The sequence below is a fragment of the Lycium barbarum genome, chromosome 11 (genome assembly GCF_019175385.1).
Source record: "Lycium barbarum isolate Lr01 chromosome 11, ASM1917538v2, whole genome shotgun sequence".
Lineage (NCBI taxonomy): Eukaryota > Viridiplantae > Streptophyta > Magnoliopsida > Solanales > Solanaceae > Lycium > Lycium barbarum.
Window position 1 is genome coordinate 105,403,029 of NC_083347.1, and position 72,089 is coordinate 105,475,117.

A 72,089-nucleotide genomic window follows, 5' to 3' on the forward strand; every position below is an offset into this window, starting at 1 on the left:
TGGCTCGGTTACTGAGGAATGGCCATCTCCGAGAATTGCTAAGTGAACGAGCCAAAGGTCACTACAAGGAAAGGGAGTCTCATAAACGGGCTGAACCAGTAGAACCTCAGCATATAATCAATATGATAATCGGGGGTACCGATACCCCACGAGGGTCGGTGATGAAATGGACGAAGGTTTCTATTGTGCGTGAGAAGCGCAGCCGGGATTACTTACCCGAGGGTTCCATCTCTTTCAGCAACGAGGATGCAGAAGGCATCATTCAACCGCACAATGATGCATTGGTAATCTCTATACTTATTTTTAATACACAAGTTAAACGTATTTTGATTGACCCAGGTAGCTCGGCCAACATCATCCGGTGGAGAGTGGTCGAACAGCTAAGGCTACTCGGTCAGATCGTACCGATAGCCTGGGTGCTCAGCGGGTTCAACATGGCGAGCGAAACCACGAAGGGGAAGATCTCTTTGCTGGTTAACATTGATGGCACTATCCAGCAAATGGTGTTCTATGTAATCGAAGGAGATACGAAGTATAATACATTGCTGGGTAGACCTTGGATACATAGCATGAGGGCCGTGCCATCGACATTACATCAACTGCTGAAATTCCCAACCCTGGAGGGGATAAAAACCATCCGAGGTGAACAGCCCGCTGCAAGGGAGATGTTCAAGGTCGAGGAAGCGACACTCAGCCCAAAAAGTCAGATCAAAAGGAAGAAGCCAACCAAGTCAACAGTAGAGGAGTTGGAGCAAATCACATTGTTCGAATATCTACCGGACAGAAAGGTATACCTGGGCACGGGGTTAACCTCGGAGCTCAGGAATAAGTTAATTAAATTTCTTCGAGCTAATGCTGATTGCTTCGCATGGTCCCATATAGATATGACAGGTGTGCCGCCGGAAGTAACAACTCACAAGCTCAGCTTAGCCGGGAGGTTTCCCCCGGTAAAGCAGAAGAGAAGGCCCATGGCAGAAGCGAAACACGCCTTCGTAAAGGATGAGGTAATGAAGCTTTTAAAAATAAGCTCTATCCGGGAGGTAAAGTACCCGAACTGGCTAGCTAACGTAGCAGTGATACCGAAAAAAGGTAATAAATTTTGAATGTGCGTTGATTATAAGGATCGAAACAAAGCATGCCCGAAGGATTCATTTCCGTTGCCTCACATCGATAGAATGATCGATGCGACGGCGGGCATGAGATGTTAAGTTTTCTCGATGCTTACTCCGGGTATAACCAGATGCACCCGGAGGATCAAGAGAAAACATCCTTTATTACCCGGTATGGGACTTACTGTTACAACGTCATGCCTTTTGGATTAAAAAATGCTGGTGCAACTTACCAACGCCTAGTTAATAGAATGTTCGAAGAACAAATAGGAAAAACAATAGAAGTTTATATTGACGACATGGTGGTCAAGTCCCTAGAAACAGAGGACCATTTAAAGCATTTGCAGGAAACCTTCTATGTGCTCTGCAAGTACAACATGAAGCTTAACCTGAAAAAATGTGCCTTCGGTGTACGGTTAGGTAAATTTTTGGGTTTCATGGTGTCAAACCGGGGGATTGAAATCAACCCGGATAAGATCAAAGCCATCGAGGATATTGAGGTGGTGAATAACGTCAAAGGAGTGCAGAGGCTCACCGGAAGGATAGTGGCGCTGAGTCGTTTCATATCGAGGTCCTCGAATAAGAGTCACCGTTTTTTCTCCTTACTAAGAAAGAAGAACGACTTCGTTTGGACACCGGAGTGTCAAAGAGCTTTGTAAGAATTGAAAAGGTACTTGTCCAGCCCGCCGCTACTGCACACACCAAAAGCGGACGAGCAACATTTTCTCTACCTTGCCGTCTCCGAGGTAGCGGTAAGTGGTGTTTTGGTCCGAGAAGAATCAGGTACGCAATTCCCCATATACTATGTGAGTAGAACTTTAGGGGATGCGGAGACCCGTTATCCCCACTTGGAAAAGTTGGCATTGGCATTGGTAAGCGCTTCTAGAAAGCTCAAGCCTTACTTTCAATGCCATCCGATATGTGTAGTGACTACTTACCCCCTAAATAATATCATGCATAAATCGGAATTATCGGGTAGACTAACTAAATGGACCGTAGAGATTAGCGGATATGATATCGAATATAAGCCTTGGACGGCCATCAAGTCCCAGATCTTGGCCAATTTTGTGGCGAACTTCACCCCGGCTATGGTCTCCGAGGTTGAGAAAGAACTTCTGCTAACCTTGGGGAAAGCTTCGGGTATTTGGTCGCTACACACAGACGGAGCCTTGAACCTCAAAGGTTCCGGCCTAGGAATCATCCTTAGAACCCCCGCTGGGGATGCCGTTCGACAATCCATTAGAACTGTTAAATTGACTAACAATGAAGCCGAGTATGAGGCTATGATTGCAGGTTTGGAATTAGCCCGGAATACGGGGGCCGAAATAATTGAGGCAAAGTGCGATTCTCTCTTGGTCGTCAACCAGGTGAATGGCGTCTTCGAGGTCAGGGACCAACGGATGCAAAGGTATCTGGAAAAAATCCAAGTGATACTACACCGGTTTAAAGAATGGACCATTCAGCATGTACCGAGGGAGCAGAACAGCGAAGCCGATGCATTGGCCAATTTGGGATCTTCGGTCGAAGGGGAAGAAGTCAACCCCGGGACTATGGTGCACTTGATGAATTCAGCGATAGAAAATGGGCATGCCGAAATAAACACAATAGGTTTAACTTGGGATTGGCGCAACAAGTACGTCGACTACTTGCGAGACGGAAAGCTCCCGAGTGACCCAAAAGAATCACAGTCACTAAGGACAAAAGCTGTGTGTTTCTGCTTGGTAGACGGCCAATTGTATCGACAGTCTTTCTTAGGACCCCTGGCCAAGTGTTTGGGTCCCGCAGAAACAGAGTATGTGATGAGAGAAGTGCACGAGGGGACCTGCGGCAACCACTCCGGTGCTGAAGCCTTGGTCCGAAAAATTGTCAGAGCCGGTTACTACTGGAACCGGATGGAGGAAGATTCGAAGAATTTTGTTCGGAAATGTGACGGAAGTCAAAGACATGCCCCGATGATTCATCAGCCCGGGGAGTTGCTGCATTCGGTGGTGTCACCGTGGCCTTTCATGAAGTGGGGAATGGACATTGTTGGTCCATTGCTATGGGCACCAGGTAAAGCCCGTTTTATTTTGTTTATGACTGACTATTTCTCCAAATGGGTTGAAGCGCAGGCCTTCGAAAAAATTAGAGAGAAGGAAGTCATTGACTTCATATGGGACCACATTATTTGTCGTTTCGACATCCCGGCCGAGATAACTTGTGCTAATGGTCCTCAGTTCGTGGCGGCAAAGTCAATGATTTCCTCGAAGGGTTGAAGATCAAGAAAATCGTGTCAACCCCATATCACCCGTGTGCGAACGGACAGGCGGAATCCACGAATAAAATAATAATTCAAAATCTAAGGAAAAGACTCGAAGCGTCAAAGCATCACTGGAGGGAAGTACTACCGGAGGTATTGTGGGCTTACAGAACCACGTCGAAATCAAGCAGGGGGGAAACACCTTTCTCGTTGGTCTACGGGGCCGCAACCCTCATTCCCGTAGAAGTTGGTGAACCGAGTCTCCGATTCAGGTACACCACCGAGCAGTCAAACGAGGAGGCCATGGCCGTAAAACTCGATCTCACGGATGAACTTCGCGAAAATGCGTTGGTCCGTATTGCAGCCCAGAAGCAGAGAATGGAAAGGTACTACAATCGGAGGGCCAATTTTCGACATTTCCAAGTTTGGGACTTGGTGCTTCGAAAAGTTACCTTGAACACCAAGAATCCCAACGAGGGAAAACTGAGTCTGAACTGGGAAGGACCGTACAAGATAGCCGAGGTAACGGGCAAAGGATCGTATCAGCTGGAATCCATGGACGACAACGGTTGCGCAATAACTGGAATGTGGCTCATATGAAGAGATACTACTGCTAAGGTATGGACACCTCGTGTTTATCTATTAACCTTTTTCTTTTTTGCAGGAAGTCAAGTTCCGGATAAAGTTAGGATTTAGGTCTGAAAACACATGTTGCACTCTTTTCCTTAGTACGGTTTTGTCCAAAAATGGGTTTTCCGACAAGGTTTTTAATGAGGCAACAAGTACAACGTGTTACTTGACAAAGGCAAAAGACAAACTCTCGGAAACTCAGGGCCACGCCCTACGAGTGGGGACTTGATAGTGCTTACCCGATCTTGCAGCTCGGATAAGCACTAGGGGACTACTATACCCACATCGAGGTTTACCCTGGTTAATCGAAAACGGAGGAGCTCAACAAACCAAAATCGGACCATCTGTATCAGGTTCCGATGTAATGACCAAACGATCATAATGAATCGTGTCCACTGAGTATTTGCTACGGCAAAACCAAAACCGGACCTTCTGTATTAGGTTCTGATGTAAGGACCAAACGATCAGAATGAATCGTGTCCACTTAGTATTTTCTACGGCAAAACCAAAACTGAACCTTCTGTATTAGGTTTCGATGTAAGGACCAAACGATCAGAATGAATCGTGTCCATTTAGTATTTGCTGCGGCAAAAGCAGAAGGAAACGGAAGAAATTATATCATGTACGTACAAATACTCGCAATACAAAGATTATCGAAAGTTCGGATTACTGTATTTCGGATGTCTTCTTGTTAAAACACCCTACCCCGGTGATTATCGCCGTATTTCGGCATTGCTTCATTCATATACCCTATTCCGGGCACTACGGTCGAAATTCGACAAAGGCAACAAGGTCACAATGAACCGAGCCAAAAACTTTAAACACCCTTGAATGGGGACTGCTGCATCAAAATTTGCTAAGGCTGGGATTCAGGTGTCCGAACCTAATCTATGACAAGTGACTAGCCGAAAAATACCGGCCCTAAAAAATGCCTAACGTGATTCGGAGACATCTGAATTCACAAAGCATTACATAAGTCCCACGGGCAAACCACTTGGTCAAATTCCCGAACAAAACGTACCGGACGAAGAGAAAAGCCAATACTTAGGCACAGTCCAAAATAATGACTCCGAGTCTCTACTTGTCCTAAAAACGGACCGACAATTGGGGCAAAATTCATAAGCATTCAAGAAAAAGAAAAAAAGAAAATCAGGAAAAACGCCTGTTCCATTTATATAAGGTTTTTACACCGGAGACCCCTACGAAGTCGAAAAACAAAAATCAAGCCAAAAATGCAAAAAACAAAATAAAGGCTAACTACAGGCCCTGGTCTATCCGGTATGGCTGGATCCGGAGTGTTCGGACACTGTCCGCTCGGAATCTTCGAAGTCAGTATTGAGGGCTCTCTTAGCTTCTTCCTCGACCCTTTTAGCTTCGAGTATCAGGGCCGGAAGATCCGCAAAGCCATGCCCGGCTTGCTTAAGGCTGACCCTCCGAGACTTCCACCGTTTATACTCCACCACAATCGTAGTATGAGCCTCGACAGCCTCCACACTCCTAAGGGCTTTTGCCAAATCGGCCTCAGCCTAGGCTAACTTTGCCACCAGTTCATCCTGCTCTTCATCAAATACCCTTTGGATTTGAGTGGCCGACTCGAGCTCGGCCTTGAGAAGGTCATTAGCTTCGGCCGTCTCATCGATTTCGGTTTTCAGCTCATCACAAATACGGGCCCTGTCTTCTGCTTTTCGCTCAAACACCCTCATCCGCTCCTTGTACTTAGCACTCTCAGATTCAAGCAGCCGATGTCTTTCAGTCAAGCTCCCCCCGGAATTGAGAGATAGTGGCTTCGAGCTCACCAAGCCTTGAGGAAAAACGAGTGTTGTCCTGGCTAAGGCCGACCTTGTCCGCTTCAAGAAGCCGGTTCTTCTCGACCATCTCAGCCAACCCATTCTTTAATCGAAGGTTTTCGGCCTTCGCCGCGTCAAGCTCGGGTTGAAGGTTGGAAAGAGTAACTGCTCGGTTCAATTCATCCTCCTTCACCCGCAAAAGGTGCTGGAACTTCTCCATTTCTCGACCTTGGGCATCCAGCTGGCCCTTAAGATCGTCAACTTCTTGCTGAGCACGGACGAAGGCTTCGTTAACAAGCACCACACTCTGCAAAAGAAACAAGAAGTTAAAACTCGGATAGACGAGAAACTAAAATTCCCAATGAATTATGTAAGGATGGTCGACCAACTTACTCGATTACCCGCGTGCATGCCCTCGTTAATGAGACACTGCCAGGGGACTCCGTTCATCTTCCGTTTGTCCGAGTCCGAGTCCGAGATGAAGGGCCTCAGGTAGCTTGCTACTCCCACCGGACGAGATAAAAAGTTGCAGTCCTCGGGGACCGTAATCACGGCCGACTTTGTCCTCCTAAGTTCCATACTTGGAGCCGGGAAGATGCGCACCAGGATATCCCTAGCACAGGTCTCAGTGGACCGGCTAGCCGCCCTCTGGCTCGAGGGATAGGGAGATGTCCAAAACCAGCAGCTTCCCCGGTAGTAGGAGGAGTATCCGAGAACATGTCATCAAAATTATCCGACCTTGAAGCTGGAGTTGATGAACCCGGAGCAGCCTCAGCAGTCTTGGTAGTGGCAGTGATCTCGGAAGTTGCACCAGTCTCATAGCCGGGCAGTGGGCCCACATCCACTGGAACTTCGGTCTCAGGGACCGGCTCAGCCCTCTGATCAGCTTCGGCTGCTGGCACATGCTCGGACCTTCTGGTCCTTCGCAGGGGGGTTTCCTCGGATGAACCATCACCTGAAATATCAACAAATTCAATCGACCTTAGAGGAGTTGGGTAATGAATTTCTTCCCCACCTGTGTGTAAAGCCGGAGCTGACGGTCCTTCCCCGGCTGAAGGAAGTGATGAAATGGTGGTACCCTCCTCTGGAATAGAAATAATAGAAGGGGTCACACCGATCCTCCGAACGAGGAACTCGGGCTCTGTTTCGTCTCTTGGAGTCCGAATGACGCTCCTCGCCCTCTTCTTCGGTTTCTGCCCTTTGTCCGAGGGATTTTTTCTCTTGTTGGCGGAAGCAATGATACGGGATGTACCCGATGAATCGAACTCGGGTGCCGACGCAGCGGGTTCGGCCGCTGGCTCCGATCTTGGGTTCACCGAGCCCTTGGGTAAACCTGAATGTCGAAGATGTTACGAAAGGGAAAGGTAGAAAATGCAATGAATACCAACGGAAGCAAAGTATTACCGTGGTTTTGAGCGACCCATCGGCCACGCGACAGGAGTCCCCATGTCCGTGCTTCGTGGGTGTGTTAGCTAAGGAGAGTACTAACCCAATCGTTGATGTTCCGGACAGCTGGAGGTATCCACGCCACGACTGGTATAAAGAAGGGAACAAATAGTAAGAATGTGAAAGGACTAGTGTTTGACAAAGCATTCAATAGCAATTATTAAAAGAACTGAGACTTACGATTATCATTCCACCTGTCCGGAAAGGGCATGTAGTTGGCCGGAATAATGTTTGCGGTCCTTACCCGGACGTAACGCTCCAGCCAACCCCGGTCTCTATCTTCGTCCATCTTCGAAAAGATAGGGTTCCGGCTTCGCTTAGCGAGCTTTATTACACCCCCCCGGAACAACCTCGGGGAGTATAATGAAGTGAGCCAGCGTGAACTCCTTTTCCAAGTTATGGGCCAACAGCCGGAGGCAGGCCACGGTCCTCCAGACAATCGGATCAATCTGGGCCAGGGTTACATTGTAAGTCCGGCACATATCTAGAATAACTGGGTCGATCGGTGGGTCGAGCTTAAGTGTGAAAGGGTAGGTGTAAATGTATAAGAAGCCCTCCCGATGGTCAGTGATTGATTTATCAGGTCCGGGGGCAAAAACTTGTACCGGACGGTTATCCCATATGCAATCAGCCCGGACTAGATCAAGTTTGTCCTCGGTAATGGACGAGGGGTACCGTCTTACATCAAACCCTCTATCAGAAACCAGAGAAGGTTTCTCAATCTCGAAATCCTTGTTATAGTTAGGTTTGGATGGAACTATGTCCAAAGCAGTGGGCTCAAAGGCGATTTTTCCCTTGGGTTGAGAAGTTGCCTCGGTTCCTTGAGAAGAAACCGAGGGAACATCATGGGAGGTGGTTTCGGTGTTAGCAGAAATTTGGAAGTTATGGAAAATGAGATTTGGCGAATTCGAAAAAGAAGTTAAAAAATAGAGTAAGGGAGCAATCAAGAAAAAATTCAAAATGGTAAGAGTAAGAAGAAAAGGAAGCAGCACTTTCTAAACAAAAACAGCTAAAGAAGTTGGTGGAGCTGGTTTCCTCTCATGCAATATAAGCAATGAATCAACAAGAAATATGAGATGGAGGATGATTAGAAATGATGAAGTGAAGAAATAAAACAGAGAAGTGAAGTGAAATGAAGATGTAAAATGGAAAAATGAATAGGTGAAAGGCATTATATAGATATGGGGATCGAGGCGGTTTCAGATCCTAGCCAACCGGGGAATGTCACGTGTCCCACAATTAATGAGAAGTGACTTGAAACGACGTGCGTTACGGCAGTTGTCAGAGCTGACCATCCGGGATGAGACACGTGGTTGATGACAGAGGGACGTGATGCAACTGTTCCCGCCAAAATGAAAAGATAATAACGAGCAAATGGAACCACCGGTTTCTTGATTCATCTACTTCCCGTTACTCCGATAAAACTACGGTCTGGAAAGTGTGGGGACTATCTGTATACGGTAAAAATCGGACATATGCTAGACCGGTGAGACCGGAGATCGAGGGAAGAGAGAAACAAGCACGAGCATGAAGACTTTCTTTCAGACCGGAGAAGTGCTTGATTCGAAGAAAGCGAAGGAAATCGTTTGGTCCGGTTTCTCCATAGCCGAGTTGATCGTGGCCGTTGGTCCGGTTGGTCATGGTCATTGGCCCGGTTGTTCGTGGTCGTTGGTCCGGGTGATCCGTTACACAATTTCCACGCGTCAAGACCGTTCTGCCACATTGTACTGTCTGTCGTACGGGTGTCAGACTGTACGACCCAACCTTATCCTTTTAGGGTTTTTCTTTATTCAAAAGGGTTTTATGTTGTATGAGGCCCATAAGGCAAAACTATAAATAGGGGGCATTACCCTACTTTCAAGGGTTGGCTTCTTCAGTTCTAGAACATTGTAATAGCAAAATATATGAAATCTCCCCCTCTCATTCTCTGATTTTGGTCCGAATTTAGTGTGTTCTTCTTTAGCTTTATTCAATTAAACAATATTCATATATTATTAAATATATACATTTAGTGCAAACCATCGATTATTATTCACTTGCTCATAGCATATCCATATCCATTTTCTTCCAATTAAATCGATTAAAGATTTTCCACATGTCCTGTACCTCACTCATAAATTTAATTGATTACCTAAATTCGGGATAAACACTACTCTCGTGCAATAAGACAATGGATTTAAGACGTATATACTAATTTTTACATTAAGGTTACCAGTAATCAACGTTTAGTATAAACAATTAATGATAAAGATTTAGTGTGCCGTGCTAATGATATAATTTTCTTCGGGGTCAGCTGCTTAAAAACCAATGGATGTGACTGTCTTTAAGTGTGGGTCGATCACATAAAAAATAAAGTAAGCAATTTGTTCTAACCGATTAAGTAAAATAATTTAAATGGTTAGGAAACCTGAATTATATCAATGAGATAAAATGCCACAAAATACTCGGTTATCATATTGAAGGAACCTTTTTTTTTAGGAAATAAAAAAGCTACCATGACACAAGTCGAGCTAATTTGTGCTTTGACGCACCTTTTGTTTTGGCCAAAATTTTGCTCGGTTCGATATAAAAGCGTAAAAGATAAAAAATTTGCTCTGTTCGATATAAAAGCGTAAAAGATAGCAAACGGAACTTCACTTTTTTTTTTTTTTTTAAAGCCAAATAATACTCGGCTAAAATAAATTTTGACCCGTAAAAAAGCTAGAATGAAGATTTCAAGCATCTCCTTTATCATACACCAAGTCATTGAACTCGCTCCTCTACACCAAATTTACTACGTAGCCACCACAACAATAACATACCCAGTGTAATTCTACAAGTGGAATCTGGGGATCAAGGTATGATTTATGCAGGCCTGATCCCTGCCTTTGTGGATAGAGAGTCTGTTTCCATTAGACCTGTCTCCTAATCAATCTCCCGCTCTCCTTAAATTATGAATCCAAAATACTTGAAATTACCTTTCTTGGATATGACTTGTGTACCGGTCTTCACTTGTACCCATGCTTCCTGCATCACGTCATTGAACTTGCACTCTAGGTACTTTGTCTCACGTCATTGAATTTGCACTCTACTTGACACTACCAAATTTTCTACACAAAACCTCTAATCTATCCAGTGTCATGATTGAATTGACTTGAGGGATCATGTATACTTTTTGCTCTACAATCATGGTTAGCAAACATCTTAACTCGGCCCAGATGAGAATTTAATATCTACCACAATGGTGTCATCATTTTCAGGTAGGGGCTGCTTCCAGGGTTCCTCGTCAAACCTCATGATTGTATGGTCAGCTACTGCACCTTTGTGAAACTCAAACCGGCCGGATTCATTGTGCCCGGCAAGATGTGTCCCATGTCCTTTTTGCAACATAAGGCATATATAGCTACGAAATCTTAGGAGGTAGTAATACAGAAGGTCACCCAACTATGAGTAATAATCTTGCAAAGTCATGTTTCTTTGTTTTGTAACAATAAAGTCACCTAGTAAATATTTGGCATCTAATTTAATCTACATAGACTCTTTTTTTGCCTCAATCCACATGACAAAACAAATCAACTCTTTGCATTCCTTTTTATTTTTTTGGGTCAAACAGAACAATATTATTCAACGAAGTGGACAAGTTAAGTACAACTAGCTCATTGTGATTTTAGAGCTAGATCTCAAAAACAGTGGAAACATACTAGCTATCAGTACTACTAATTCCAACTAATACATAGCAGTGAATAAGCAGTTAACTAGAAAATCGATCAAGTCTTTGCATTCTTGAGGCTTAATAGCCTGGTTAAATACATTATAGCTTGCAAAATAAATCCATCATGGTGCTCCTATTCTGACTAAATATTAATGCTGTCAATATATGATAGGGGTACGATTTATGAGTAAGAAGGACTGGTCAGCCTTCACGAACTACATTTACTTAATGTCGTTAAAAAGTCCTTAAGGTCTTCGCCTAAGAGAAATAAAAAGAAGACACAATTTTAATAAAATGATGAGCCAATTTTTTTTTTCAGAGAGTGAAACTCTATTTTAATTAAGAAAGAATAGGGTTAATAAGAGTTTGGGTGGGGCCGGGTCTTTTTGCCATGTGGACTGAGGGAAAAACAGTCCATGTGGACTAAATTAATGCCATGTCATATTTTTTTGTTCAAATAATTATTGGGTGACTTTTGATGTGATATAGGGAAAATTGAGTGACCTTGTTATCCAAAACAAAGAAATATGACTTTAGGAGATCATTATCCATAGTTGGGTGACTTTATGTGTTACTATCTCAAAATCTTAGCTATTAATTTAAAAATCGTGGCTGATACCTAGTAACAACCACAAAAATTTGAATTCCATGACTGTCTACAAATTCATAAAATTTCTTAACCACAAAAATTTAATTGACAAAGCTAATTACGAGTAAATATCTCAAAAGGTCACTCAACTATGGGGTTTTATATAACAAAATATCTAGAAAAGGTCACTTAACCATGGGGTTTTATATAACAAAGTCATTCAACTTTGTTTTGTATCAATAAGATCACTCAACTTAGAGTTTTTCTCTTATAAAATCACTCACCCAAATTTGTCATCATAAAAAATATGACATGATAGCATAAATTAATTTTTTATGCCACGTAAACATGGAACCTACAAATAAAATAAAATTAAAGAAGACTCATATCTTTACCCGACTCACGCACTCACAAAAGTCTATAATTTTGATATTCTACAATAAAAGAACTACATAGCTGAAATTTTTTGCTTTTTACAGGCCAAAATTTAATCCACTCAACTATTACGAGTAAATAGTTCATTTTTCCCATTTTACTTAATGCAAATTACTTGCAGTTATTATTTAGGATTTCTTCAAAGGTAATTTTCTTACTAATATTTGTTAGTAGTTAATTACATTTATTATTTATAGCAAGAAAAAGTAAAATATAGTAGTAAATAAATAAAATGGCCGATAAAGGCTAGGCCAATTGTCCAAAATAAAATCTTCAAAACCTAAAGATCTTTTAATAAACTTTTTAAAGAGTAAACAAGTTTTTGGCTTTATATTGTACTTTGTGATTTTCCCTTTTCTTACATGTTAAAATTCTTGTAAAAGAATTGTCAAGACATAATCTTCTTCTTTTTTTCTTTTTCTTGAGACTCTGTTATAGTTAGTTACTTATCAAACTTCATATTTGTATTGAATTTTTTTTCTGGGTTTGCTCATTCTTATTGTGCTGATTGTTAGGTTATTTTTTTGAATTTACAGATGCATTTTAATTAATAACAAGAGTTAGAAGAATGACTTCGCAGACATTCGTTTGGCCTTTTTGTCTATGTTATGGAGATATCTAAAAATGTACTCATATCAGTTATTTTTATTTTATAATTTGTCTATGATATGGAGATATATAAAAATGTACTTATATCAGTTATTTTTATTTTATGATTCACATATAAGTTTATGATAAAGTATTTTTGTTCCATTGTATCATGGATAAAGTATTTTTGTTCCATTGTATCATGCTTTCCGCCTATTGAATGCAGCTAAAACCTACTTCATCCTTTCCTTGAATGCAAGAAGATGATCGAGCGGGTGGCAGCATCACGAATCGCTGGAATTTTTTTTTTTAGATATGAGACACTTATAAATTTTACAATATAGTTGAAATGAATAACATATTGTTCATAAATGTTTGTTACTATCCAGTCTATTCTACAACTTCAGTATATGTGATCAGGAAGAATTGTGTATTGTGAATGTCATGAACTTTAATTATATAGTTGTTTATTATTTGTCAGAAATAAGTCATACCTAAAGCTTATTATGCTGCTAATTTTCATAATATATGCATGGATATGTAATATTTGAAATTATTTAATTAAAAAAGAAATAGCAATAGATTCGCAATGAAAAGTTTTTTTGCTACTAATAAATTAATTTATATAAGAAATTATATTTTAAAATATAATAAAATTTTATCCACGGATCTTATGCCGATTTCTAGCTATGATTCTGAATTTGTAGCTAGAGATAAATATGTGAGCAGAGCTATATATTTTTATTTTTGCGGCAAAATAAATGACATCTTTTGCCACAATGTTTCACTCTTTCGCTAAAGCATAAAGATAACCATAGAGTTGATTTTGGTATGGCAAAAGAATAAAATTACTAGCTAATATAAGTTTAATTTTTGTGGCAAAAATTTCTTACCATCATAGCTACAATACAAAAGTTTTTGTAGCAATAAATATTAGTCCTAGCCACAGACTATGTAGTTTATCTCTGATGTGCAGTAGTGGTGTGGTAAACTAACCCATGAGTGTATTACCATGAAAACCGTCACAACAAGGAAACAAATGATTTCTTTCGTCTTGAAAATGGAAGCAAGGAAATAAAAGATTTGTTTTTTCGCCATGAAAACGGTTAGCAAAGAGGGATTAAAAGATGACTTGTGTTGACACCTAATATTTGGCCCTTCCGTAATTTTATTTAATTAGCCGTAGTTCTTGGATCTCAAACAGAGTGAAATATGTATTTTATAAATCAAAATAATTTTTACAAAATTATTTCGATATATTTTGCCATTCCATTTGGAAACATAATTTAAAATATACATTGTAAGTCATTTAAAAATATTTTGCATCAATATTAAAGTATTTGTCGAAATTAAGTTAAAATAGTCTAAAATAATTATTCAATTAATTGTTTTAAATTATTAAATATCGAATTGACAAGTATTTTACTCCGTTAGTTCAAGAAAATTGATTAATTGAGTTAAATAATCAATTACATCTCAATTTTATAACTACAATTGCGTTTTTATTTCCAAAATTGATTCCAATTAGTTAATTATGGTTACAATTGAAATGGTGAATTAACTTGTTATGTGGTAGTTATGGCTATACTTGAAATAATGAATTGCATGATTTGAGTCAATTAGGTCATAATTGCAAAAGTAGTCACTTTATGCATATGGTCGTGTTTTAATGGGAATTAATTGGTTAATTAGTTTTAATTTGGTCATAATTGGAATGTTCAATTAATGGACACTTTTAAAAGCCGGTTGTTTAAGTAATTGTATGTTTTCCCCATATATACACGGATATATGCGAGTATATACCTATACACATGTATATCATGCATATACATGTATATGGCAGGGCCCGTCCCCTTTTCCTTTTAAAATAGAACTAGGCCCAGTCCATTAAAGGACCAGACCTGGCCCACCTCTTTAAGTCTATCCCAAATAGACCTGAGGGTCTCATTTGTTTGTTGGTAGACGAGGGTTCGAGAAACCCTAGCCGCCTCTCTTCCATTTTCTCTCTCATCGTCACCTTAGATGGCCAAGAATAGCAAATCTGCATATGTTTTTGCTTTAAGCAGGCCTTGTATGGCCGATTTTGGCAACGCATTAATTGGAGCTTTCTCTCTCCACTGTAGAACAACCCAAACACGTATAACCCTTCTTTACATGGTATAACCTTTCTTTCTTCTTACTTTTCTGCATTTTTTGGGTCAATGAAGGACGAAACCTTAATGGTTTTTGTCCGTTTACCGTCGATTTCTATTGGCTTGGGTCGAAACACATGGATTCGCGTTGAATCCCTCTGGAAATCAATTGTCCCACATTGATAGTTTTCCAAGTTTTAGGAGTTCTGGGTTTTATATAAAGAACCCATCCTTCACACATACACACAGATCTCATAAATTCAGAGCAAAAGATACATTTGGTATACCTAAGGATCTAGCAAGTTTGCTAGAACCTGTAATTTACTAAGTTTTTCTTTGTTTTAAAAATTTGCTTTCTTGTTTGTGGCTGAGTTTTGAGGAGGAGCAAGGATCTCAACTCCAAATCTCGACAAATGTTGCGCACAACAAAAGTAAATGCTCTTCCTTTCTTTTTATTTTAGTTATGTATTTTAGTTTTGATATATTGGTGTATGTGTTTATGTGCTTGTTTAGTTTAGTTTAGTGTTAATTAGTTATGAGTATGTTTATTGGTTAAGCAGTTTGTAGTCTAATTCTTGTATGGTTATTTGTTTGATCTCTGATTAGTCCTTAAGCATGTTTAGTTTAAGAATTCGTATATGCTCAGTAATGCTGTCATGGATAGTACTTGATTATGTTTAGTCTAATAGTCCCATGTGTGCTTAAATGGTAGAATGGACTGTTTTATCATTTATCTTGCATAAACATGCTATTTCTTTATTGCTAAAATGACATTATATTTAACATGATTTACCTATTTAGCTAAGTCTATTGTTTATCTACTTGTTTAACTTGTTTATCTTACCTCTTTAGTCTTTAGTATGCTCAAATGCGGTTTAGTTAAGCAATAGGCTTTAACTCTCAAGAATGCTCAATCTCTTATCTGTTGAATTACTTTGCTAGTCCACTTGGGGCTGTTAGCCTAGCTCAATTCTTGTATCAACTAAGCATATGCTAAGTCAATTTCCTTGTGTCAGTTAGCATGCCTACTGGTTTTGTCTAGTTTTTATATTGTCTGGACCTTGCATAGAGGAATATTTGTTAGTTCATTACTGTGATCAAAGGTTTTCAAACTTAATCATGCTTAGTTATGTGGTTATGGATCTGCTTAACCTATTTATGCCTATCATGTACCTGGCTTAACTAATTCCTGTCTGATATAAGCTTAAGTTGTATGCTTTGATATTTGTTTAGCCCAGTTCACACTTCTCATATGCTCACTTCAAATGAGTTAGACCGACTATGACTTTGACATGGTTTCGAAATGCCTTCCAAGCTTTTGTGTCCAATAATGAGATGATTCATATGCTCATTCCCTGAATGTGTATATATGTTGTTATGGGTTAACAATGGTATGAAGTAAGCCTTGTGTCCTCTGTTGCTTGTTTAAGTATAAAAGGTTAATTTGTATGCCATGTTGTTGTCTCTGCCTTGACCATGTATGCTCCTTGCGCATGTTGACTGATGTGTGTCTTGTTTTGAGTGTCTTGTATTATTAAATCTTATGTGAACCTAACGTGCTTTGAATTAATGTTTAAATGAGTGACATGCTTTGAACCTGTTGACTAGTTATTTGTTATGTTTAAGCCTCTGTCTGAATATATGCCTATGAAGGACATACAAGTCCAGTTTTACCTGCTTAAATGTCATTTTGTGAATAACTTGGACTAGTCTTTACATCCCTACCCCGTTACATGTTTTTTAAGCTCAATCCCTACATGTTCTCCTTACTTATTTGAAGGCCCTGGCGATTATTGCTCCATGTAACATCTATGATTTGGTTAAGGGTCTGACTATACTATTTAAATAATGGTTTTTTAGGGTCCTAAAACTGTAAAAGCTCCATTTGCTACTAAGTGTCAATATAAGATCTAGAGAGTTATTACGTGTGTGAGACTGTTGTATGCTCTTACTATGCTGGAGCATTGAGTCAATGTTAAGTACATCATATCATATGCACAGTCATCATACTTAATATAAACTGGGAAGTGTTGCTCCTTTGTTGTACATTACACCTCAGTTTCTATGTTGACACGGTTTAGTAGACAAAAGGATATATAGGATATGTATAGTCTGCACAAGCATGGTGTATATGAGATAGCATATTAGGTATATCGATCGGATATTGACATGATTTTGGGTTTATGTATATTGCTGATGATGCGATTGGGCCTGCCCCTTTGCTTACTTTATTATTGTTACTGGACTAGGCCTTGCCTTTCATGTTGTCTTATTTTGGGCTGTTTCTTTGATTCTCTTTCTTCCTGGGCTTTTTTATTTGAGTTCGTTATTTTGCTAAGTGTGGTGAATATATTAATATGTCTATACGCATGTCTATCTATGATTTTGCTTTTTCTTTTAAGCTCTAGTTGATTTATTAAGTCTAGGTACTTTCTAGCCGCATCTTTCCTTTTCTCCTTCTTTGTTTGCATGGACAACTCAAGCCATTTGGGCCATCTCTACGAACCATTGTTGGGCCAAAGGCCTAACAGTCTCTTTCTATTGAGTCTTAAAATGAAATGCATAGAAAGCCCAACCATGAGTGAAAATGGCAACTAGTAGGCTTCAGTAGGCCCACTAGCCTAAACTCTATTCTCTCTCTCTCTCTCTCTCTCTCTCTCTCTCTCTCTCTATATATATATATATATATATATATATATATATATATATATATATATATATAAAGTTTGTATATGTAAACAAATGCTTGAAATCATTGGAACCCAAATGTGTTAGAACTTAGAAATTTCGCCTAGAAGAGTTAGGAATTACTCAAATGATTTTTAAAATCGACACGTTTAAATTGAAACAATGCATGAACTCGGCAAATGACTTCGTTGAAATCTTTAAAATAAAATTGAAGTGATATGATATACATATACAGGATATATACACTTGTATAAGGACATAAAAGATGAAAATATTGTTTGGGCCTTTGGCCCCTTTGGAAATAAATAAGAAACTGATTTTGAATACTTGGGATTGATTTTAGTTACCTTAGATGAAAACAAAAGAAAACTGATCATTAAAAAAAAATTGAGTTGGTTTCAAAACCAACTTCAATACTTAAGGTTATTTTAAACCTTTTTGGGGCTAGCCCAAACCTTAAGTCACTAAACAAGGGGAAATGCACTTAAACCTTTGTTTGGGATAAAGGTTTAAAAGTAGAGTTATAACGACCCTCCTAGTCGTTACGGAAAATATAGGATCACCTCACCAAATAGAACCTTCCCAAAGGTAGAACAAGCTAATAGAAATCCGATTGTATAAGTCTAAGAACTAAAAAATTGACTTGTTTGTGATTATGGTTTGTTTGTGTTGAGTCCATTGGGGGGTGACGTAGGGAATTAGAACTCCGTTGGAAATTTCGACGCCACGGGTGAGTCTGTATGGTGTTTTTATATCTATGTGCATGTTTTGTTTGTGTTTGTGAGGCCTCGGATGAAATGTTGGGTGGTATAGTTGAAAAACTGTGAAATTAGCGAGCATACTAGTTTAGTATCACCGTTGCAGTGGAAGAAATGCCGCTGCGGTGGGATCGCTGTAGCGATGGGTGGACCGCCTCCACGGTCAGTCAAGTGTGGGTGTGTCCGCTATGGCGGGCACTGGACCGCTATAGCGGGATAAGCCTGCCACAACGGAGGGAAGGATTTAGTGAGGTCCGCTACAGCGGGCACTTGCCCGTTATAGCGGGACAGCTGCAGCGACGGATGGGTCACCACAGCAGTCGATGGGGACAGAATGTTGTCTTTTAAACACTTAGTTCCGAATTCTTTATTCATAAAACTCCAAAACAGTTTCCCACAAGCACCTAGGGCGAATTTCCAAGCTAGGACAAGAATATCCTTGAGAGGTAAGTCTTAACTATTCCTTCCATCGTTATGCTTTCATCTTCATGATTATCATCGCTTTTATGGGTCTACAATGGTGAATTGGAAATAGTAACCCTAGAACTTAATAGACATTCAATAATTGATGGGTTATCATTGTTATTGTGAGTTTATCATCTAATGGCTTGGGTTATTACCTTTTAATCAAGAATTGAACCATTAGAGACATGAACTAAGTAGATTAAGACTTAGGGTTTCATAAAAATGTTAGCTTGACCATGGAAACTGCTTATAATTGATGTTTTGATTAAATGTCCTTGTAAATTGATAGTTAATGGTTGCTAAGGCCAATGTTAGGCTATATTTACACCTAGAAATCTTTCACCCATTGGAATGGGGCTAAAGGGAAGGTTGTTCTTTGAATTGATTTTGTGACTAGAGTAATTGTGACTTATTTAGCATTCTAATTGCTAGACTTTGAGCGTTCCGAGGCTTTATGGAAGGGAAAGGCTATAGCTGAGTAATCTGCATTGTTCCAGCTCTACATTCAAAGTAGGTTACGGTCTACTTGAATTAGACTTTGATTAGTTGATTGTATGTGTTGTGAAATTGATAGGAGAATGCATGTCTAGTCTTCAAACATGATTGTGTGTTGTTGAACTTCCTATGTGCTATTGATTAAGTGATTATGTGGGCTTCGTGCCACTATTCATTGTGTTGGAACTTACAAGTTGATGATGTTGTGGTCAGAAGTTAATATGATCTTCTTGGTGAAAGTGAGATACAAAATGATAATTCGATTATTGAAAACAAGGTGACAATAGATATGAATATATATATATATATATATATTTATATTTGACCGGGGGTGAGGATGAGGCCTGGATATAAACAGGCACATTTGACCAAGGGTGGGGATGTGGCCTAGTTGTCAGCTTGGGTCCAAGGAGTGAGTCCAGAACGAGTGGTACATGGACACCATAGGTTCCCTGCAGGTCATGATTACTGAGCAATTACATCAGTTAGCATGTGTGTACAACGTGTATTTGGTTGCTATTGGTAGACTATTTTTGTTGTTTACTTCCATTGATCTGACTCTTGATATCATTGGGTGACTTGATTGTTAATATCCTTGGTTGACTTGCTGTTGAGTTATTTGATTATGTGTTGTTGACTGGCTTGTCTATTTTATTGATTTTGTGATGTATGCATGATACTAATCTTAGTCTGCCTATGATATCTACCAATACATAGTGTTTGTACTATACTACCTTACTGCTTTCTTTTGAGTGCAGATTGTGATCCAGAGACTGCTACTCGACCTCATATCTAGCGTTGAGGCCGTTTGCTAATAGATTTAGGGTGAGCCAGGCCGTACGAAGATCTTTTTTTATTAATGTCTATTTCCGTTCCAGACATTGATGGTTATTTATTTTAGACAGCTTACATTCTTTAGACATGTTTTGGATTAAAGTCCTTGTACGACAACTTTTGGATTTTGGGGTTGTAATAGTTAGGATTTTCGCATTTACTTCCTTATTTTATGGCATGACTAAATTTTGATTTATCTTGTGCTTGAATGGTTAATAGCTGATTGAATTGGTTAATTAAAAAATGAACTTGAATGAGTGGATGACTTACGTTTTGGCTCGCCCACTAGGAGTTAGTGTACGTATCAATCATGGCGGGTTGGGTCGTGACAAGAATATGATTGGCTTGAAAAATGGACAAAGTTTGATAAACTATAAAATTCTTTTTATATACTTGTACAACCCATAGCATACTTACAAAAGGACTACACTCAAATTGTTTTTTTTTTTTTTAAATAAATTTATAAGGACTAAAAACATAATATTGGACCAACTAATGGAACTCTACTTAAGAGAAATTTAAAGTGTGTTTTGGTCCGAAAAATGAAGTGACTTTAATCCTTATATACATTTTCAAATGAAATTCAACTCTTTTTATCACTGAATAAAAGAATTTTGCCAAAAATGTTTATGATATGCCATGATAGTTTTATAAGAAAGAAAACTATTTTAGTAAATAATTACAATTAATCACACATTGAAGCTCGTAAATCAACCGTATTCTACAGATCCTTAATATTAGGATGTTTATCACCAGAACCCGTACCTCGAACTCTGATTTAAAAAGATTTTTTCTCTTGTTTGATAAACCCTTTTAACTTGGTTTCCTAATTTCCCTTATAAATCAGGTGGAGACTCTAAAAAATATAAAAATTCAAATAGAATCCACAACCTCTTATTAGCTTTTATGCACCCGCGTAAAAGTGAACCGTAACAACTTGTATATCCAAGAACTTAACATTTCAATACCGCTCAATCTCTTTTGTCATACTTCCACTTTTCCTTTCTTCATCTTCAACTAAATTTTTTCTTCTTAGAAAGCATCTACCTTGTTAAATCAATTCAATTTTTTCCTGCTACTAAATTTATTTTTCTTTGCTGCTTCCTAAAATCTATTTTTTGGCTTGTGAATTCCCTAAATCAGATCCAGATCTGATTTTTTTTTTTCAATCTTTATATAGTCTTATACGAAAATGTTTTTGCATCTCACTTGCTTTGCAAAGATATCTCTACGGAGATGTCTTTGCTTAGCTAAAAATTTTGGCTTTGCAAAGATGACCTGGTATATGATATCAAGATATGAATACTCAAAATTTATTTGATTTTTGTATTTGTTCATTCAACAAAAGTTTTATTTTGTAAAAATATGTTTGTAAAGAATAATTCTAGAAAATTCTGGAGCAAGTAGAAGAAAACGAAAGGTATGATTTTCTAATATGTGCATTTGACAAGATTCAAACGTGGAGGAGGATAAGGCTAAATAGTGGAAGCTGAGAAGCAGATTGTGGAGCTATGTGATGAGGCTAGAAATGTGGAGACTTCGACCCTAAGGGTAAGGCTAAAATGGCCGAAGTTGAGAAACATTTTGTGGAGTCTAAAGTATAATTTTTTTTATTTTTTTCAGTCAAAGGTTTTCAGCATTTTCCTGCACATTATTTGAATGTGCTAACTCATGTAACTTTTTTTCAAATAACAAAAAGCCGCTCAATAAAGTTAGTGGCCTAAAGCCAATTTTTAGTAAGAGTCCTTAATTATTATTTTTTTAACAAAATTTACATAGAGAAGTGTATACTAAACATTTAGTATCATCTTTTTTTTTTTTGTAATTATTGTTTTATATGTAGTGGTTTTACGAGACATAAGTCTTTAAGTTTACGACAAAATGTCTAAGAATCATGTTATTATTTATACTAGAGAAGGTCAATTCAAATTAGTAAAATGTTAGCCATGTGTTTGTAAATATTACCTTGAATTTTGTTGTAAAAAATATTATTTACTAATATGAAGATTAGAGTAGTTCAATTCAAGGTAATAAAATATGGGGAAATTTCATAAATGTACAATTCACGGACTTACATTGCAAAAATGTAGCCCAAAAACACTTTTATACAATGCATACACTTATATACAAAAGACAAGTACATTATGTATATAGGCGTATAAAAGTGTATAATGTGTAGGCATATACACTAAAAAAATATAATTATACAATATTATATATAAAAATACGCACTTATACACATTTATACACAATTATACAATATTGTATAAGTGGGTATAAACATAGATCTGGACTGATTTTGAATAAGATTTGCACTTTTATACAAGACAGATACATTATGTATATTAGTACTTAATATAAGAGAGAATCTCTCCTTTTTATCGTCCTCAAAAACTTTGGCTGGAGCCTCCTAGGTGAAATTTCAAATTTATTCCAAAGCTCACCTTTAATTTTATTAATTTTCTTCCATGCCGATTGATCTTATCTTAAAAGGACAACCTCATATTGCGAAGATTTGTACAAGAAGCTATGTAAATAGTACCTTTACTTGCCCTTATCTTATGTCATCACCATTAGCTTTAATTATAAATAAACATGTGTATTAGAATTATTTTCTTTATTCTATAAATGCATGTTAGTATATCATAATTTTTTCCTCTCTGGTGAACGTATGATGTGAGATCAGGAAAGTTGAGGATATAACAGAGTTTATTATATTTTGTTTTGGTATATGTTGAGGGCGCTTTGCATTGCTCCCACAGCTAGTGGCGGATTCAGGATTTCACTTAGGGAGTTCGGGAAAAAAAAACAACAAAAGTTAAATATAAAAAACAATGTTGCTCCTTGGAATTGAACCTAGGACACTAGAGACAATATTGAATACTAAGGGTGTACAAAGTAAACCGACAAACCGCACCAAACCGAGTCAAACCGAGAAAAAAACCCGACTAGTGGTTTGGTTTGACTTGGTTTGGTGTTGAAAAAAAAAAACCCGATCATAATTGGTTTGGTTTGGTTTTAACTATAAAAAGTCAAACCGAACCAAACTAACCCGGCATTACATGTATTCAATTTTTAAAATATTTTATACATAAAAATATTTATTTGTAATGTAATTTATAAATATTTCTTAAATTTTTTCATAGTTTTTTTTTTTTATCTATTATCATATTATTCAAGCTTGAGCTTAGAATTTTGAATGTCAATAAGTTTTGTATCCTATGGATGTTAGTAACTCAAATAAAGTCCAAACCAAAACCAACTCAACACTAATGCTAACAAAAGAAATTCAATTTAGCACTAGGAATAACAATAATGTTGGATATCTATTCTTTAGTTTTGCATAATTGATTTAGAGAGTGAAAATACCTAACTCAATTTTTTTTTCTTTGTCATGTAATTAATACTTATTGGCCGTACTTATTTTAGCATGACTTAGTATTTTTAGATTATGGTCATTTTATTTATGGCTTGAATAATTAGCAATATTTATTTTAACCGATTTTATTAGCTTTTGTTGAATATTTTAATACAGTGTCATCACTCTTCTCACATTTTGTGTTATTTTCTTAAGAAACACCTTAATTGTATAGTTGTATCTTACTAAGACTAAAGAAATATTTGAAGTAAAAGTTATATGTTTTGTATCAAGTCTATTCCGAAAAAAAACCCGAAAAACCCGAGAAAACCGAGTAACCCGAGAAAACCCGAGGTTGAAAAACCCGAATTTTATTGGTTTGGTTTGGTGTATAAATTTAAAAACCCAACGCAATTGGTTTGGTTTGGTGTTTAAAAAATCCAAACCAATCCGATCTATGTACACCCCTATTGAATACCCTGAACCACTTGAGCTAACATTTAACATTTGTTCAGGATATGTCTTCTGCAAAGGTTGATAATCCTTAAAATTAAAGATATCCTTAATGGGACAAACTCCTAAATCCTTCTAGCATAGTTGCTGGAACACATTGAATAGGCTGAAAGCAACCTCAAAACTAAGCCTTCAAATGTTTAACTTGGGTTTAAGTTCCCAAGCATATCAAGTTTTTTGCTTGCTTGCTCCATTTGGTTACTTATTGTTTTAATATGTGCTCATCAGTTACAATGCAACCTGTTTGACCCTAGCTTGCAGATTTTCCTAATTTCTTTTCCTAATTTCTTTAGAGAAGTCATTTTTCTTATTTTTAAGGAATTTATTTTCCTACAGAAAATATTTTTTCAAAATTTTTGACCAGTCAAACATGAAAAAATTGAAAACATTTTCTGAAAATGTAAACTTCCAAAGTTTTGCTTCTTTAGTGAATGTTGAATATTGTATCCATTTAGATTTGCTAATTCTCCTACCAAACTTCCTTCATCATAAACAATTTGCTATTTAAGAATTATTCAATTATGTGACTAAGAAACTTTAATAGTTATAAAGACTTACTAACAAATAACGTGCCACTAGATTAAATAAATTAGACAATAGAAAAATGCTCATTCGCTATATTTTTTTAATTAAAGTTACTACTTTGTATCATGAATTTGGCCTGGGCCTCATTAAACTAGTAGGTGTATAAATATTTACAAGAGGTGTGTATTTGGGAATATACGCACCTCTAATATACTATTGTACAATATTATACACTATTATACAGAAATTAACTCCAACACCACCAACGACGGAGCAGCAGCACGAGTTCCTGGTGATTCAATTAACCATTAAAATAATGCCCTTCCAGCTTGTTGATTTACAGTAACATAACCTGAGTACTGATTGAATTGTACATTTTCAGGGTGCCCAGGCAAATAAGTAATTTTATCACTCTCTTGTTCTACATTAATGGAACAATAACAACTACCCAGAAGCAACAATGACAAACAAATTACATACACAAAAGAGGGCAAAAAATTCTCCATGAATTGAATCTTGAATATGAAAACAAATCAAATATAAAGAATATGAATAGTAACTACGTGCACATGTACCACATGGGTTGGAATTTATACGATGAAAAAACACAGAGAAACAACAAAAATTTTAATTTTCACCACCATCAGATCTGAGTGGATTTTTCGGTGATCGAGAGAGAGGAGGCGCAGCAGAGAGAGCGAGAGAGAGGGTTCGAGAGAGAGGAGGCAGAGAGAGAGAGAGCCGGAGAGAGGAGAAGGAAGAGGGAGTGGGTCATTCTTTGTAAGATTAAAAAATGTGAGTCAATTTTGATAGCATTGTTACCTTAATTAACATACAGTGTAATTATTTCATAAATTATTTCTCTCGTTATACAAGAAGAAAATCTTTCTTTCCTTCTTTCATTATATAGATTTTGTACTTTCTTTTACTAACTTCAATATTTTCTAAGCAAAATAAAGTCATAAATCAACTATCAAAAAAATTTCGGGCCCCAAAAATTTTGGAGGTTTAAAGCGAAGGCTTTATTAGCCTTACTCTTAAGCCGCGTCGAGAATCCTTTAATCCGCTGATCACTTGAATCATAGGTTTATGTGGGGGTGGAGCCACTAAGAGCATAGGTGATTGAATCTCCCGTATAAGGTAAAAACATTTTTTATTACATATATGGACTGTTGAATGTAAAGATAAACAGTTGATTAATTCCCTTGACATCGGAGAAAATTTTAGTGTAGTGATAAAGAGAGTTCAAAACTTGACCACATGTTCAACTCTCAACTGAGACATTCTAGAATATTTTAGATTTATTTATATAATTTTTTGGTTCCGCAACTGTATTTATCTAATTCAACAAAGATTAATCAGAGGAAATGCCTTCATGATTGGGACTATTATACCAACTTCAATCATCTCCCCGTTGGCGATGGAAAGTTTAACCATGTAGCACCAATCAATACCTGTCAACTCCACGAAGCACCATCTCAATGCAAGCCCGGAGAATATGATATTACCGGAAAAGAGTATGACAAGTAATTAGCTGTCAATTATTGAATAAAATGAAGGCGAATGCATTAACAATTCCTTAAATTTGTCAATATATTCATATAAACACTCGAACTATGGCCTGTTTCAATTGAGCATCCGAAACACATGATAAAGTGTTTCTATTACACACATCCGGCTAAATTTTTTGAAAAGCTTATGCGCATGCTCTCAAGCATTCTTCATTAAGTTAACCACTAAAAATTTGTGATCTCCTTTAATTATAGACATCAAACTCAATTGGAACAAGCCCGTAGACATCAAACTCAATTGGCACAAGCCTGCAGTTTTAAGGCTTATTAAGGCAAATGTGTAGCCAAAGTGATCAAGGGAAACGCGGCAGTTAAATCCCCGTAATTTTTACCATGTATGTGTTTGCTTCCTATTAGCATGGGTATGAGCAACTAGGCCGGAAAGAACAGACGCTGAGGCAAAAGGGACGGTGATCACCCATAATATTGTGTCTACTGAAATTCAAATCCTGGTTAATCATAGTTTTGGTTCCATTTCAATTATTCATATCGATGTTTGGAGTAAAACATGGAAGGAGAAGAGAAGAACATCCAAACTTGGTCAAACTCAAGAAACGATATCTCTAATTTTTCTTGAAACATGTTATGAGTTCTATGGCTATAAGAGCATGCCATTACGAATAAAATGAAAGTTTAAAATTACATAAGTTCAAATATAAAAATATGTTATTCTTTTATAAACAAGCTAAAATGAAAAGAATATCATATATACTGAAACAAAATGAGTAATGTCCACTTAAGCTGGTCCATACATCACTATTGTTCAGAAAATAAGAAAAAAGACCATAGTAACATTCTGCATGATAACTGTATCCCAGCTGATTAAGCTTTTAGTACTCTGCTTGCCAAACAGTGCATTTGTGTCTAGAGACCTTATTTTCTTGGAGAGACTACATACTTACTGTGCCGATAATGAAAATGTAATTGTGACCTCTTGTTTCTCTCAACATCTAATCAATAGTTTCAGAACTCCCAAAAACCAAAAAAAAAAAAACTACAAGTTCTTCATTCAACAAATTACCCTTTTGCCTATTGCAGTGCCGAGTATATGAAGCCATCTTCACCTTTTAGATAGATTTGTATATAGAGTCAAACCTCTCTATAACATCATTTGTCGCAATAGTTTTTGACTGCTATAGCGAAATGTTGTTATAGACAACATATAACGTAACATGAAAGATCGGTTCCACTGAAAATGTGGTTGTTATAGTGAAACGTTGTTACAGAATGACTGTTATAGAAAGGTCTGACTGTAGTCATCTTACCTCTTCAGAACACTAGCAAATCTTGCTGCGTTAAATCGGCTAAGATCAACAATGCTAGCATGTCCGTCCAGAACAAGTTCAGCCATAGCTGCACCAGTGGCAGGACCATTGAGAATTCCCCAACAGCTGTGTCCAGTTGCCACATAACAGCCTTTCACACCGGGAACTTCCCCGATAATTGGCACATCATCTTCGCTGCAAGGTAGGATACATGCTTGTTCTGTTTTTACAGCTGCTTCCCCTTCCACTAAATGGCTTGACACACTAGCTGCCACTCTCTTAAGCGCGTTTATTGATTCAGGAACTGGAGTGATCTGCGCTGGATCGTCCGGAACCTCTGCCTGAGCCGACATTCCACATATATAAACTTCCCCTGAAGGACATGAAAGCTTAACATTATAGTACTCGACATGCAATTCTATAAAATCTTCGTATTGGTGCAGAATACAGAAAGGAAGAAAGAAAAAGGGGAGCTTTTTTCATGCTGCTTAGTTATGTAACTTCTAAAGTATTTTTAAATGTCTGCAATAAAGTAAAGAAACCCTCGATTCATTTCCACATGAGGTAGTTCATTGAAACCAGAACAAGTAATAGTTGGAATGGGAACATTCTCCGTCTTTGGACTTAGTGAGGAATCATATGTTGATATATCATCCATGTACATCGTGAACCATCACATCAAACAAAAGAGTGCTGCCTGAAAGTAACATGATGTTTGCTTAAGCTTCAGATATACAAATTAGAGAAGAATAAAAAGGTCGCTTACAGCTTTATAGAACATGGATCTTCCTCAAGAGTATGATCATAGAACAAGCCAATAATCCCAGCTCACACTTTGAAACCACCCAAATGTAGAGATGGTTATGATCATGGCTGACATGACCATCTCAAAAATATATGTCTATGGCAGATCAACTATAGCTAAAATGCATATTTACCTATTCTAAAAGAAAAACTATAGATAAAATGTGTTCGAAGACAACCTCCTGCCACCATAGCACTTCTCTTTTCTTAACTTCACACAAGATGCACGATGAGGGTAGTGTGAGGCACATCTTGTTGACCATTTTTTTAATCAGAACATCCTGTTGAGTGTCGACAAAATGATCAGGTGAAATAAGGGATCTGAGACATGTAGACACAAATCACAATTGGCCCCTCTTCCCAGTTCCTACTATTTGACGCGGAGTCCATAAGTAATAGCATAGTACTGTTTTGAGACCTGAGACATGTAGGCACAATCATATACATATCAAGGAACTAGCTAACCATTGTCTCTAAAGACCAGAAAAGTGTTACTATTACTGTTTTGTACTAATGGTTCATGTGATGAATGGCAAGTTAATACTATATTCCTTGAATATGATATGCATCCATCTAGTGTGATGAATGGAGTATATGACAGAGGTGGATCTATTGATCGATCATGTCATATAGGCCCGAATTGGGCATCCAATTGCTTCGACTTGAATTATCCGGAGAACCCAATGCCTGATATATATCAAAAAGACGGACGATCAAACCTATTTCTTGATTAACTCAAAGAGGTGAATAGGGTCCCAATAGAGATACGGAAAAGCACGTCCAATTACACGCGTATTCCTAATATTCCATTTTTCAACACAAATTACCAAAATTCATTTAGTATATTTTAGCTGATACGCTGCTTTGTTGTGGCAAAAGTAATAGCATGAGATATTATTCTTAGTATGTGTTACCTATGAAATTCACTGTTGACACACATCAAGCATCATTCTATACATGTCCAGTATTTGACAATTGTTTCAACTGTAAAAACTGACGCACCTGTAGGACGAGGATAAACTTCCGGGTCCATGGGCTTCCCACCTTGGGCAGGATAATAAGTGAGAAACAGAGCATGTGGCGTGATCCTATCAGGCTCTTTCGGTTCCAGTACTATACTATGGGCCTTAATTCCATAAACCCGAAAAAGCGAGCCCAAAAGAGAAAATCTCTTAGTCCAAGGCCCAAGTGCCAACACAACTGCATCTGCCACAATCTCTCTCCCATCTTCCAATACTACCCCTCTAGTTTTCCCCTCCACCATTTCGATTCTCTCGGCTTTACCTGTTGGTTTTTTAAAAGATGGTGCAGCAAATGAGTTTGAAAGTAGTGATAGAGAATATCTATGTCAATAATTATCAAGCTTAGAGGCCTTTAAATAGCCAACTTGAAAACATAAATCTGTAAAAGATCTGCATAACAAAAATGCAAAAGAACTAAAATATCTCAACAAACTAATCTTATTGAATAGAAATTTAGAAATTCAAAAAATTAGATCCATCCTAAACCTAAGCAACTTACTCCCTCTGTCCCAATTTTTGGCACACTTCACTTTTGATCTGTCCCAAAAAGAATGTCATTTTCTATAATTAAAAACAACTTAACTTTACAATTCCAATTCTACCCTCAACGAAATAATTTATAGCCACACAAATATTAAATGCTTGTTTTAGACCATAAATTTTAAAAAATGTTTCTTTTATCATTTAAACTTTATCCCAAGTCAAACGGTACCACATACTTGTCCATTTTTGAAAGGATTAACAAATGTAGTGTATACTTTACCATAATACCCATATTAATTAGTGTATAGTCTCAATATACTTAGAAAAATTGTCTTTCTCTTCGTATGCTAAAGTCTATAAGTAAAAGTGAAAAAATTACTTTTAGCATAGTGCACAAGTAAAAATGAACGGAGCTGAGTACATTGGAACGAAAAGAGTATTCTGAAAGTGAAAAATAAATTTATTTTTAGTACAACGACAAGTAAAATGAACGGAGCGAGTCAATGGGAACAGAGAGTATTCTGAAAGCAACATTACCAATCACCAGCTCAACCCCATAATCCTCCATTGCTATGGACAATAATGTTTTAGTAAACAATTGTGGATGGACTTGGGCCGTGCTATCACTTGACCCGATAGTTTTTGGGCTTTTAGCTGGGCCATTAACCCAAGACGGAAGCGGCCCAGTTCGGTTCGACGAAGAAGATGATGATGATGATAACGACTCGTCAACAGAGACACTTAAGGTAGTAAGTGGACGATAACCGTAAGATTGTGGTCCATCAAGTTCTTGAGCGAGTAACCGATGAAGATTAAAGCTGGCGCGTGCGAGTGACGCGACGGGACCGCCGTCGCACCAATCTAAGGCTAAGAAACCTCCAGCCTTACCGGAGGCAGCGCAGGCCACGGCAGATTGCTCGATTAGAGTTACGTTTGCGCCGGATTTTGATAGGAAGTAAGCTGTGCAAACTCCGATTACTCCACCGCCGCAAACTGCCACGTGTTTCGGTTGTGGAGTGTCCATTGAGGATCGGATTAGGAAGAGTTTAGGGGATTTTAGGTGCAGTTGTTGGAATTTTCTGGGGACTGAAATGGATGGAAATGGAAGTGCAGGGATGACCGACATTTCTCAATTTTTGAGTTAGGGACTTGGATTTGTGTTAGTTCAGGAAATATGACACGTGGTGCTGTTGTTCTAGGGCTGCGAATCAGGTGGTTCGGTTCGAGTTTGAAAGTTATCGGTTATCGGTTTATAGACATGTTAAACCGTTAAAGTATTGATTACTGGGTTATTGGTTAATCGGTTATTGATCGTTATTGGTTCGGTTATCGGTTTAACCGTCAAGATTTCACACGAAATTTTTTCAAGAAGAAAGAACCCATAAAAAAATGGCTTGACCTACAGCTACATAAAAAAAATAAAAAAACAATAGCGCAAAACTTAATTACAGACAATTAACCAACCAAACTAAACTTCCAATTCAGTCAAATACCTCTACTAATTCTTACTCTTACCATCTTTGATGGCATTATCTAGAGTAAATACTCAAAATACCCCCAAACGTTTGATCAAAATTCCAACTACACATCTAACCTTTGCGCTGGTCCTATTACCCCCCCGGACAATTTTTTCAGTATTAAAATGCCTCTTTTTTGCTGATGTGGCAGTCCAATATGCCAACCCCCAATTATTAAATGGCGCTTGTCCACACGCGCCTGGCCCACGTGCCACATCTTTAATTTCCCCCCATTTTTGACCCGTAACCCGACTCGTAACCCACCCATTACCTAAATTAAATCACCCCCAATTCTCATATTCACAAAACCTAACACCTATCCCAAATTTCACGATAAACACCATTTTCAACCCCAATCTTTGTTAACATATTATCACGTACATATTTTCGTTGCTGCTCATTGTCCATCTAGTAAAGGTTAGTTTCCTTACTTTTTTTTTTTCAAAAAACGAAACTAGGATTTTGTCCTTTGTCGCCTTACCTGAAATCTGGACTATAAAGAACAAATTTTCATAGTTCCCCAACTGTAATCAACATATTTATTATCATATTGTGAATACTGTTTGATTTTTTTTCTTTCAAAAAACGATGTAGTCTAGGGCTTTCAGTTACTGTGCATATGCTTATCATTTTTTTGATTCCGTTTGACATTAAGTTGAATTACTTGTTATTCTTTGTTTTTCTGTTTTGTATTTAGGTAGTAAATGGCTGATTTTGTGTATGTAACCTTAAGATGGTACCATGGAGGTGTGTTATACTTAAATAATGAGGAGCCAATATATGAAGGTGGGGAAGTTACTGATATATTTAATGTCGATGTTGATGTGTTGTTTTTTTTTTTTTTTTAGTTGAGAGACTTTATTAAAGAATTAGGATACACAACTACTTGCACATTTAGTATTAAGCCACCTAATAGTGGCATTTTGATAGATGTTGATAGTGATGAGGTTATTTTAAATATGACTGTGGGTTTGAATGATGGTGATACTATGGAGGTTTTTGTCAAGCACATGGTTGATGAAGCAGTTGTTGACCCACCTTTATTAGAATATGTTAGTCATGTGGATAGGGAGGAATCTTGTTCCCCTTTTATAAAGGGGCTGATGACATAGAGGCTGATGAAAGAGGTAGTAATGAAAGGGTTGTTGAGGAGCCCTTGAATTGTCCTAATACACCTTTGTCCTTTTCTACTTGTGAAAAAACACCACCTCCTACCTCTTATACACCTGCTGCTACTGCTGAAAACACACCACACAATTCCTCTTTTACTTCAAATTTTTCTGTTCCAGAAAAAACACCTCATACCTTTACTTGTGCAATACTACTGCTGAAAATACAGCAGGTCCTTCCTCTTATACACCTGCAGCTTCAGTTGAAAATAATCCACCCCATTGTTCTTTTACTTGTGTTGCTAGTGCTGCTGAAAATACAGCAGGTCCTTCATCTTCTACACCTGCTGTTCATGAAGATCTTGAAGATGTAGGTCCAGTTGGATCTGATTCCTTAGATGAGGGTTTTGATTTCTCAACTGATGATAGTGAACAATCTGTAGATGACATAGAAGGAGAAGGTGAGGATGAATATGCAAGTGATGAGCCTGATGAGGTAAGAGAGTTGAGGGCTGAAATGAGGATTGAAGTTCAGAGGAAAAAAAAGAAGTGAGAGGGAAAAACCTGATAGTGAAGAAGTTCCAGCAGGTGAAACTGATGTGGATCTAGGATTTGATGAAACTACAACAGGTAAGGTTAGTCTTGAGGGTAGGTTAGGAGGTGATGAACCTTACATTGATAGTTCTGCTGATGATAGCTTTGAAATAGATGAGGATGAGGGTTGGGATGATGAAGAGGACATTGAATTTGTTGGGGTAAATCCGCCAAGAAGACAAAGGTTTACAAGAAGGAAGAATGATAAGAACAAAATCATTCATGACCCCACTGCCAAGAAAGTTGTATGGCAGTTAGGTATGGTCTTTAAAGATGTTGATGAGTTTAGGAGAGCAGTAACAAAATATGCTGTCAGGAAAAGGGTTAAAGTAGAAAAGTAGGTGAATGAGCTTACAAGGGTTAGGGTGAGGTGCAAGGATGGTTGTCCATGGATATTGTATGCTAGGCTTGATAAAACCACAGATGATTTACAAATTAAACTTACATTCCAAAGCATACTTGCCTCCAAACTACCAGAAACTACTTGTGTAATGCCAAGTTTATTGTTCAGACCTATAGAAAGAGAATAACTGAGCAGCCAAACATTAAAGTTGTTCAGTTGCAAAAGCTAATTAGGACAAAGTTTAATCTTCATGTTGGTAAGACCACAGTTAGAAGAGCAAGAGCAAAAGCACTGAAAGAAATCATGGGAGATCACATTCAGGAGTTTAGAAAAATCCTTGACTATAGGGATGAATTGTTAAGGACCAATCCTGGTTCCACTTGTGTAGTTAAACTTGCTGAACCAAATGCTGATGGTAGGCCTATTTTTGAGAGATTTTATATCTGTTTTGATGCTTTGAAGAAAGCATTTCAGCACTGTTGAAAATGTATTGGTTTAGATGGTTGTTTTCTGAAAGGGGTTTGTAGAGTACAGTTGTTGGTAGCTGTGCGTAAAGATGGTAATAACCAAATGTTGCCTCTGGCATGGGCTGTGGTGGAGTATGAAAACAAGAGCACTTGGACTTGGTTTATCAGAATTTTGAAGGAAGATTTGGCACTTGGAGGTGGGACAGATTTAACATTGATAACAGATATGCAGAAGGTATGTTTCCTTGATTTTTGTTGCAATGTTTTTTCATAAAAACTCATGTGTATTCATCTATACTAACGATTACTGTTTCAGGGACTGTTTGTTGCTATTCAAGATCTTTTACCTGCTGTTGAACACAGAAAGTGTGCTAGGCACATCTTGGCTAACTTCAGCAAAGACTGGAGAGGGCTACAAAGAAGACAGCAGTTTTGGAGGATTGCCAAAAACACCTTTGAGTCTCAACTAAGGAGAAATATTGAGCTGATGAAGCTGCTTGGTCCAACAAAAATGATGGACAAACTGATGTATTACAACATAGATTATTGGTGTAAGGTCTACTTCAATACTAATGTAAAAGTAGATTTTGTAGATAACATTACCAAGTGTTCTTTTATGTGTTGTTTCCATTACTAAGTGTTCTTTTATGTGTTGTTTCCATTACTAACTTCTTGTTATTATTTGTGTAAATAGCCTGGCATGTCAAGCAGCCGGATTGTCTCAACTAGTAAAGCAAAGGTGACCAGATCAGCAGAGGTAACTGGTGACATTGGCTACAAGCCAAGTGCAAATAGTAAACTGAAATGGAGAGGCAATGAAGCAATCACAACCAGGAAACTACAAGAGATACAACAGAAAATGACAGAAGGTAGAGGTAAAACAGCAAACCCAAGCCAAGAAAGCACCTGTTCACAGTCCAAGCAACCATGGAAAATCTAATTATGATGAAAACTGTCCCTGCAGTTCTTAAATGTACACATTTATGGATTGACATTTTAGTATTTTATCTTGTTCGTTTAATCAAAAAAACATTACAGTAAGCTTGCTATACCATTTCAGCTTGACATAGCTATTTAACGTGTACAAATTCCATTTCAGCTTGACATAGCTGTTAAACGTGTATAGATTCAGGTTGGGCATGAATTTAATATGGTCAACAAAGGTTATTCAAGGCACTAAATCCAACATGGTCAAGGACCATTAAATGTAACTAAATCCAACATGGTCAAGGACCATTAAATGGCCTATTAATTCAGTTGTAACCTATCTATATAACACACCATACACACCCCATATCACACATTCACTACACTAAACTACAACAACAGCATCAACGTGCAACCAGCAGCAAGCACAACAAACACAACAACATACCACCAGCAAGCACAACAAACACAACAACATATAACATCTACATCATACCAAAAGAAGATGCTAGCTTTCTTTTTGAAAAAGTTAACCCGTTCTTACGTGCAAACCGATGATTTTGTAAGTTTTTTTTTATATTTGTTATTATTATTTGATTTACGTGAAAACCGATGATGTAAACTTTCTTTTTTGTTTATTGAAGATACTTCCACATGAACATCATGACATTTTTCCAATGAGAACAACGCATGCCGTGTTAAAGTATCAAGATGACACCGTTCACAAGATGACGTTCAGAATTGGAAAAAAAGCTCGTTTATGCCAAGGGTGGAAGGCATTTATAGATTCAAAAGGTTTGAAAGAGGGAGATACACTAGAGATTTGGGTGTGTAAATATGAGTGTGGAGATGGCATAGGGTTTCATGTATTTAAAAAAGAGATAGAGATCATAAATATTGATTAGTAGATCTCTATTATTCAATTGTCTATGTTTAACATCTCCATGTATGCTACTATTTTGATTAAGACAATGATTAATGTTATGTGGATGTGATTTTGATTTTAATTTCGGATAAACACTTCAAAACACCTTAACATCAAACTTCTTCATTCATACATGATAAAATAGATGTATATGTCACAAAATTTGCCATAACAAAAGGCAAACAAAATATAACATAGCCGAGACACTACCACCACTACCACTATCTATGACAATTTGATTTTTCCTTTGTTTGAATTGCCACTATGGAATACAAAACTTATGAGCACAACAACAACACAAACAACAAAACAAAAAACGAAATTCCTATGGAACCTACCCCCTTTAGTCTTCCTTGTGTCTTCTTTTTTTGGTCCATCAACCTCGACCAAACCCATGTCAACACTAACCGAATTATTATCATTAGTAGTGATCTCATCCAATTCCATCTTCAAACTCCCATATTACACCAATTCCTTCTCTAAATCTCTAATTTTGTTAACCAATTTTGGGAGGATAAATTTTGATCTTGGATCAACTTCATCCCTGTCCCTCCAACGAAAAAACTTGTTAGCCTGAAAAATATCAAAACAGAGCATAATTTAACAAATTTAATTTTTCAATAAATCAAAAATAGGAGCAAGACCATACACCATAATAGGGACAAGACCAGTATCTTCTTCCAGGGTTGTTTTTGGACCAAGAAGTTTGCATTTGCAACAAATTCCCATGTTGACATTGGACCACGGTTCTAAGCATAGGATCACTCTCATCCATACACAATCGACCAAGGTCAATTTTTTCCATAACAAACCCTAAGAAATGAAAAATGACTAAATATGAGCAAGAATTACTCAAAAAATTTAAAATAATAAATTTCACATGAACCAATTTAAAGAGAAACAAATGAGAAATAAACCCTAACTAACGAACCTATTTCCAACGATTGGAGCGATTAAGGTGTTGATTTTTGGAGCTGTAACGATTGGAGTGGTTGAAGTTATGGAGTTATTTGCTTTTTTGACAAAAAAAAAATGGAGATGGGTATTAAATGGGTGAAGAAGAAGATGAAGTAGCCGTTGGGTGTAAAAATGGAGGAGTTTAAATTTATCTATGTGGCAGTCCAGTTGGCATTTTAAAACACGTCAGATGCTGTTTTTTAAAGGCTATAACGCGCCACTGAGCGGTGTAGTCACGCTCTTGTCCACATCAGCAAAAAAGGGGCATTTTAATACTGCATGTTTTTGTCCAGGGGGGTAATATGACCAACGCAAAGGTTAGGTGTGTAGTTGAGATTTTGGTCAAACGTTGGGGGTTATTTTGAGTATTTTCTCGCATTATCTACAACAACTACTTTGAGCTTTTTGTATTCATCAAATTCCTTACTAATACTTTTCATTACTGCAGCACTTTGTACAACAACAACATAACAGGCTAACAACATTACTTGCATTAGCTACTGGCTTGACCATATAAAATGTACCTCATGGAATTGCAGCAACTTTCTCCCTAAAAGCTTCACACATGAATTGATATAATGATCAGGCCACTTGAGAGTTGAGACGAGAGAAAAGCATAAAACTGAAAGCGCTGTTTATGTAATGGAAGTCAAGTAACCCTAGTCCAATTGTCCAAGTGACTTTATATACGAAAGGGTAAAATTGTAATTAAATAATTAGTTATCGGGTTAACCCGATAACAAAAATGGTCAAACCGTGACCCGATCCAATAAGCCAATAACCACAGGGCACCACCCGTTACCCGAATCATTCCATTAACCCGAACCATTAACCTAATAACCCATTAACCGGTTCGGGTTATTGGTTTAACCGTTAATATGCACAACCCTATGTTGTTCAAGGTGGGCTTATAACACATTCATGAATGTTGTGAATGTAACCTTCTGCGTATAGGAAAAACAAAAAATAATTTATGTAGATGCAGAACTTTTGGTATATTCTGAATCGGAAAAAGGCTAAAAAAAAAGGAGATAGCTTACGTGGGTTATCAATTTTGGAACTTTTTTATTATTAAGAACATATAGCGTAACGTAACACAATATATTATTGTAGTCATATTTTTAATTTATCCACATAGTTAAAAAAGTCAGAATAGTGTTTATTTTACATATGATATTGTACTATATAATTTATATTGCACTTACTGTAAATTACATTTGATAATCGAAAAAGGAAAAGTACCACATAAATTGTGATGAAAAATACGATTGATATTGGATATGAGCAAAAGCTAATGAATTCCGAGAAGAATAAGAATAAAATTCGTCGATAGAGACACTTAAGGTAGAGTGGACGATAACCATATGATTGTGGTCCATCAAGTTCTTTCGCGAGTGATCGATGAACATTAAAACTGGCGCGTGCGAGACACGCGACGGGACCGCCGTCACACCAATCTAAGACCAGGAAACTGCCAGCTTTACCGGAGGCGACGCAGGCGACGAAGGATTGTTCTATTAGAGTTACAGCGGCGCGGTGTTTTGATAGGAAGTAAGCTATGCAAACTCCGATTACTCCACTACCGCATACAACTACTTTTTTGGGCTGTGGAGTGTCCATTGAGGAGCGCATTACGAAGAGTGTTAGGGATTTTATGGGGACTGAAATGAATGGAAATGGAAGTGTAGGGGTTGGCAATATTTCTTAAATTTGGAGTTAGGGACTCGGAATTGGAATTGAGCCGTTCCTCGGAAGAATGACCCGTGGCTCTCTTGTTCTAGCTGTGGTTAAACACGTTCTGCAAACTCTATTGCTGATTTTTTTTTTGTAAAACTCTGCTTAAAGAAAAATGATAGAAAGAAAAATAATTTTTTTATTTTAAAATTTGTGTTATTATCTTCTGAAGTGAGAAAAAAGGAAAAAAAAAGAAAGGTAGCTTATGTGGGTTTTACATTTTTGTCTTTTTTCAATTTCTACTTATTGCTAATGGACAGTCCAAAATGTTTCTTAGCAAATAGGGTCCTGATATATTTTTAATATAACTATATAATAAGTGTGGGTCTTTCGTCGTACCATGGTATTTCCGTAAATAAAATCAGAAGTGAGGGCATCTTTCTAACTCTCCTACTCCACTGTGATTCCACGTGTTGCACTTGGACCAATCCACCTAAAACCTTTATTGTAGCTTTCTTCTTTGTAAATTTTGACAGCAAATTCATTTCACTCTCTCTTTCTCTCCATGCTTCTTCTTCCCCTTCTATGTCAGCTCTTTTTTTGGTGAGTTCTTGATTTTCTTTCTTTCTCTTTCCTTTTTATTCACTATTTTCTTCTATTTTTTTTTGTTTTTGTATATCTTATGTTATTGATTTTTGGTATTCTTTTTGGATTTAAGCACTGACTTTTCAGTTTCTTTGCTACAAAGAAGCATGGAAAATCGATATCTCCTTGGGTTTTCTGTGTTTTTTCAACCATGCATGTATTAATTGATTAAGGTGCTTCTTCAACTCTTCAAACACCTTTAGGCATTTCTCATCAAACTCGAACTTAGCCTCTTTTACAAGAAGCTTGCACGTGAGATTTGCAATTTTAGAGAAATCCTTAATAAAACGCCGATAGAAACCAGCATGCCCCAAAAAAATTTGAACTCCTTTTACAGAGATAGGTGGAGGAAGCTTGCCAATGACATAATTTTTTGCTTGATCAACCTCAATCCCATTCTCAGAGATTTTGTGACCGAGGACGATCCCTTCTTTCACCATAAAATGGTATTTCTCCAAATTAAGCACGAGATTAGTCTCTTCACATCTCTTCAGCACTCAAACCAGATGGTCAAGACACTCATCAAAAGAGTCTCCTACCACAAAAAAATCATCCATGAAGACCTCCAAGAAGTGCTCAATCATATCTGAGAAAATAGAGATCATACACCGCTGAAAAGTAGCCGGTGCATTACAAAGACCAAATGGCATCCTGCTGAAAGCAAACGTCCTATAAAGACATGTGAATGTAGTCTTCTCCTGGTCTTCAAGAGCAATGTTAATTTGGTTTTAGCCACAGTACCCATCAAGGAAGCACTAATATGACCTTTCCGCCAGCCGATCAAGCATCTGATCAATAAAGGGCATGGGGAAATAGTCCTTGCAAGTAGAAAAATTCAGCTTCCGATAATCCATACAGACATGCCACCCAGTCACCGTCCTTGTAGGAATCAATTCGTTCTAAGAATTTAGCACCACAGTGATGCCTTCCTTCTTCGGAACACATTGGACCGGGCTCACCCGTTTACTAGCTGCAATAGGATAAACCACTCCAGCATCTAACCACTTTATAATCTCTTTCTTGATCACCTCTTGCATAGGTGGATTCAATCTTCTCTGATGTTCAACACTCGGTGTACTTGCCTCTTCAAGCTGAATCATGTGCTCACAAATACCAGAAGAAATACCCCGAATGTCTGTAATGGGCCACCCAATCGCACGTCTATACTCTCTCAGAATCACCAACAATTTCTTCGTCGGCTCATCATTTAGCTGTGCAGACACAATCACTGGAAAAGTATTCTCAGCGCCTAGAAATTCATAGTCAGACGTGAAGGAAGCTGCTTAAGCTCAAGCTTCGGTGGCTCCTCAATAGATAGTTTTGCTGGAGGTGTCTTTCTGTTTTCAAGATCAAGGTCAAGCTTTTTTGGTTGATAAGAATAGGAACCCAACCCCACAAGAGAATTCACCGTCTCCACATAACCTTCCATATCATCAGCATCAAAGTTCACAAGAAAGATTGCTAGAGCCTCACCCAAACACTCTTCCTCCATTTTAAATTCAACAGCTTCATCCAACACATCAATACAATCAATAATCAAAATTCTTTCGTAAGGACTCGGTAACTTCATCCCCTTACTCGCTTGGAAAGTAACTTCCTCATCGTTGACTCAGAATTTGATTTCATTTTTTTCAGAATCCATAAGAGCCTTTCCCATAGCAAGGAAAGGTCTCTCTAAGATAATAGGAATATCCCTATCAATAGCACAATCGAGAATAACAAAATCAGCAAGCAACAAGAATTCACCAACCTTAACAAGCACATCATCCACAACTCCCACGCTTTTGATAGATCTATTAGCCATCTGCAATCGCATAGTAGTAGGTCTAGGAATTCCCAAACTTGATTTCTTATAGATAGAAAGAGGCATGGGATTTATGCTAGCCCCGTTATCACATAAAGTGCGAGCAAAATCATCCTGACCAACCGAACATGGAATAGTAAAGGCCTTTGGATCCTCCTTCTTCTAAACATTAGTGGTGGATATAATAGAACTAACACGGTGAGTCATACTCACAATGTCATGCTTCACAGACCTCTTATTTGTAAGAAAATATTTCAAATACTTTGCAAATCCAGGCATCTCTTTGACAGCATCCATAAAAGGGATGTTCATGGAAAGATGCTTCAACTGATCATAGGAGTTCTAACATTTAGCTTATTCGATCTTCTTTGCCAACCTTGGAGGAAAGGGAGGTATGGATTTAAATAATTGAGTCAAAGGATGAAGGGCCCCTTCAATCATTGCCTTACTAGTGTCATTGCTTCCTTCCTGCTTTTTAGAACTGTCTGAAACATCATCAACTTGCTTAACAATAAGAACTTCTGTCTGGACCACATCTACAATTGATGGCACATCAGATTGTGCCTTTTCTTCTTCAACCACTGGGTCGAGATTTATCACCTTCTTTTCAGCACTGTGGAGTATTTACCACTCCAAGTACTGATAGCATATACATGGTCTAGACCACCTCCCCCATTCTTTGGATTTGAAATAGTGTCACTAGGAAGTCCTCCCTTCTGTGGAGAGTGTTGTTCTCTGGAAATATCTCACATCTACGACTCGAGCTTTTGAATGAAAGTCGTGTGAGATCCCACTGTTTTTGTCAGCCCCTTCAATGTTTTATATTCTTTGTCTTGGTTGGCTAGCACCTTTTCAAGCATGCTCTCCAACCTAGAACTCCCTTGTTCAGTCAACTGCACTTTTGGTGAAATATAGGAATTGGAACTCTTATTTCCAAAGTTATTATTGTTGTTGTAGTTTCCCTGATTCGAGCCACCATAGTTGTTATTGTAATTTCCTTGTCCCTGTTCAGGTCTCCATTGATTCTGAGTCTGATTCTGATAGCCTCCTTGGTAATTGTGCCTCTAATAACCCTCTTGAGAGTTATTGACATATTTAGCATCCTTATACTGCATAAGAGACCCTTCTTGATATGGACCCTCTTGAACTTAGTGTATTCCCTTGGGCATTCCCGGAATTTCTTCAACAACATTAACCTTCTTCGCTTTCTTTTAATCAAGTCTCTTAGTCAACAAAGAAATATTGGTCGCTATCTGAGCTAAAGTATGCAGAGTCTCTTGATTCACATTCACAAAACTCTGGATCGCCGGAACTCCATAAGCCAGACTAGTACCACTCGAGTGCCATGCCTGATTATGAGTAGTAAGCTTATCAAGCAATTGAGTGATACGAGCATAAGTCTTATCCATAAAACACCCATTAGTTGCACTATTAGCCACAACTTGTGTCATTGGATCTAGCCCTCTTTAGAACCTCTCCATCAATATATTATCCGAAAAACCATGGTTTGGAGACTTCTGCAAATATTCTTTGAACGTCTCCCATGCTTCAAATAGTCGTTCCCCCGGTAGTTGCTTGAAGTCATAAATTTTGTCACGAATTTCCTCTCTCTTGCTCGGAGGGAACCATTTTTTTTGAGAAACACAGAAACCAGCTCTGGCCATGTATGTATAGTGTTATGCGGCAGCTTTTCAAACCAAACTCTAGCTTCACCGGCTAAAGAGTATCTGAAAACTCTTAGCCGAATAACATCATTGGACACAGCATTCTGCATATGTTGGGCACACATGCCCACAAAATTCTTCAAATGTTGGTGAGGGTCATCATCAGTGGAGTTCTGAAATTAGCCCTTAAGCTTGAGCAATTGGTAAATGGTGGAGTCAATCTTGCAGTTTGCCATAGTAACCCGAGGTGGAACAATAGCAGAAGCATATTCCATCTCATGTAACATATCAACAAATGGGTTCTCAACCTCGACTGGTGGTTGATCTTGATTAACCTCCTGCACCCTGTTGTTACCAGCAGCTCCACGTCTGTTATTGTTATTGTTGTTCTGCATGATCACCTGGTTCACAGTATACGACAAACAACATGTGATGGAATAGAATAAGACTTTAAATAAAGAACAAACTATTTAGTATTTTCAAAACCGCATTCCCCGGCAACGGCGCCAAAATTTGATACGCTCAAATTACACCAATTAAATGATGTAAAGCGGATGATGTCAAATATAGTAACCCTACTAGGTTGACGTCGAATCCCACAGGGAATATGGTGTGAAAAGGTAGTTGACACCTAAATTTTGACCCCCCATAATTTATTTTAATTACCCGGAAATCTTGGATCTCAAACGGAGTGAAATACTTTTCTTTTTAGGCCAAAATGATTTTTACAAAATTATTTCGATAATATTTTGCCATTTTGCTTGGCAAAATAAATTCAAATATATATTGTAAGTCATTTAAAATATTTTATATATCTTTAATATTAATATTAAGGTATTTTCCAAATTAACCAAGAAACGACTCAAAACAATTTTTTGGGATTAATTGTTTAAATTACTAAGTGTCAAATTGATAAATATTTTACTCCGTTTAGTTCAAGAAATCTAATTTAATTAAATAAAATAATCATTTTACCTCTTAATCTTAAACTTTTGCATAATAATTTGCATTTTTGATTTTAAATTAATCATAATTGATTAGATGTTTAGTTATGGTTTTATTTAGAGGTTACTTATTATGTGTCTAATTATAGCTACAATTGAAATAATCAACTGATTAGTCAATTAGGGCCATAATTGAAATAACCTAATTTCATGGTTAAAGCAATTAGGGTTTTATTTACAAATTTAGCCTTTGTACGTATGGCCATATTTGTAAAACTGATTAATTGGTTAATTAGTTTCAACTTGGCCATGATTGAAATGTTTGATCGATAAACACTTTCAATTTTGGGCTATTTATTTAAGTGTCACAATTGGCCCCCGCCCGTATCCACATGTGTACGTGAATATACACGAGTGTATATCACGTATATGATGAAAGTTGGGCCCCTCTTCCTTCATTTTTAATTGACTGAGCCCAGTCTATTAGGACTTGACCCGACCGAAAAGCGAGGAATATATAATCCCCTGACAGAGCCAAACAGACCCTTTGGGTCATTTGCTCTTCAGCCACAAGGGTTTTCTTAGCGCCGCCACCCGTAGTTTCTCTCTCATTGACGTCATTTTTGCCAGAAATGGCAATCTCGTGGCCCCGAGTGGATGATACGGTCTTTTGTAGGCTTGAGAATGGCAATAGCATTTATTGCTCTGCCATTTCTCAACCAAAACCACCATGTTTCAACCCCAAACGAGGTATAATCCTCTTCCTTTTTTGTGTCTTGCTTTACAACGGTCTCAAAGACTGAAAAACTTTAATTATTTTTGCCTGCATGTGATTTGAATTCTGGTTTCTCATTGGTTCATATGGAACCAAGTGGATTGGACCCTATTCTGGGTCGATTTTGACCCTTGATATGTTTGTATGCGCAAATTGTAACCATTGATTGTTGTAAAGAGAAGCAATTCTCCGAAAATTGCTCTTGTCCCACATCGATTGTGAGATTAGGGTTTTCAAATTTGGGGTTCTATAAATAGAACCCCTAATTTTCATTTTTGGGGACACCCTTTGAACTGAATATCACACATATTCACTCAAAACTCGTTTTCTCTTGAGTTTTGGCAAGGAATTGCTTTGAAACTTTATTTTTAGAGTTAAGTATATTTTAAGTATTTTTTCTGTGTTGTATGGCTGAGTTAAGGGGATGAAGAGCAAAAGGATCTCCAAGGTTCAAACTCGACCAAGGCTGCACTCCAGAAAGGTAATCCTTTTTCCTTTTAGTTAATTTTATTTTTTAGTACTTTAAGCTGGCTTATGTAATTCATTATGTTTCTGTTTTTGTGAAGTTTATTAGGCTTATTTAATCTTAGTTTAGATTTGTTTTAGTTCTGTAGTTGTTAATCATGTTGTTTAGTTAGGTTATGATGTTAACCTAAGTTAAATAGTTTATTAATCCTGTCTATATGTCTAACTATATTAGGTATTCATAACTTGTATTAGTCCTGCCTATGTGTTAAGTAGGATTAGTAGTGTATAGCCTCTATTTGATCCTGTCTAAATACTTACCTGTTTAGGATTAGTTTTTCTGTAGTCTGCTAATCATGCCTAAATACTTGTTTTGTATGAGATTACCTGGTTTCTGTTAATCATGTCTAAGGTGCTTACTTGCTTGTTCAGGATTAGCTAATTTGTAGTTTGCTAGTTATAAAGTGCTTACCTATGTTTTGAGGTCCATTGATCTATACTGTTGATCATGTCTATTTCCTTAAATTGTTTAAGGTTAGTTAGTTCATGATCTTTGTTAACCATGTTTATGCACTTAATTGACTATGTAGGACTTTTTGGCCTATGTTTGCCTCATGTTAGTCTGATAAATCATGTGTGGTAGTTGACCAAGTTTGGTTTGTGCACTTATTTAAACCAGGTCACTAATTGAGTTTGCAACTTTGCTTTTAAAAGATGCCCTACACTTTTCACTTGATTAAACATGCAACTCATTAACTATGCCTTTTGTGTGCTGTTTGACTATGTCTTCCACTCTGGATATTAGTCAACATCTTGATTACATTATATAAACCTGTAGTGCATTGGTTCCTAGGAAACTGGTTTGTCTAAGAGTAAAAATGATAGCCTGTTTTACTCCTTTTAAAATACTGGTGCTGAAGTTTCTTGTCTGCCTTTATTTTGTGGTTTGTTAGAAGTGTCTATGCTCCTCACACATAAAGGTTTTGAGTCTCTGTTTTGAAAACTTGTTGTTGGAATGACTTACACCTAGTTTGTGCATAGTCAAGTCTGTTTACACCTGAGTAAACAAAGTAGGATTTGAAGGTCATTAACAAGAGGTAGTCACTTAAAATATGAAGGATTATAGGTGTGACTCACCTAGGACTAAGAAGGAAGGGAACAAGACTTAGAGTTTCTAGTCAAACTCAGTCAAGTCCCTTTTCATTTTGGCTGCTGGGGTTCCCCTATATGAAATCATATATTATGGGACCCTCTAGGTTAAATAAAAGGGATTAATATGCTCAAGTAAGTCATTTTTTATTGAAGCCATCCTTTAAAGTTAAGTTTCACTTCAAAAAGTGTAGGAATCTATGACTTTTTCCCTTCTAGTAAAAACTGTATATTTGAAGTTGTTAAGTGTTGCCTTTGCTGGGTTAACTGCCATGAAAATCCCACTCCTTTTCCCTTGTTTTGTTGCTGATATACATGTTATGTATTGAATGTATACGAAATATACATGACCTGTATACATCATGGTGTATACAAAGAAGTATATTTTGTATACCTCATAAAAAAATTCTGAAACCTGTTTTATTGTACTAAGTGTTGGGCCAAATCTGCCCCTTTAAGTATTTATCTTATGGGCCTATTTTGGATTTGTTATGACCGGTCCCATGTCGATGTGACATTTGGGCCTAGCCACTCTTGTTTTAACCTTGGGCTTTGAAGTGTTATGTCTATTTATTCAAAATTTGTTAGGAATATATATAAACTGTATATATGCATCTGTGCATCTATGTTTGTTTTAATGTTTACTTGATTTTAATTTCTTGTTAGTCTTATAAGGGAGTTTAGATACTTTCTAACCATAAATTCCTTTTTTCCCCTTTGTGTTTGCATGTGAAATGTCATGGGCTATTTGGGCCATCCTTATCCGTCAAAACTGTTGGGCCAATAGCCCAACACCTATTCATTGATCGAGTCCGTAAGGGAAGGTAATATACTGAAGGCCCAACCATGGGTGCAAATGGTCACTGCTGGGCTTGGGTAGGCCTACCAGTCAAAATTTATTTCCTTTCTTACTTTATTTATGTGTATCATTTTATGTATATATGTTGTATATGTAAACAAATTGTAGAATATTGAAACTCTATGGATGCTAGGACTTAGGAGAATGCTTAGTATATTTAGGAAGACGCCTCAAAAAATGATTTTCAAACTAACTTGATTTTCAACACAAGCATGAAACCAGTACATACGAATTCATTTCAAAGACGTTTTTAAGTAAATTGTTTGCATAAATTCAAACAATCCTAAACAATGAGATTTCCTCCAAAATATAACTAAGTCTTTTGGGCCTCCCACCCTTTTTTTTTTAGAAATCTGGAAACAGAAAATGGACAATGTATAAGTTTAGTTGTTGGGCTTAAGCCCACATGAGACCCCCTTTCCTTAAAACAAAAACATACCGTTTTTATTTCAAAATTGGACAAATTTTGGGTTATGAATAATATGGACATATCTTGCAACTTAGACCATTTTATGCAACTTAAAGAAAGATCAAATTTGCCTTCAACTTAAATGGACCCCTTTTTTCTATATAAAACTGAAATCGGGCTTCATTTTATTTAAAAGAACATGGAATATATTTTGGGGCCTAAAACCCAAAAACTTGAGGGACAAAGATAACCGGAAATACACTTGGACCATTTTGAGATGAGATGACTTTGGTAGGGATATGGGATGACTTATTGAGCTTCAAATTGATTAAAAAATAGGCTTTAGTAAAACTTCAAATCCCTATATATATATATGTATGGATGTATACTTATCAAAAAGGAGATATACTCCATATTTTCATATATATAAAACCTATAAGTACTAAACTCATATTATTAAGACCAAATAGTAGTGACTCTACTTGGGAGAAATCCCAAATGTGTCTTGGTCCGGCGATAAAGTAAGTTGAACACTTATGGGTATTTTTTGAAACCAAAACCCCCTTTTCTAAAGGGGACTTTTTTGCCGAAATTTTGAATTTATGACTAGCATGACAGTTTAGCAGTAAAATAAACACCTTAGAAAATAATCACAATAAATCACACATTGAAGCTCGTAGGTCAACCATATTCTATATATCCTTAATACTACGGTGCTTAAAACCTTCCCTAGGGGATCACCAGAACCCTTACCTCGAACTCTGGTACTAAAAAGGATTTTTATCTTGTTGAATAAACCCTTTTACCTGGTTTTCCTAATTTCCCTTACTAAATTAGGTGGCTACTCTAAAATACTAAAATTTAATTTTGAGCACCAACAACCTCGTAGTAGCTTTTATTCACCCGCGTAAAAGTGAACTGTAACAGATTGCGACTCTGCTAGGGATTTTTCTAGGTTCTAACCATAAGGGTTTCAATATAATGTGATATTAATTGTGAATATTTGCTTAATTTCCTGCAATTTATAAATTGTCATGCATTCATATCATAAATTCCACCATTCTTGGGAAAAAGCATGGTTTCAAAGGGGACATGTGGGCTCGCGGTCTAGCTGTCACTAAAAAACCCGAAACACCTCTTCTTTGGAACACGTTGAATGTCGAGTTAGTGTGCGGTCACCCAACAGCCGACAACGGTTCACCCTGAGTAGTCCGCTTGGGTCCAAGGTCACTTCAAAAAACCATTCTTGCATATGCCTAGGGTAGAGCTAAAACAAATCCAAAGGAGAACTACAAGGGTTTTGATATTTGAGACGTATCTAAACCCGATAGGGAGACTACCCCATGTCAAGTATGGTCTACGACCCAAAATACACCGTATCTCATTTATGTGCTAAATGGAAACATGTAATATGCTTATGTGCCGAACCATTTCCTATTTGGGGGGGGGGGGGGGGGGGGGCATGTTAACATTGTTCTTATTTTGTAGATGTCGATAGATTTACAATTTGATATTGTCATCAACACACCAGATTTGTTGCATATGTGGTGGAATAGGTTGAGTCAAGAGGTATTGTTGGCACAAGAAATCATCAGAGACATTAATAAGAGAAACAAACTGCATAATGTGGTGGTCAAGCTAGATATGGAAAAAGCATATGATAGGGTTTCATGGATCTATTTGACTAACGTGCTAAGGCAGTTTGGTTTTTCTGATGTAGCCATAGATACGGTATAGAGGCTAGTCTCAAATAATTGGTATTCAATATTGATCAATGGGCAGTCTCATGGATTTTTTAAGTCTTCAAAAGGACTGAAATAAGGAGATCCACTTTCTCCAACCCTCTTCATTATTGTTGCAGAGGTCCTGACCAGAAGTCTGAACAACTTACATGAGGATCCTACTTTCAAAGGGTGTGGCATGCCAAAGTGGAGTCCACAGATAAATCACTTGTCATATGCAGATGATGCTGTACTGTTTTGTTAAGCTGAAGCTGCTTCTTTGTAGAAAATGATGAAGGTACTGAGAAACTATGAGAAATCTCAGGTTAGTTGGTCAATAATGACAAGAGTTCATTTTATTTGCATGAAAAAGCTCCAGCAACTATTATCAGTAGAGTAAAAAGGAAAACTGGAATGAGGAAAGGTTCATTCCCGTTGACTTATCTATGATGTCCAGTTTTCTATGGTATAAGGAAGATTGTGTATTATGAGAGTCTTATAAAAAAGGTTATGAATAGGGTGATGTCTTGGCAAAATAGACTGCTTTCATTTGGTGGAAGATACATTTTGATTGCACATGTATTACAAACTATGCCTGTTTATCTGCTATGAATCCTTTAAAAGGGGTAATAGATCAATTGCACAAGATTTTTGCCAAGTTCTTTTGGAGAAATACTGCTGGGATTAAAGGGAAACATTGGGTTGCATGGGACAAAATGTGTTTTCCAAAAGATGAAGGGGGACTTGGAATTAGATCTCTGCATGACATATCAAAAGCTCTTTTTGCTAAACTCTGGTGGAACTTCAGAACATCTATATCATTATAGGGTGCATTCATGGTAAATAAGTATTGCAAGAAGTTGCATCCTATTACTGCACAAGACAAAGGTGCTTCACATGCATGGAAAAAAATGGTGGCTATCAGGGAGGAAGTTGAATACCAGATATGGTGGCAATTGAAAGCAGTTACTTCTAGCTTCTAGTTTGACAAATGGACCAAGCAAGGTGCATTATACTTTGTTGATAATGAGCCTGATATTGATGAAGAGATAGAAATGAAGGAGTTTATATGTGGTGAAGAATGGAATCAACATAAACTATTGACAGTTCTATCTGCAAAAACTGTCTATTACATCCAGGAAAACATCAGGCCTGACTTGATGGAGGTTGACAATGACAAGGCATGGTGGATGGGAGAAAACAATGGCCAGTTCACTGTCAAAAGTGCATGGGAGGAGACAAGACATAAACAAGAGAGCTGTGCAATATATAGATTCATTTGGTTGAAGGGTTTACCTATTAATATAAGTTTCTTCTTATGGATACTATGGAAAAGAATGATAGCTACAGATGACAACCTAAGAAGAATGAATATTCAGATTGTCTCTAGATGCTGGCGTTGTGAAGATTCCAAGCAGGAAACAATGTCCCGTTTTTTTCTAACATCTCCATTAGCTTTCAAGCTTTGGAAACAGTTCACTTCTTGTGCAGGTTTAAACATTGATGGGTTGCAACTGCAGCAGGTGATCATTTTATGGTGGACAATAGATGCTTTTAATAAGCTGCAATACATTTTCAGGCTATCCTTGCTATTTTATTATGGGATATATGGAAGAGAAGAAATTCAATTAAGCATGAAAGAAATACTACTTATAGTAGGATGGTTTATCAGGCTCAACAATCCATTTTTCAGCTAATAAAAGTGAAGTACCCATGGTTAAGCAGATTGCCACCAGACTGGCCTGCAGTTATAGATTTTCTCAGTAATTACAAGCCAAGACTTCACTTCTGTAAAGTACAATGGAAGATACCTCAACATGGTTTCAAATACAACACTGATGGTGCATCACAAACAAATCCAGGTCATAGTTTATATGCTTTTTGCATCAGAGATGATAGAGGTGATTTTGTGTATGCACAGGCCAAGAGCATAGGAATTGCTACCAACATGGAAGCAGAAACAATTGCAGTACAAGAAGCTATCTATTATCTCCATGCCAAAAATATGCAGTATGTGCAAATTGAGATTGATTCATTAGAACTGAAAAACATACTGCAAGATGTATGGAAGATCCTTTGGCAGCTTGTTGAAAGAGTGGAGCAGTTGAAGAATATAATAAGACAGCTGCACATACAGGCGATGCACACATTCAGGGAGCGCAATCAACTTGCAGATTTCTTGGCTAAAACAACACTGCAATCTGAAGAAAAGCTGGAATATAACATTTTTCAGGACTTACCATCTAGGGGAAGGAAGATGCTGAATCTGGACAAAGCTCAAATTCCATCAATGAGGATTAGAACAAGGAAAATTCAGCAAGAGTGAAGATAGATCAATCATACGATTTAGTTTTTTTTTTTTTGACAAAATGTAAAATCATCTTGTGAGTATACACTTCAAGATGATTATCAATTTGTATTTTCTTTTATTGTTTTAGACTGCTTTGATTATTAATAAAACATCAGGAGGCCTGCCTTCTGATAAATTTAAACAAAAAAAAAAGGTTGAGTCAAGAGGAGAAAAGGGAAATTTCTTGCCATTTGGGGAACCTAACCTCGATAATGACTATGAAGGGTTGTAGAGAGTTAATAGCAGTGATTACCGAATTTTGAGATCGTGAAAGAATGGTTTTCTACTTTGGGGATAATATGGAAATGGCCCCGACTTTGGAAGAGCTAAGAGACATCTTGACTAGTGTAGGATTGGGGCTAAAAAGAAGAAAGAAACCCGATAACCATGTCCAAATCCCAGAAAAACCTACCTATCACCAAATACTCAAAATGCTTTCCTTATCCCACGCACATTAGGCGCATAGGCCAACTATACCCTTTAGATAATTATACACACGATTCGGTAACCCGAAGGGATTTATGGAACACCCAGCCGAATTTGAAACCTATGCCAAATGGGACACTACCCGACCCTTAGCATTTGTCATATGAGTTTTGGGACTCATATCCTTTTCCCAAGATGCTACATTAGTCATGGACACCCGAATCATTTCAATCACCCATGCCATCATTTACGGCATAACACGCCAAGAAGACACCAAATACTTTGACCTAGCCCCCACAATCCTAGCCGATATGTACCGAGACTTAACCCCTTGCCAAAACCATTGTAAATACTTCCAAGGATGCAACCTACTTCTACAATGGTGGATACTCAAGAACATGCTCAGAGTCGGGGGTTCCTAATACCTAAGTAAGCCGGCAGAAAAAAATGGCTTGTTTAATTTTTGTCTAAATTTTGGGGATCAGACCAAAAGAGGTTGGGTGTTTACGTACTTTAGGCTTCGGGAGGTTAATGTAAAATGGATGTTTGATGACTTCATAATCAACACTGTTGTATTGGAATTCGAGGGGTCCGCCCTTATGTGCCTTCTAGAGTTTTAAGACAGCTCGAGAGGACCTAAGTCGGGAACATGGGGGATTATATCATTGACAATGATGGGGATAGGATCTCGAGAGCGGGGGATTGTGTATGTGAATGGAATAGAAGCACAACGTGGGGCCTAGACATGTTAGCTCCGGATAGGTTTCATCCCGGGTGTGAAGAAGAGTGTAGGGATTGGTTGAGAGCCGACTTGCAAGACACTATTTCCCCCAAGCCCATCCTATATAATTGTGTGCAAGATAAGGCCTCCAAGGCCGAGATTATAGCCCGTTTGATTCAAAGAAGGGCCGATGATCAAGATGCTAAGTATTTGGAGAAAATAGAACATAACCGAGCTACCATAGAAAGTTTGAATCACGAGTTGGAGTTCACTCATGACTGTTTGGTAGAGCTCGATGATCGAATGAAGAAGACTTTGGACGACGTCACAGAAAAAGGTTTTCTAATAGACCGCCCTCCGAAAGGCCAAGAAGGCAAGGACAGCTAGGGCTTCATCATCAGCTACCGAAGGAGATTTATTTTTTTGTCGTTCTTTATCTTTTGTACCCCTACGGGAAGAATATTATTAATGAAAGTTTATTTCTGTTTTTGGGGCAATGGTTTGGAATAATTGGCACATTCATGTTTCAATACGACTAGGAGCTTTAGAACCCGAGTAGTATGTGTTAATATTATTATGTGAATATATGTTTTGTTTGTTTCATACTTTTCATTTTAAAAGCTTGATTAATCTCAGGTATCGACCAGTATCCAAAAAATAAAATAAGAAAAACAACAAAATGGTTACAACCCATACTAACCATAAGATCAAAATGGATGTTGTAAGCACCCAAGAGCATACCCCCATCAAAAGGAAAATCCAAGATTTGGAAAGGAAGATTTGTGCGGTCAGGGCCAAGATCAAAGAGGCCGACGAGTTGATGGACTCGGCAGAAAGCTCGCCCAAAGAACCCACCAAGATAAGATGTCACCAAAAAGACTTTCTAGGCAAGGGAAAATGAATATCCCCGGGATACATACCCTTATTCGAAGAACAAGAAAGCGAAGGGCATGGAACAGAGTCCGATCCACAAGGACCAACCTGGCCATCAAGAAAGGTCACCTCTGTTGCCTCCGTGAATCAAGAGCCAGAAACTCAAGTAGAGTTCATCTGCCCAGCCTCACTGACTTCTTGGGCAATTGCACTTAAGGACGTCGCCTGTCCATATCACATCTCGCCAAGGCATGTGACATGCAAGGAAATATTTGACAAACTCAAGAGCATGGGTGCCATCTGCATTAGCCGTGAGAATCTACTGCCATGTGCGCCAGTCTTCGCACATAAAAGGTGCCCATTCCATCGAGTGCAGTCAGATCATACCACCAACGAATGTTTGGCTCTTATGAAAAGAATCATAAGGTTGATTAATGAAAAGACCATCACTAAGCTTTGGGGACTCCATTCATTGTTGGTTCATGACACCATCTCTCCAAATGAAGGAATCATGCTGAACACTTATCTTTGGTGTTATGACTTCACTGTCTTCAAAGATTCATACGCCAGCATTTTTCATAAATTGGCTAGCATAGGAAAGATTTAGACAATCAGAGCTGCTTGGAGAGACTCGTCGATAGGGACAAGTCGAAGAAAGATTTGTCTTTTCCACTCTGGGGCTTCAGACATGACATTGAAGAATGCGTAGCTTTCAAGTTTGAGCTGGAGCATTTGGTCCATACGGCAGGAGTTTGGGTGGTAATATCTCCTCAATATTAAGGTAAAGGCCTCTCGACCGGGAAATAGGGTTGAAAGGACAAGCAACCAGTTTTGATCTCAAGAAGAGGTCACCTTTTAGGTAGATATTTTAGTTGGGTCCCCTTTTATAATTTTACACAGATTTGTCCCCCTCCCATATTTTATGTAAAAGGAATTATGTTCGATCTGATGTCCCGCGGAGGGATACGTATAGGGCCTGGTCTGGGTAGTTTAAATAAGAGAGTCTTTTATGTGAAACGAACTACGAAAGGGCCTGATTTCCTGAGGAGGGATACATAGGCCGTCTACATAAAACTCGGTCCCTATATCTTGTAAATATATATTCCCCCACTTAACAAAAGACAAATACCCGAAAACCCGATACAAAAGATTAATCACGCATTGAAATCAAGCATATGATGATTTTTGTGCTACTTGATTTACATGCTTACTCTGTGCGATATTTCGTTTATTTTATCATTATCTAAAAACTAACTTTGTTACCTTTGAGTGATTTTCTTTCTTATAGAAGAGAAAGTTGATCCGAGCTCACACTGGCATACTTCACGAGGTCTAAAGCCGCAATAACATCCCTACCCAACAAGACAGAGGCAAAGGGAAAATGACTAGTATACCAGAAAATGAGCAGAACCAAACTGACCTCACTCTCAGAGAGTTGCTTGTGGCCGAACCACAAGGACCCTCGCCTTCCGAGGATATAATCAAGATACTATTAAAAAAGGTCGCTTATCTTCAGGAGAAGGTAGCAAGAACTAAAATAGCCAATGCTGCCTGGGAAGCAGCCACTAAAACGAAAAGGCCTCTACCGCCTTTTCCATCTCTAAGCTCTCCATTACCCGACCATTTCCCAACCTATCCTGCTGGGACCCCTGCACCATTCACTGAACACATTGGCACCTTGTACCAAACCCCACCGCCAACCGGCACTACCCGAATCCCTGGAACCACACATTCCGTTCCTTCTTACCAAATGCCAAAAAACACCCATCCCAGCTTGGCTACACAAACAAACACTACTCCACCACCAACTATAAAAGCCACCTACGCGCCCAGAAATCACCTTGCACACCCAACTGTTTCTTTCCATACACCTATCACCATAGATACCTTCTAACCCAATCACCAAGAAATTGACCATGATGAAGAGATAGAAAAGTCATGGAGGGCCGAACAGGACAAGAACGACAAATAAATGGAGCGTAAAATGGTCGAGATGTTTGAACAATCCACGAGATCTGCTCGAAAGGCTATAGGTTAAGCTATGATGACCTGTGCGTGCATCCCGATTTGGATTTGCCCGAAGGCTTCAAGGTGCCAAAATTTGAGATGTTCATTGGAACGGATAACCCAAAAGCCCATCTCCGAGCTTATTGTGACCAGTTGGTCGGCGTACGAAACAACCAAGTGCTTATCATGCGATAATATAGTTGAAGTTTGACTGTGGAGGCTTCTGAATGGTTCACGGTACAAGATATACGCCGTTGGACCACATGGGAAGAAATAGCTGGAGCTTTCATGAAAAGATTCCGCTTCAATATGGAAATAATGCCGGACAGTTACTACCTAGAGAAAGTAAAGCAAAAATCCACCGAGAACTGTCGCGAGTATGCGAGCAGGTGGAGAAATGAAGCTGCTTGAGTGCAACCACCTATGGGGGAGGAAGAACTGGTTTCTGTCTTTATCCATTCCCTGGAAATGAATTTCTACGATCGAATTCTTACAATGGCTGGGAGGCCATTTTTCAAACTCGTCAAAATGGGAGAGACTATAGAAGATGGCCTTAAATCAGGGGGAATTGTGAGTGTAGCCGGCAGGGCTACTAGAGCAAATTTGACAAGATTTGTTCGAAAGAAGAAGGAAGACGTGACAAACATCTCCTATAGTGCCAGTCCCAAACTCAAGAGAAAGGAGGATTTTCAGTCGCCAATATACGTATATGCTTCACCACCTCCAAAAACCTACATAACTACCTCATACAACCCAGTACCTGTTTACTACGCACAACCGACTTTCCAAACACCACCGCCCACTTACTAAGCTCCACAAAATACCTTCCAAACACCACAACCCGCTTACCAATCTCCACCAAATACTTTCCAATCACCACTACCAAAATATCAATCTCCCAAACCTGCTTTTGGACCCTAACAAAACAATTCCCAGAAAAATTACCAAAACCAACTGCCACCAAATACTTATAATGCGCCACGTCAAAATTTTGAGAAAAATCCTGCCCGCATGTTCACACCATTAAAGAAAACTTAAACTGAGTTATTCAAGAGGTTGAGCGCAGCTGGAATGATACGAATACTTCCCCCAAAGGTCGCCGATCCCATGAACCAATTCTATCGGCCAGAACAAATGTGCCCCTACCATTCAAATGGAGTAGGGCACAGTACTGAGGATTGTATCAATCTAAAGTACAAAATACAGGATTTGATTGACAAAAAGGAAATTGTCCTCCAAATGGTCGCGCCTAACGTGAATACCAATCCTTTACGTAATCATGGCAATAATGTAATTCATATGATTGAAAAGGAGAAAGATTAGATCGACGTAAGGCCGGCGATTCGAGACTCTGTACAAGCACTCGACCGCACGTTAGCATCACTTACCATACAGGAGCGCCCACAGTTCAAGGTATTAATACCCGCGCCAGTAGTCGTGAACATTGCTCAGATAACAGAAGCGCCACACAAAAAAGATTTCAGGGTAAAAGTGGTGCGGCACATGGGATGAAGAGATCAGAAAGATGTTATACTCTTGAAGATTTATCCCAAGGGGCGCCACGAAAGGAGGGAAACCAAAAGACTACCATTACCGAGGGATAGGCAGAAGACTTTTGTCACCGAATCTAGCCAAAGGAATACTTTATTGTGGAGCATTTAAAGAAAATACCAGCCCAACTATCAGCGTTGGCACTCCTGTTAAGCTCCCTATATACACCATTTGGTTTTGATAAAAGTGTTGGAAGATGCTCATGTCCCGGCTGGGACAAGCAGCGAAAATCTGGTGGAAATAGTCGCACATGTTATGGAGGATCATCAAATTGCCTTCACCGAGAAAGAGCTACCTAAAGAGGGAACAAATCACAACAAAGCACTACACATCGTCATTATGTGCCGCAACAAGGTAGTCACCCGAGTTTTGGTCGACAATGGTGCTGGGCTCAACATATGCCCCAAATCCATTTTCGTTTAGTTGGTTTATGACCCTGGAAAAGTGCGTTAAAGCCATATCAATACATGAACATTCGATAAAGGCCGATACGATGCAATTGGAGAGGTTGATCTCAATATTTAAATTGGACCAGTGAAGTTCATCAATGAATTCCAGGCCTTGGAAATACCTGCCAGTTACAATCTGTTGCTAGGAAGGCCATGGATCCACATGGCAGGAGCTGTGCCGTCCTCACTCCATCAATCTTTAAAATTCGTATGGGATGGCCATGAGGTCGTAATCCATGGAGAGGGTAGCATCCACAACTACCCGGACAATTCGGTGCCGGTCATCGAGGCAGTGCCAAAGGGAACAGATTTGCATGTGATGAAACTGGTGGGAGCCGATCACAAGATAGATTCTAGAGAGGCGTCCATGCCTACAGTGTATAAAATAATTGCATCAGCTATGCTTCAGAATGATTTTGAACCGTAAAAGTTTTGGGAAGAAATTTACACGGCATCACAGAGCCAATCCCCATTCCTCAAGACAATTTTTGCTTTGGACTAGGGTATGTCCCAACCGACGACGAGGTCTCGACAGTTTCTAAAAAGAAGAGGTACATTGCGAAGCTTCACATGCCTATTCCGAACTTATACCAGTTATTCCCAAACAGAATACCGATGTCGAATGATGCAGACGTAGAAGAAGGGATATAGATTCTATTCCAAGAGGAAGATTGCTCAGTGGTGCTGAAAGAATACACAGAGACACCCACCATCATATGTGCTAATTCGGGAAAACAGCTGTCCAACTGGACTTTCGTCCCGCTCTGGGTTCCTTGGTAGAGAAACAATGAATTTATTTTCTAAGAAAATGGCGAGAATTGGTCGAGGCCCGATTACTCGCACTTTGCACTTTACTTTACCTCGTAATGTTTTCAAAAATGGAAAAGGCTCGACGTTGATCCGAACCAGGACCACAGTTGTACTTTTATTTCAATCAAATTAATGAAGCCTCGAATTATGGAAACACAACTTCTATTTATTTTTTCTTAGATTGCATGCTTATACTAACCTCACTTGACATTGGGTTTTCCGTAATAAAAACAATAATGCAACCCTAAATGTCATGACATGCTGCGATGAGAATGAGTTACACGCTACAAAAGAAGAGGAATACAACGAGGAGACAATGTTACCCGAAGGCCTCATAGAAGAAATAGAACAATTGGAAAATGAGCAGAATCCAAATATGGACGAAACAGGAGCAATCAATCCATGTGATGAGGAAAACATTAGAGAAACTAGGATAAGTGCGCAACTAGAAGCGCCACTCAAGGAAGAGCTAGTAAATCTCTGGAAAGAATACGTGGATATATTCACATGGTCATATGCTGACATGCCAGGGTTAAGCACTAGTGTGGTGTCCCACAGGTTACCTATCAATGCAGGGTTTACCCCTGTAAAATAAAAAACCAGCCAGTTCAAGCCGGATCTCAGCATCCGCATCAAGGACGAGGTGGAAAAGAAAATCATGTCAAGGTGGTAGAAGTAACCTCATACCCCACATGATTAGCCAACATTATGCCCGTACACAAAAAGGATGGAAAGATACGAATATGTGTAGATTATCTAGATCTCAACCGAGCCAGTCCAAAAGATAACTTTCCAGTCCCAAACATCCACATACTCATAGATAATTGTGCCAAGCATGAGTTGCAATCATTTGTGGATTGTTTCGCTAGGTATCACCAGATCCTCATGAATGAAGAAGATGCAGAGAAAATTGCCTTCATCACTTCGTGGGGAGTATACCATTATAGGGTGATGTCATTTGGTCTTAAAAATGCTGGCGCCACCTACATGAGGTCCATGACTACCATTTTCCACGACATGATCCACAAGAAAATCGAAGGGGATGTGGACGATGTCATCATCAAGCCGAGAGAGAGCGCAAAGCATACCATACATTTGAGGAAATTCTTTGATAGGCTCCGAAAGTTCAATTTAAAATTGAACCTGGCCAAGTGCACATTTGGAATGCCCGTTGGGAAATTGCTCGGATTCATAGTGAGCCGAAAGGGCATAGAACTAGATCCTACTAAGATCAAATCAATCCAAGAGTTACCTCATCCCAAAATTAAAAGAGAGGTCATGAGCTTTTTAGGAAGGTTGAATTACATCGGGCGATTCATAGCTCAGTCCACCATCATTGTGGAACCCATACTGAAGCTTTTGAAGAAAGACGCGCCCATAAATTGGACGAAAGAATGCCAAGAAGCTTTTGACACCATCAAGTGATATTTGTCTAATCTACTAGTTTTGGTACCCAATAGGCTCGGGAGCCCACTTTTCTCATATTTGTCTGTATCAGAGAATGCCTTTAGTTGCGTGTTAGGACAACACGATGAGATGGGCAAAAAGGAACGTGCCATATATTATTCGAGCAAGGAATTTACTGCATGTGAGGTAAGATAGACATTGGTGGAAAAGACCTGTTGCGCCCTGACGTGGGTGGCTTAGAAGCTGAGGCATTACTTGTCATCATATACCACCCACCTCATATCACCTCATATCCAAAATGGATCTACTAAGGTATATCTTTCGCCAGCCCATGCCTGTTGGAAAGTTGGCCAAGTGGAAAATGCTATTGATCAAATTCGATATAGTGTACATAGCACAAAAAATCTTTAAAAGACAAACATTGGATGATCTCTTAGCCGAAAGTCATGTGGATGAAGATCTCGAACCCCTTCGAACCCATGTTCCAGATGAAAGAGTGTTGGCTATCGTGGAAGAAACAGTATAACCTTACACCAGGTAGAGATAGTTCTTCGATGGGGCCGTCAACTACAAAGGTTCTGGAAGTGGAGCAGTCTTGATATCAGAAACCAAGCAACATTACCCGATGGCCGCAAAGCTCAAATTCCGCTGTACAAAAAACATGGCAGAATACATAGCTTGCATATTGGGTCTGAGGATGTCATTGGATATGGATGTCAGCGAGCTATTGGTCATAGAAGACTCTGATCTCTTAATACACCAAGTACAGGGCAAGAGTGGCCCAAGCCAATCAACACAGATGCAGTCAAGTGGTACTATGCCTGAAGACGCACCTCCTCAGTTGCAAAAGTTTGTTTTTCATTTACTTGTAATAGTTTGCTTTCATTTGCTTGTATTAGCTATTCCTTTTCTGGTAATCGTTTGTAATAGTTAGAAGAATTGTTTTTACCCCTTTTATACTATGAACTACGCAATGACATGACTTCCCCAAAGTGGGATACTGTCACGACCCAACTAGGGCCGCGACGGGTACCCGATACTTGTACCGAGCACCCCCTATCTCATATCGTATTCTTATTACTAAGTGGGCCGTAAGAACTGTACCATAATTTTTTTTCTACTTACCATCATCACTAGTAGCATAGTTATAAACATAGGCTAACAAACTCGGCTAGCACTTTATACAACAATGAGGACCATCAAAAGTACAAAACATCTAACTGTACATATCTGTCTACGAGCCTCTAAACATAGTACACATATACATAGGAAGGGCCGAGTACTACTGTGCCCGAATATATACACAAAATAGTACCAAGGGACTGAGGCTCCGGGACAACTGGAGCGCTGCCACTTACTGCTGATAGAACTCCTAGGAATCGGGTCCGTCTACTTGCTGACCTGCGCGGCATGAAACGCAGCGTCCACAAGAAGGGACGTCAGTACAAATAGTGTACCGAGTGTAAGACATGGAAGATAATATAAACAGGAACATAAAATACGAATAGCGATATAATGGAATCATAGGACATGTAATGAGATAAGAAAGTAACCTGTACATAGGAATGCCCTTTCAGGCCGGATACCATGCATGCTTCGTTTTCCCTTATATAGAAAAAAAAAACATTTCTTTTTCATAGTCATAGAAAATAGAGTTTATTCCATATCATGTCTCTTTTTTTTCATACCATATCGTATCATATCATGCCGTATCGTATCATGTCGTATCATATCATGTCATATCAATGCATATCATATTATATCAAGTCATATCATATCATATCATAGAACGACGTCGGCTCGCCCACATAGCTCCGAAATACATCGGCTCGCCCATATATCCCGCGTCCAGGATGATAACGCCAGCTGACCAGGTGGCAATGAAACATATGTCCCTTTCCCTTCCCCCATATACATATACACATCATATACATATCTCATATACATACCTCATATACATATATTATATCAGCGTGCAGGAGAATCCAAGGAAAATCATGTATCCGTCGGAGTGACGTAAGGTCGGTGACCTCCGATTACATTATGAAATAACCGTGAATCCTTTGTCTCACCTCGAAGGAACGGGTATTTTAGGCGAAACTATCAACGAAGAATAGCATTAGAAGTAAGCATAGAATGAAATCATGGATGACATAGAAATCAATTCATCTACTTTGGAACCTTTAGAAGAGGGTATCATAATCAAGGAAGAGAATTAAAAATCAAGAACTAGTTTGACACTCTTGTATTCATATTGGGTCCTTATCTTAAGACTCTTAGTCATGAGATCATTCTTTTCACACTTATCATAGACGTATTCTCTTCCTAAGCGTCATCGTTATCATGGTCATCATAGACATATTTCCATTAGAATGGTGCGGTACTTATCGTTTGATAATCGGAACAAGGATCAAAAGTTTCCTTTAGATTCTACTCCAAAATAAGTCAAACGGAGCAATAGGGAAAATCCGGGAACAATGAGCCCACCTCGGGTCAAATGAGGCGGGGTACCAAATTTACGTACATTATATTTCATCACGTCACTTGTGAGGGTTTTGAGGTAGTCGGGTCATATTTATGCAAGTTCTATATATTTAGGAAGGTTTTCCAACATTTTACACAATTTCTAATTCAATTCTACTGAATGAAAAAGGGGAAACTTTAGGTGCGGATTCCGGAGAATGGAGTTGTCCCCGAGGCTCGTATCCAACCTAGTATGCCTAAGACATGCCAAAGAAGGAAGGGTGAAGCCTTACATACCTTTTTCCGCTCCTTATGCCACTCCAAATTCAAGTTGCAAATCCGCCAAAATCTACAATTTGGTCACATTTACCAAATATTACTTAGAGCATTTAGAATTGAATTCTTAAAGTGACACTTGGCTACTGGAATTTCGGCAGCATTTCCCCTGTAAATACAACATCCCCAAAATTCAACTTAGCCAATTTTTAATCAACAACAATCCGGGAATTCAACCCGGCCAAACTATCAACATAATTTCAACAACCACACTAATAATTTTCATATTCAATCCAAGAGACATTATAACAACTTAATCAATTTACTACTTCTTTCAAAACCTTCCAACTCCAATAAAAACAATAACAACCTTATAATATATATTCCAACAACACCATACTAATATCATTATCTTCCATACATGTAAGAACATAATATTCAATTTACATAATCCTCCAAGACAAGCCTCCAACTACTAATACTTCACTAAGCTCATTAGGCTTTTATTTGCAATATAAAATCCACAACACAACAACCAACATACCAAATAAAACTTGCTCACATTCCTTCATGATTCACCAAATATACACGGCTATACATCATGCATATACAACTACAACCTCTCCAAAATCATTCAACTTCCATTATCAACATAGCATTCACAACAATAACAACCAATTACTAGATAAAATAATTAAAACATGATTTCTACACACACACATGCTACCTCACGGCCACCACCCCCACTTCCATATTCCTCATGAATTTCATCCATCTTTACACACTACACATACAAAATCATCCATAACATGTAAAGAGAATGAATTCTTACCTCCTTCCTTGATTCTTCACTTAGCTAAGGCTTGCAACTTTGCTAGAATATGGATTCTTCTTGCTCCAAAGACCACTCCACCTTGCTAGGAACCCTTCAATTGGTAGGAAATAATTTTTGAAGAAATTTTTGTCAATTTCCTTAGCAATTTTTGCACTTGGCCGAAATGGCCCTTGAAGCTTTTTTTTTTTTTTTTTTTTTTTTTTTTTTTTTGTGTTGGTTTCTTGAAATGTCTAGAGAATTCTATGAATTTTTTTGAAGACTTGGTCTTCTTTTAAATCATTCCCTTAATTCCCATATGGGCTTGGCCCATTAAGAAGGAAGTTGGATGGCCAACCTTGGCCCAAAGTGATCTAGCCCATTTTTATTTTTTTTGAACTTCATGACAAATTTTAATTTTTCCAATTTCCAAATTTGCCCTTCGCCTTCCTCCATATTTCCACGAATCATATTGCAAATTTACCTTTTTGCCCCTAATCTTTCTTAATAATCCCGCTTCTAAATTCTTCATAAGCAACTCATATGCTTATCAAAATAAAAATATGGCCTTACTTATTGTCTTCCCGCGATTGTCTTGAATTTTCTGATTTCCCAAAAATGCGGATATAACAGATACGTAGGCAATCCATTTGGGACCCGATCGCATTATTAGTAAAAATCAAAACTCAATTCTCGAACTATGCTCGACCTGATTCCTATTGCGACAGGATATGTAGGCTCTCTTTGTGATCGGTCGTACCAAAAGAAAAACCCATGAAACCCCTAGGAAGCCTCGAGGAGAATTTGGATCAAGCACGAAGAGATTACCACACATACCCGATTAGGGCAAAATTTTGAGAAGGTCTCAAAATTCATACGACCAGCCCGTTACAAGAAGCGGCAAACCCAGAATTCCAAACTGGGGCATAAATTTTGAGATAATTTCTCACCCTCAACCAGTCAACAAAGTTTGATCAATTCAACACCCTAAACTGGGGCAGAAATTTTGGGGGGACCTTAAAATTTTCAAACAAGAGTTCGCTAAGTGAGTAAGTTCAAACTGGGGCAGAATTTTTGAGAGGATCTTAAAAATTCGCATAAGAGAAGGAGCCATCAGCCATCCGGGCAGCAAAGAAGGGAATACTTCTCGTCCAAAGCGCATGCCATGAAATATAACAGGAACAATTTATAGAATTTTGAAAACGCATTTATTTCCACAAAATAGTTTGATTTTGTAGCTAACCATTTATGAAAACAATTTCCTTTCCATGATTAAAATATATTCATCTTTCAAGTACCAAACCCAAGAGGGATGGAGCCCGAAGCCGGCAAAGCTGGCGATACAACCAAGGGCAGCGAGACAGATCAACTTTAATAGGAAACTAACCTTTTGCTGATGCAGGTCCCCATATTGTCAGGAGGACGACCCGTATTTTTAACTTTGTTTCGTGTGTAGGTGAAAAGCGTTTGCCATACAACATGGCAGCCATTACCGGAGGTGAGATTCATAATTTGGTTAGTTTCAAGGGTTGTAAAGGGACCAAAATGCCATAAGGGCAAATATCTGGCCACAAGGGCTATCAAAAGAGCGAAAATGCCATAAGGGAAAAGATCCAGGCACAAGGGCTATCAAAAGCGAAAATGCCATAAGGGAAAATATCTAGCAACGAGGGCTATCAAGAGATCAAAAAATGCCATAAGGGCAAATATCGGGCCATTATGGCTATAGAATGAGTAACGAAGCAGCGCATCCGACCGAGAGGGTCACAACGAATGTTTAAAGGTTAAGTGATGTTAATCCGGCTAGTTGAGTGCAGTTTTAGCTCTAGTGAGTTAGGCGATGTAAATCTAATCAATTGCTTGAGGTCTTCGCTACAAAGGTTAATCGATGTAAATCCGGCCAGTTGGGTGCAGTTTTCGCTCCAGTGAGTCAGGCGATGTAAATCTATCAATTGGTTGCAGTCTTTGCTACAAAGGTCAAGCGATATAAATCTAGTCAATTGGTTGCATTCTTTGCTACAAAGGTCAAGCGATGTAAATCTGACCAGTTGGGTGCAGTTTTCGCTCTTGAGTCAGGCGATGAAAAACAGGTCAATGGGTTACAGTCTTCGCTACAAAGGTCAAGCGATGTAAATCTGGCTAGTTGGGTGCAGTTTTTGCTCGAGTGAGTCAGGCAATATAAATCCGGTCAATTGGTTGCAGTCTTCGCTACAAAGGTCAAGCGATGTAAATCTGGCCAGTTGGGTGAAGTTTTCGCTCCAGTGAGTCAAGCGATGTAAATCCGGCCAGTTGGTTGTAGTTTTCACTATAAGAGTCAGGCGATGTAAATTCGGTTAATTAGTTGCAGTCTTCGCTACAAAAGTCAAGTGATGTAAATTCGGCCAGTTGGGTGCAGTTTTTGCTTTAGTGAGTCAGGCGATGTAAATCCGGTCAATTGGTTACAGTTTTCACTACAGGCAATGTAAATTCGACCAGTTGGGTGCAGTTTTCGCTCCAGTAAGTCAGGCGATGTAAATCCGATTAATTGGTTGTGGTCTTTTCTACAAAGGTTAAGCAATATAAATCCAGCCAGTTGTTTTCGCTCCAGTGAGTCAGGCGATGTAAAGTCGATCAATTGGTTGCAGTCTTCGCTATAAAGGTCAACTGATGTAAATCCGGCCAGTTAGGTGCAGTTTTCACTCCAGTGAGTCAGGCGATGTAAATCCAGTCTATTGGTTGCAGTCTTCGCTCAAGAGTCAGAGTGATGTAAATTCGGCCAGCTCCTGCAGTTTTCGCTCCAGTACATCAAAGTGATGTAAATCCGGCTAGTCGGCCGCAGTATTCGCTCCAAAAGGTAAAAACGATGTAAATTCAGTCAGGCAACCGCAGTATACGTTTGTAAGATCAATCACAATATTTCCCAACAGACGGAAAGCGGATGGACAACCACCAAACAAGAAGCAGGCTGATTCAATAGAATCTAGAAACATGCAGAGCAAACGTGGAATTTTTTCTTATGCAACCGGTCGATATTGGGTGCCCATGAGAGTCAAGATCTTCGGCCAGGACTTGAAAGATCGCTCTCACACATGGGCAGCCACACAAAATTGCTTACTTTCTTGTTTGTTTTATTTCTGTCTTTTTTCAATTCTCTCACAATCGGTCGGGAACACACCCGCACACATAAAGGCACCCCGTATAAGGGATACCCTTTTTCTCCTATCGAGCCGAACTATAAGTGACTTGATTCCTAAGGCCGGGGATATGTAGGCGAACTCAATACCAGAGAGTTAGTCACACTCCAACCGATCACTCCGGACTTCTTGATCTTTGACAATCGAAAATTTTGAAATTTGCTTAAACTTGCATTTTTAGTCCAAATTGAGTCGAACTACAGGTGACCTGAATTCTCATGTGACTTGAGATATGTAGGAAACCCAAAAATTAGGGGTCGGCCATATATTTGAAAATCGCATGAAAATAAGGGATAATTGGGAATGGGCCAGTCAAAAATCAGGGTAGTCAAATTTTGTTGCTCAGGGATGGTCATGCCATCCCCGAACACCGAAGGGGAAGGTGTTGACACCTAATTTTGATCTCCCATAATTTATTTTAATTACCCAGAATTCTTGCATCTCAAACGGAGTGAAATACTTTTCTTTTTAGGCCAAAATGATTTATACAAAATTATTTCGATAATATTTTGCCATTTCATTTGGCAAAGTAAATGCAAATATATATTGTAAGTCATTTAAAATATTTTATATGTCTTTACTATTAATATTAAGGTATTTTCCAAATTAACCAAGAAACGACTCAAAACAATTTTTTGGGATTAATTGTTTAAATTACTAAGTGTCAAATTGATAAATATTTTGCTCCATTTAATTCAAGAAATCTAATTTAATTAAATAAAATAATCATTTTACCTCTCAATCTTAAAATGTTGCACAATAATTTGCATTTTTGATTTTAAATTAATCATAATTGATTAGATGTTTAGTTATGGTTATATTTAGAGATTACTTATTATGTGTCTAATTACGGCTACAATTGAAATAATCAACTGATTAGTCAATTAGGGCCATAATTGAAGTAACCCAATTTCATGGTTAAAGCAATTAAGGTTGTATTTGCAAATTTAGCCTTTGTGCGTATGGCCATATTTGTAAAACTGATTAATTGGTTAATTCGTTTCAACTTGGGCATGATTGAAATGTTTGATTGATAAACACTTTCAATTTTGGGTTATTTATTTAAGTGTCACAATTGGTCCCCGCCCGTATCCACATATATACGTGAATATACATGTATACTCATGTATATCACGTATATGATGAAAGTCAGGCCCCTCCTCCTTCATTTTTAATTGGCCGAGCCCAGTCCATTAGGACTTAACCCGACCCAAAAGCAAGGAATATATAATCCCCTGACAGAGCCAAACAGACCCTTTGGATCATTTGCTCTTCAGCCACAACAGTTTTCTTAGCGCTGCCACCAGTAGTTTCTCTCTCATTGACGTCATTTTTCCCAAAAATGGCAATCTTGTGGCCCTGCGTGGATGATATGGTCTTTTGTAGGCTTGAGAATGGCAAGAGCATTTATTGCTCTACTATTTCTCAACCAAAACCACCATGTTTCAACCCTAATCGAGGTATAATTCTCTTCCCTTTTTGTTTCTTGCTTTACAACGGTCTCAAAGACTGAAAGACTTTAATTATTTTTCTTTTCATATGATTTGAATTCTGGTTTCTCATTGGTTCATATGGAACCAAGTGGATTTACCCCATTATGGGTCGATTTTGACCCTTGATATGTTTGTATGCGCAAATCGTGATCATTGATTGTTGTAAAGAGAAGCTATTCTCTGAAAATTGCTCTTGTCCCATATCGATTGTGAGATTAGGGTTTTCAGATTTGGGGTTCTATACATAGAACCCCCAATTTTCATTTTTGGGGACACACCTTGAACTGAATATCACACATATTCACTCAAAACTCGATTTCTCTTAAGTTTTGGCAAACAATTGCTTTGAAACTTTATTTTTTGAGTTATAATTTTAAGTATTTTTTCTTTGTTGTGTGGCTGAGTTGAGGGGTTGAGGAGCAAAAGGATCTCCAAGGTTCAAACTCGACCAAGGTTGCACTACAAAAAGGTAATCCTTTTTCCTTTTAGTTATTTTTATTTTTTAGTACTTTAAGTTGCCTTATGTAATTCATTATGTTTCTATGTTTGTGAAGTTTATTAGGCTTTGTTAATCTTAGTTTAGATATATTTTTTTTAGTTGTGTAGTTGTCACGACCCAATTTCTGTAAGTCACGTGGGCACCTACCATTTTCCACCATGGTAGGCGAACTCTTTCCCAAGTCATAAATTCAATCCACAAATAAGAAACTAGAGCAGAAATAGTAGCAATATGAATCATTAATAATCATAAGTGCGGAATACAATATAATCCCCAAGGAACATGTCTAACTCGTACAAGAGCAACTACAAGAATGACAGAATATAGAAGTCTGAAAATCTCAAATAAATAACTATCTAAATGGAAAAATATAAAGATAGGATAGATGAGCCTCCGGGCAGAGACTCATCAGATACTCACCCTAGAAGCTCGTAAACCAGGCCCCGAAAATTAGTCTCAAGGGGTGGAAGGGACCCTGTCTCAAAATCTACACCCCAAAAAGGAGTGTAGCAAGGTAGCATCAGTACAAACAACACGTACTGAGTAGGAATCATAGGCCGACAATAGTTAGTTAACATATATAAAGAACGAGAATGAAGAATAGACATGCACGCAATCAAATATAAGGCATAAACACTTATCCAAGATTAACAGTTCAAGTATCGAAATACCCAAGAAACCCTCAGTAAGATATATCCAGATCAAGCCTATAGTGAAGCATCTAAACCCAAGTCTTGCCAAGTTTTCCTCAATATCTCAAAATAATCAAACACTAGTACCGCCTACAATATTATCCAAAAACCTCAAGTATATACCAATCAAGCCCAAGACGATCTCAAATTAGGAACCAAAGGAAACTGAAAGATAGGATTGCTTACAAACAGATACGAGTCAATCAGTCCAAATATTGTAGTTCTAGTAACAATTTCCAAATATCTCATCTCAAGTACTTCATAAGTCCGAACAGAATCACAACAACCACTTAACTCAGATTATCACCAATAAGTCAACATCAATCCAAAACATCAACGAGAGAATGTGATATGTATGCAAGTGAGATACAATGTTATGCAATGATACACACATGCTTCGGGGGGACAATGTCCTCCTCTCAACAGTCATGACCCATGGGGGACCGCTAAGTCCATGTACCATCATTTCATATCACACAGCCTAGAATGACTCCTCCATCCAATATCATTGTTAACCACTCTGTATCACACAACGTAGAGATGGCTACGCAAATATAGTCATATCATAAGGATCATAGTTGCTTCTCTTTCTCTTTTATCACCGCCGCAACAATATCAAGATCACAACAGTTTATCATGAATATGGGAATGTATGTCATGCAATGAGATTATCGGAAGCAACATATATAAGAAAATGCCACACAAGGACAATATTATAGCATCAATATCACATTTAATTTCTTTCTTCCAACTAGTCTCCCATGTCACATAGAAACCACCAATTCACATAAGAAACGCTAAACGTGAATTCTAGAGAATCTACAGGCCACAAGCCCGAATGCACATAACAGTACCAACCTAAGATTTGCATCCCGACTTCATACCCGAAGGCGTACATGCTGCCTCCGACAATCACTAACTCTACATATGCTTTACTAACCCAAGTCTAACCATAACGTAAGTCGTAACCTACCTGGAATGTCGAACAGGAGCTACGAACAACCACACCTTTGCCTTGCCCTTTCGTAGCGTCTCTAAATACTCAAGGTCTATTCATAATTGAGTTCTACATTAGAAATCAATAAGAACAATACTCATATTGTTATACTTCTAATTTAGGTCAATTCCGACCTATGAAAATTGGGGAAATGGGCCCACAAGGGCAAAACGGGAAATTCCTAGGTAAAACACGCAATTCAAGTCAAGGGATCAAAACCCACTAATCAATTGCTAGATTAACTCTAAATTAGGCTAAATTCGGATTTAAACTAAAACCCCCAATTTTGGATATGGACCCTAACTTTCCAATTCAAAAATTAGCCTCTAATAATGGAAGATATGAACTTAATAACAATGAATAACTCGGAATCTAAGGTTATACTAATCAATTTCATCAACAATTTCTATTTAGGAAGTCTAAAACTCCTTTTAGGAATTTCTCATAAAACCCAATTTTTCCTCCTTCAATTTCATCAAATAAATGGATAGATTCAAGTCTAATAGCATTAATCTAACCAGTTCTATGCTTAACATAGCGAAATCCACCAATTATAACTCACTAAGAAAGGCTTAAACCGATTTAATGAAGAAACCATTAAAACCCACTTTCTATCTCAAGTTTTATGACTTTACTACCATGGATTCATGCTTAAGGAAGAGAAAAAGGATGAAATATAGACTAGAGAACTTACCCACAAGAAAATTTACCAAGAAGCTCCTCAAATCGCCTCCAAAGTGCTTGGAAAATAGTAAATGAGGTGATGGAAAAAGAAGGGTTTTCAACTAGGCATTAAGTGCAATCTGGTCCCGTCATCTCGCTATCGCCATGGCACAAGACACGTATATCTCAAGATACCACCACAGTGTGAAAGGCTCCTCCATGGCGGGCCCGCTATGGAACTTTTGGTCTCATCGTGTCGAGTACAGCAGAAACCAAAAAATCTGGTTTTCGCCAAGCCTTCCCAAAAATTTCGACATCGATCTGAGGCCCCAGATATCCAAACTAAATATGCAACATATATAAAAACACGTTACGAACTTACCCGTGGCCGCGTATTTCCCAACAGAGGTCTATTTGACCAAGTCAACCCCAATGGCCCTAAGCCAACTTTCTAACCTAAGTCCCAAAACACTCCTGAACGTATTGGGAATCGAATCAAGCCTCCCATCAAGTCATAAATGATCATCCGAACCTCTCAGAATGGATGAAATTTCGAAAAAGATCCGTTTATTCAAAAATCAATTTTGAGTCAAACGATTTTCTCTTAAAGGCTAAAAATTCCAAAAGTCACACTAAAACCCGTCTGATGACCTCGAGAATTGTGCCACCTATTCTCGCAAGTCAAAATCATGCTAATGAGGCTCGGGAAAAGGTCAACAGGAGTAAAAGGGTCAAAGAGCGGGTCATTACAGTAGTTGTTAATCATGTTGTTTAGTTAAGTTATGTTGTTAACCTAAGTTAAATAGTTTATTAATCCTGTCTATATGTCTAACTAGATTAGGTACTCATAGCTTGTATTAGTCCTACCTGTGTGTTCAAGTAGGATTAGTAGTGTATAGCCTCTATTTGATCCTGTCTAAATACTTACCTGTTTAGGATTAGTTGATGTGTAGTTTGCTAATCATGCCTAAATACTTGTTTTTTCTGAGATTAACTGGTTTCTGTTAATCACGTCCAAGGTGCTTACTTGCTTGTTCAAGATTAGCTAATTTGTAGTTTTGTAGTTATAAAGTGCTTATCTGTGTTCTGAGGTCCATAGATCTATATTGTTGATCATGTCTATTTCCTTAAATTGTTTAAGGTTTGCTGGTTCATGATCTTTGTTAACCATGTTTATGCACTCAATTGACTATATAGGACTGTTTGGCCTATGTTTGCCTCATGTTTGTCGGCTAAATCATGTGTGGTAGTTGACCAAGTTTGGTCTGTGCACTTATTTAAACCAGGTCATTGATTGAGTTTGCAACTTTGCTTTTAGAAGATGGCCTACACTCTTTACTTGATTAAACCTGCAACTAATTAATTATGCCTGTTTTGTGCTATTTGACTATGTCTTCCACTCTGGTTATTAGTAAACATCTTGATTACATTATATAAACCCATAGTGTATTAGTTCCTTGGAAACTGGTCTATCTAAGAGTGAAAATGATAGCCTGTTTTACTCCTTTTAAAATACTGGTGCTGAAGTTTCTTGTTTGCCTTTATTTTATGGTCTGATTAAAGTGCTTATGCTCCTCACACTTAAAGGTTTTGAGTCTCTATTTTGAAAACTTGTTGTTGAAATGACTTACACCTAGTTTGTGCTTATTCAAGCCTGTTTACACCTGAGTAAAAACAAAGTAGGATTTGCAGGTCATTAACAAGAGGTAGTCACTTAAAATATGAAGGATTATAGGTGTGACTTACCTAGGACTAAGAAGGAAGGGAACAAGACTTAGAGTTTCTAGTCAAACTCAGTCAAGTCCCTTTTCATTTTTGTTGTTGGGGTTCCCCTATATGAAATCATATATTATAGGACCCTCTAGGTTAAATTAAAAGGATTAATATGCTCAAGTAAGTCATTTTTTATTGAAGCCATCCTTTAAAGTTAAGTTTTACTTCAAAAAGTGTAGGAATCTATTGCTTTTTCCCTTTCAGTAAAAATTGTGTATTTGAAGTTGTTAAGTGTTGCCTTTGCTAGGTTAACTCCCATGAAAATCCCACTCTTTTCCCC

General features: G+C 38.1%; 1 protein-coding gene, 1 long non-coding RNA gene and 1 other non-coding gene across 3 annotated transcripts; 2 read left to right on the top strand and 1 right to left on the bottom strand.

The window, feature by feature from the left end:
* The first annotated feature begins 14,444 nt into the window (after window positions 1-14,444).
* On the top strand, window positions 14,445-20,082 carry LOC132616548 (uncharacterized). Its single transcript, XR_009573256.1, has 2 exons — window positions 14,445-15,077; window positions 19,811-20,082. It is a non-coding gene; the product is annotated as an uncharacterized LOC132616548 (long non-coding RNA).
* A 6,457-nt stretch (window positions 20,083-26,539) lies between these two features.
* LOC132616892 (putative oxidoreductase TDA3) lies at window positions 26,540-30,615 on the bottom strand. Its single transcript, XM_060331651.1, has 3 exons — window positions 29,965-30,615; window positions 28,925-29,206; window positions 26,540-27,491 (listed from the first exon to the last, which is right to left on the bottom strand). Exons 1-3 carry the CDS (start codon window positions 30,551-30,553, stop codon window positions 27,115-27,117), a joined length of 1,248 nt encoding a protein of 415 aa, XP_060187634.1. The 5' UTR covers window positions 30,554-30,615; the 3' UTR covers window positions 26,540-27,114.
* An 11,271-nt stretch (window positions 30,616-41,886) lies between these two features.
* Window positions 41,887-41,992, top strand: LOC132620646 (small nucleolar RNA R71). The gene has a single exon (XR_009575083.1). It is a non-coding gene; the product is annotated as a small nucleolar RNA R71 (small nucleolar RNA).
* The last annotated feature ends 30,097 nt before the right edge of the window (window positions 41,993-72,089 follow it).

Excerpts from the sequence above, each read along its gene's own strand:
- LOC132616892 (XM_060331651.1), bottom strand. The coding sequence starts at position 30,553 with ATGTCGGTCATCCCTGCACTTCCATTTCCATCCATTTCAGTCCCCAGA. Across the intron at positions 29,207-29,964 it reads TGGGGTTGAGCTGGTGATTG|GTAAAGCCGAGAGAATCGAA; the intron begins GTAATGTTGCTT and ends AAAAACCAACAG. Across the intron at positions 27,492-28,924 it reads AGTTTATCCTCGTCCTACAG|GGGAAGTTTATATATGTGGA; the intron begins GTGCGTCAGTTT and ends CATGTCCTTCAG.